This window comes from Dipteris shenzhenensis, chromosome 32, assembly GCF_047967505.1.
Source record: "Dipteris shenzhenensis isolate YYH24624 ecotype China chromosome 32, Dip_SZ_1.0, whole genome shotgun sequence".
In the NCBI taxonomy this organism is placed as follows: Eukaryota; Viridiplantae; Streptophyta; class Polypodiopsida; order Gleicheniales; family Dipteridaceae; genus Dipteris; species Dipteris shenzhenensis.
Window position 1 is genome coordinate 28,764,290 of NC_141627.1, and position 71,758 is coordinate 28,836,047.

The 71,758-nt window shown below is 43.6% G+C and overlaps 2 protein-coding genes across 15 annotated transcripts; one reads left to right on the forward strand and one right to left on the reverse strand.

Annotated features, from left to right (window-relative positions):
• Window positions 1–1,061: 1,061 nt before the first annotated feature.
• On the reverse strand, window positions 1,062–24,316 carry LOC147880568 (uncharacterized). Of its 6 annotated transcripts, none has more exons than XR_015540602.1 (11): window positions 23,672–24,316; window positions 23,492–23,576; window positions 12,471–12,734; window positions 11,864–12,166; window positions 11,641–11,745; window positions 6,217–6,316; window positions 5,779–6,101; window positions 5,450–5,635; window positions 2,811–2,933; window positions 1,451–1,648; window positions 1,062–1,365 (listed from the first exon to the last, which is right to left on the reverse strand). XR_015540602.1 is itself a non-coding variant. In XM_087371274.1 (11 exons), the coding sequence occupies exons 1-10, from the start codon at window positions 24,196–24,198 to the stop codon at window positions 1,538–1,540; spliced, it is 2,127 nt and encodes a 708-aa protein (XP_087227400.1). In that variant the 5' UTR covers window positions 24,199–24,316; the 3' UTR covers window positions 1,062–1,365; window positions 1,520–1,537. The 6 variants fall into 6 exon arrangements, 5 of the variants coding, with proteins under 5 accessions (XP_087227400.1, XP_087227401.1, XP_087227398.1 ...); XM_087371274.1 differs by having other exon boundaries at window positions 1,520–1,648; XM_087371275.1 differs by having other exon boundaries at window positions 1,512–1,648.
• A 16,187-nt stretch (window positions 24,317–40,503) lies between these two features.
• LOC147880569 (pto-interacting protein 1-like) lies at window positions 40,504–62,759 on the forward strand. 9 transcript variants are annotated; one of them, XM_087370905.1, is made up of 9 exons: window positions 40,504–40,625; window positions 41,580–41,717; window positions 50,417–50,667; window positions 50,855–50,981; window positions 51,249–51,522; window positions 56,677–56,809; window positions 57,008–57,094; window positions 61,489–61,638; window positions 62,414–62,758. In XM_087370905.1, exons 2-8 carry the CDS (start codon window positions 41,627–41,629, stop codon window positions 61,609–61,611), a joined length of 1,086 nt encoding a protein of 361 aa, XP_087227031.1. In that variant the 5' UTR covers window positions 40,504–40,625; window positions 41,580–41,626; the 3' UTR covers window positions 61,612–61,638; window positions 62,414–62,758. The 9 variants fall into 9 exon arrangements, with proteins under 9 accessions (XP_087227031.1, XP_087227035.1, XP_087227029.1 ...); XM_087370909.1 differs by having other exon boundaries at window positions 40,604–40,659; window positions 41,584–41,717; window positions 62,414–62,759; XM_087370903.1 differs by lacking the exon at window positions 40,504–40,625 and adding an exon at window positions 40,657–40,768.
• Window positions 62,760–71,758: the final 8,999 nt, after the last annotated feature.

Genomic DNA, 71,758 nt, shown 5'->3' on the forward strand with positions numbered 1-71,758 from the left:
CTTTTTGCAAGTCAATAGTCTTAAAATGGAGGATGTGTTGTTAGATCCTCCTCAAAATGATTTGTAAATTTTATCTTGGTAGCCTCATGAGTTTTTCTCTCTGAGGCTTGCTTGTAAATTTGATCTCTGTACTCAATGGTGGGTTTTCACCTCATTTGAGGTTTCCCACAAAGAAATATAAGATTTCACTAATTTTAATTTTATTTTATTTTTTTTTGTGTGTGTGTGTGTGAGAGAGAGAGAGAGAGAGAGAGAGAGAGAGAGTGATTATTAAAGTCTTCAAAAGACCGATGGGTCTATGAGACTATGAGAAACCTAATACAAAGCAAGCTGAAAGGGTGGAGCTACTAAAACGAGCATCAACACCCATACAAACTAAAAAATGCCACATAATGATAATAACATCAGTGATACCATTATATCAATATAAAGTCATATCAGTGATAACATCATTCGTGGTGATAAGCAAGTAATAACTTGAGGTGTTGGACCCATCTACCTAAGCTTTGTCTTATAATCACTTGTTTCATTCAACTTCAAAACATGTCCGTATATGTAGATTTGGATAAAAAGAAAACCACATAAGACATGTTGAAAAGTACTCACGGATGGGTATGGCGAGGTGGTGCGCTTTTTCCCCGAGAAAATTTAAAAACCCGAGGATGGGCATCAGCACTTCTTGGAAAGTACTCAATGATGGGTATGGGGTGGTTTCCCACTTCCTCCCCGAGAAAATTATAAAACCTCGGAACTGTTGGGATCTGTTCATCTCATTGCATCCACAACAAGTTCTATGTTCTGGTCTGCGATATGTTCATCTTTTTCTTTGCCTTTTATGTTCAGGAGAGCAAAGTTACTATGAGTTGACACATGCCTCCCGCCCCCTTCTCTCACCCTTGCTCCAGCATAGTATAGGTAAAATCCCATCTTCATTGTGTATAAGATGATCTCCATGCAGAGTTAAAGCATCATTAAGTATACTGAAACGCCCTTTACTTTACAGGTGATATACTATAGAGGAGGGCAGTTTGACATTAGTTAGACATAATACGAGTCATCCTTTCTATTATAAAAGGTCTACAAATAACCCAGGCATGGCATCGCACTGAGCTAGACATTCCACTCATCATCTGCAAACGGGCTTAACCACATGCCTGTGCACTACTAGTTCGTGGTTTCCACAATCCTGGTCCCAATCGACCTAGTTTTCCTTTTAGTCTGAAGTGCTTACTGTCAAAAATCATTTGTCCTTGAGACCAACTGTTTGTATGCCATACTGATTAACTTCAGATGACATTTTTACCAACCTCCCCCTGTTAAGACCTAGTTAACACGCTCCAGATTTTCCCAGCTATGATGTGGCATCTGTGACCCAGAAAAACAAATGAGCAAGATTTGCTGGCAACTCCAAAGGCAAATGAAATTCCCGAAACGAGTGATTACAGACAACCACAGCAGGACTTCACAGGACTGATTATGTCCTTGTTGCCATCTTTAGAATCTACTCTTACTTTCTGACCTTCTTCTTGTAAGCACTTTACTCATTGCTTTTACCAATACGACCCTCTCCAATGTAGTCAAAGAATATTGGGATCGCATCCTCATAGCCTTGCTCTCTGTATGCAGAAAGAACAACACCAAAATCGACCTGCACAGTGTATTAACATCCAATTTATTTTTTCATCCATTTTACAAAAACTAATGCAGAAACCCATTCAATCAATGGGCTATCAGACTGACCACATATTTTTCCACAAGACGTCTAACATTAATAACATGATCTCTCAGAGCAATCTCACATATACATCTTGAAGAGATCTTGCACCTTCAAACCTAGCCATGATCCTATTTCTATCTCTTCAGTTGTTTGACTCTGTTTCTACCTCTCTGCTTGTAAACCCATCCTGAGAATATTGCACATTTCGTAAAGTCCATTTAGATACACAGTTGCTCCAAGAATCGTCCTCTCTGCTTTGATGTTAAAACCTACATTATCTCTGTCCTTTCCACAATGCTGATCCACTAATCTAGAACTTGAGAATTAGCCAACCCAATGATTGCGTTTGTTGAATGAAAATATTCTACCACCCTCCACTTGTGATACCCTTACATTACAATTACTTTAATCACCTTCCCTCCTAGATACTCATTGAGGACAGCTTTTATAACTCGTCTAGTTGAGACAAGGTCGCTAATCCTCCTCTAGGCTTCATAGTTTCATTTTCTCCTCTATTGTTGTTCCAAGGCATCACCTTGTCCACCTTGTGATTCCTAAGGTTCTTATTTAATTGTAACCATTCAAAGAGGTTTGTCACAGTAACCCTCTCCAAAAGATATAAAAAGTCCTCACAAGGAGGTTTATTATTCCAACATCTAGTCCCTGATGCATTACACTACTTTCCCTCTACCTCCTTTCATATATGGAATCCAAGCAAGCCCATTTGCAGGGCACCACTTTTCCTCAACCGCAACATTTTCTGATTTCTTCAACTGTTTCCCCAATGCATAGATTTGTATTCTCTTTTTCTAGCACCATTTGAAAAACCAATTCCTGCATTGCACCCTATTTCACATGCTTTAGATCAAAGCATGGTCGAATACAGGCATCCCTATTTCACACTAAGATTGGTTAACAACGTTTTAATCAAAAGTTAACAAAAACAAATGCTATGCAATCACCAATTGTCAGCGAATTGCCAGAAGCTTTATTATCATTGTCACCCAATTCATTCTACATCTTGTTCGTTTTTCAATTCCAGATTCTATGTAATGTGCTATTTTGATACAAGGGATGAGAACTTCACACTTACTTGTTTCAGATCAAGAAGAGGCATCATATTTCCTTCAAGGATCTTACGTAGAAGGTCAATCTGGCTTCCCATCAGGATGAAAAGATTCTCCAAGCAACTTGGCACTGGAGACATATCGCTGTCCTGTTATGTGCCAATAATTGCCCATTAGACTTGAAAAGCATATTTTGTTTTCATTTTAGGTTTTGACAGTACAACTTGAACTGTAGAAATAGTGGTCTTTGAGCAGAGCACACCACTCCATCGGAACACACGAAATTCAATTTGAGCTTCCCTAGCTATTTCACTTATAAAACAGCCTCTCTCTTTCTCTCTTGCCCGTACCTCTTGCTCCCGTTCTGCTTCTGCTCCCTGCTCCCCTAGCTGGTTGTAGCAAGCTCTTGAATTAGGTACCCCTAGCTGGGCTGAACCCCCAGCCCAGCTAGGGGGTTAGCTCAACCAGGGGGTAACAGGAGATATGGCCAACAAAACATGGCCCAGCCTACCTTCCTCCTCTTCAAAAACCCCTTCCACTCCAGCAGCCTCCACAGTGGCAGCCAGGACGCCTTCCCCGTATGCACATATATATGAACGAGGTGGTCTTTTGACCGACCAATTCTTGGATATCATGAACAAATTTACTTCCTACAGGATCAAGTGAGAGAGCTGAGGATGCAGCTAACAGATGCCATAGCTAGAATTCAAGTCTTGGAAGGACCTGGCAAGAAGGAAGTCATTGACGAGGTTATAAAGTCATGCAATGCTTCCCCCCCTACCCCCCAAATAGTCTCTGCAGTCAAGAATCTAGTTCATACCGAAATGCAGACAGCCAAGCAAGAAGTGCCTGTGGAGTTTGATGCAAAGGTCAACAAAGCTGATATTCAGGAAGAGATTAAAGAACATGCAGCTAGAAAGGATAATGCTTTGAAAATCAGAATTGAGGGGCTTCCATATGGATGGTATAAAGAAGATGAATCTTTTAGTGATACCTTAGCACATGTCCAAACAGCCATGCCTACTGTTCACTGGACAGCAGATGTCGATGACAATCCTGACAACCCAGATGATGACGGTGAAGCTCGAGTAGTTCATATCGATCAACATAATGGCCATGCTATCATTACGTTCAACTCACGAGACATACGTATAAAAGTTCTGCGACAATCTCACAAGCTGAAAGGGACAAAGATATGGATAACCGAGGAACTCACCAAGGCTCAACTAAAGGATAAGGCAAAGGAATTAGCAAAGGTTCGGGCTGCCAGGAAGGATGGTAAATGGGCAGTCTACCGGGACGGGATAGCACTCATTAGAGAGTTTAAATCAAAACCAAAAGACTCTCAGTCTTAAACTGATGTAAGGCCAACTATATATATGTGTGTATGTTTTATCTAGGCTACAATATAGGTACTCTCTAAATAAATGGAGCTGCTTTTGCACTCCTTGGGAGCTGCCCTGCACCCTCCCTAAGCTGATGTACTAGATGGCTTTCATGTTGTCCCATAGACCTCTTGGTCTCCTGTGGACGTTAATAGACTTTCTTTCTCTCTCTCTCTCTCTCTGTGCTCAGCCTCCCCTCCGCTCAGCCTCCCCGCTCCGCCTCCCCTCCGCTCAGCCTCTCCACCTCAGCCCCCACTCACCCGCTCAGCCTCTCTCTCTCTCTCTCTCTCTCTCTCTCTCTCTCTCTCTCCCGCTAGCCCACAGCAAAGCCTAGCTCCCGCAGCAGGTCTCGCTACAACAGGGGGGTCGTCGTCCAACCCAACCTCACGCTGAGCTGAGCCTTGGCTCAGTCTGGGGTGTAGCTTCAACAAAGGGGTCCCGGATTGCACAGGTCTTTCCCAGCATGGAGTTCCCGAAGACAAAGCTTTTTCCATCGACTCCAACTAACGAGAAGCCATCCTACGCTGCCATTGCATCCACACCTTCTCCTTATGCCTTGACTTTCCACAGATTTCAAAGCAAGCTTGATCCACATGAGCGGATCTACTTCCTACAACAAGAACTCAGAGGTGCAAAGCTCTGCATTGCTTCCCTGGAGAAGACAGTTTCAGAAATGAAGAATGAAGGCAAACAAGAGGTAATCCAAGAAGTCCTACAGCAATGCAATACTGCAACTCCTACACCACAGCTTGTAGCCAAGAGGTCCAAGAAATGGTCACCACTCAGCTTAAATCCATGGGACAGGGAATTACAGCAACAATACATAACAAGATCGTCAAATGTGATGTTCATACAGAGGTAAGAGAGCAGCAAGCCATAGCAATAAGATTTTACGTATTGGGGAATTGCAAGATAGTTGCCTTAGCTATTTTGAAATGGAAGAGGAAGAGGAATGCATTGATGAGGAAAAGATTACCCAACTCAAGAAGGCAGTGCCACAAATCGGTTGGGATGAAAAGGACATAAGTCTTATCACTCGAAAGGGAAACCAAGCACATATTTATTTCAAAGCAACGATTTTAACAACTAAGATCCTTAGACAAAGCCCTATCTACACATGGTCATTCCAGAATAGGAATCGCTTGTTCCACAACCTACTCATATGACAATTTTCTGGGGAAAAGCCCCCACCTTGGCTGCACGCTCTATATTTTTTCAATCTGCCAGACATACATAGTCAAACATACAAGAAATTGAACAAATTCACATTAGGACCTTACCAGCATTTCTTTAAGATATATCAACGCTTCATCTGCCCTCCCCTCTTTGCAAAGAGCAACGATCAAAGATTCAAAAACAAATGATGAAGATGTAATTTGAGCTTCCTTCATTTCTGCAAAAAGCGTAATGGCCTCGCTAACTTTCCCAGATTGAGCAAGCCCTGCAACAAGTGGACCATAGCTGTCCTGCAAAGGAAATTAAGTAATATCCTGTCACATTATATTTCTAATTCAGCCTATGTTAGCAAACTTTGTTTTCAAAAGCCTCCATGACTAACCTTTTCCAATTATTAACAGTAAATTTGTCTATTAATACACACATGGCGTACCAAGTCTGCACGTAGCTCTCTCGCTTTGAGATCATCAAGTGTGCGAAAAGCAAGGTCAAACAGTGCTTCATTACAAAAATAACATATGAGGATGTTGAAAGTTGTAAGATCTGGAGCCACAGACCGTTCATCCATCCTTTTCAGAATCCTCATAGTCATGTCCATCATCCTTAGATCACAATAAGATTTCAAGAGCGTATTGAAAAGGACTAGATCTGAAATGCCTTGCTCTCTGCTCTCGACTTCTTCTGTTAGGGCTTCCACCTTATCCACTTTTCCCAGCTTTGAATACGCTCTTATAAGAATGCAATATCCATGGCTTCCTGCAAGCATATACCACCAAGCTTCCATAAATATATGCAATAACACTATAGTTTTATATATTACCATAATTGCCCGCTCAAACCTTATTAAACTGCAAAACAAAACAACATATACCTGGATCTATACACTTTTCCTTCATATCTTCAAAAAGTAAGTGTGCCTCCTCTACCTTTTGAGCCTTGCAATAGAGATCCATCATATGATGGTAAGGTACCTACAATCCTAAACCAGCATGTGAGTGAGTGATTATCAGATGTTTAGGGAGGAAAAATATATTTCATGATACAACATTGAAGATTTTAATTATGCTTTAACAAAGTGCAGCTATGTCTTTTGTCAATAACCATCTATAATGGATACGAGAACCATCTTTAACAAAGTGCAGCTATGTCTTTTGTCAATAACCATCTATAACCATCATGCTCGGTAATGTGGGAAAACTAGAAACCACAGCTATGTACATAGCAATTTCATAAGTCCACATATTGAGCATCCATAAGATCTTGATGAAACCAAAATCATCATTTGGACTTCAAGTTAGGCACTGCTAAGCAAGCTTCACAGCATCTGCTGCTGCAGCACAAACAATTGCTGGAGGGTTCTATACAGTTTTTTTACATCTAGGATAAGCCATCTCCCTCATTGGACAAGCACATAGCCTCCTAGTGGTAAGCTCTAAATCGACTAAAATGTAAGTGATACCATCATGCTTATCCTAGGTCCACACTTTTGAAAACGTTCACAAACAAAACTTAAGGACGATAAATAACTCAACCTTATTTCCAGGGCCAAGCTTGGAATGGAGTGGGGAGCGCAGGGCTGGGTCACCGGCAGGCTCTTATACCAAATGTGAGAGATGGAGATGGTGGAGGAAGAGAAAATGTGGAGCTCTGTTGAAATGAAGTTGCAAGAATGAAGATACAAAAGGCGGTCAACATGACAAAACCCTAAAACCTAGGTTAAACCAGACGAGTGGTAAAACCCACACAGACCTAAACTCAATCACTAATTGTGGCTAGGGGGGAAACCTTAGAAGGAAAAATTGCCTCTAGCCCTCATAACTAATTAATACAGTGGCCACTGCCGTAAGTATTACAATATTTCCAACAGAAATACACAGCTATGTACAGCCAAAACACCATTTATAGATATGTAGAATCAAGTGCAAAACCTGCCCTGAAGTGTAACACCACCTTCTGGAAATCAAAGCAGAGGTATGGCACCACCACAGGCTCCATATGAAGCACCTTCTGCCATGTAAATCTCCCTACTGCCCCGTGCTTCTTCATACGTTTAGCTGCTCAAGGAAGAGCCCGGCTGACTACCCGTAACCCTATGCGCCTTCACTTGTTCCTCAACAAGGTTTGCTAACCTACACTGAGTGCCCTGAGTGAATTCCAAATGCGTCCCCAATGGAGGCCCTTATAGGGATGATGCTAGCTGACTGGCATGCCCTAAAACTAGTTATTGGCCGACCTACAGCCAACCCCTCCTGCTTGTTACTGACTCCAGCAGACCTGGCTGACCTGCTGGTTGACAAGTGCAGCCTACAAAGGGCCCTCTTGTAGGTTCCTACTGTTGGGCTGAGCCCCAGCCAGTCTGCACTACTCAGCTCTTTGCTGGGCTTAATACCAAGCCCATAACCCCTCCCTCTTGGCCCATGGCAGCCCCAAGAATGGGCAGCTTCATGGCAGTCCACGTGGACTGTTCAGCCTGCTAGGTGGGCAATCATGCTCCTGTGCTGCCCACACGTCAGCCTGTCTCTGTCCCTCTATGTGCCAATGTGACACTCATCTATACTTCTACAAGTGTCAAACCCCTTTTTCCTCCTCTTATGGCGGCTCATTGACCCTAATATTCCATCAGGCATGGGCTTACTTACAGTGAGATGCTTGTGAATTTCAGTGTGAGAATAGGAACCAATTATATACCAACTAAATAGATGGCGCTCACACAGATAGCTTCCTCACCCTAATTCTGAACCGCTCACTAAACGCACGTATACCTCTTGTAAAGTGAACAATCCCAAGATATGTAGAGACACTGTTAGATAAATCAAAGTCGGCTTAGGAAAATAAATAGCTGTTCTCTGAGTAAGAAGCGACAGCAGCCAGAACAAATAGATATATATGTTATGGAAGAGGTATGCTGGAGGCTACCGAGAAGGTGGCTGATGACAAGGAGCAGAAATACTCTGTATTGGCTGTATCTGTCAGAATTTGAAGTGCTGAATCATGCACCTGTGCACAGCAGATAACAAAGACCGGCTCTCTCCAATACACACTCAACAATACCGTGATTGTCAACCCACATACAACAATGAATTGCACAAGACATAGCAGCAATGGTACTATCTCGGTTTATTGTCACCACAAGAGTGGCAGGAATGCTTCAGAATGAAGCCACAAACATCTAGCAGATTGCTTGGCAAAATACAGTATGAAAGGACTGAACAAAACTGAAGTATGAAACCAAAGGAAGGCATCCTATTTCTGCTCCTGCATGCCTTCTAGGAAGGGCTTCAGCGGGATGTGAAATATGGGCTGAATGCCCTCTTTTATCTAGGCAGTAACCTGCCCTGAACAGGCCAACCTGGTCAGTGAATTTCAGCGACCAGACCAGGCCGACCCTCGTCTATAAACATCTCTGTCGCGGGAAAACTCTATCTACAGCTTCGGCTGAGCTGTTTTCCTGCAGCTGCCTCCCTGAGCCAGCTGTTCGAAGCTGTGTGCATTCTCAAGTGCACCTCAGGAGCTGTTATGCACCAAAGGGACCTATTTTGGTGCAGATTTCAAGGTTCTTATGCTGCTTTTGGGGAAGAAAAAACCCGTACGTGGAAGCTTGAGAAGCCGAAAGGGCAGCTCAAGAAGCAAAAGAAGAACGCGATCGGGAAGCTCGAGAAGCCAAAAGGGCAGCTCAGGAAGCAAAAGAAGAACGCAATCGGAAAGCTCGAGAAGCTGAAAGGGCAGCTCGGGAAGCAAAAGACGAACGCGATCGAGAGGCTTGAGAAGGCAAGGAACTCCGAGACCGCGAGAACATACTGCTCGAGAAGAGAAGGAAGAACGGGATCGGCAGCTTCTCATTTCTCTACTTCAACCAGAGGGGCGAGAAAAGGAGAGACTTTCACCTCCAGCCAAGCCTTCTATTCCGAGGAAGCTCAACTTCACACGGTACGATGGTAAGTAGGAACCCTTAGTGTTGACTTCCCCGCTCAATCAATTCAAAAGCTATTTTTTAGTGATGCCTACGAAGGACAATGAACGGTGCATCCTAGCATCCATGCACCTCACACGCGAAGCCGTCACCTGGTGGCTCAAGTGGTAGAAGGACCACTATGATGCAGACGAGGAGACACTCTCTACAGCTGGACGGAATTCGTGAAAGATCTTCGATCCCAGTTCCTGCCACCGTAGTACCTGGACAGGCTCCAGAGTCAGTTCTACGAGCTACGCTAGGGAGACACCGAGATGATGAATCATTATGCCAATAAGTTCACTCAGGTGTTTATACAATTGCAGTTGGAGGATAGTCAAAATCTGAGCAAATTTCTCCATGGGCTGCGTACATACATCCAATGGTATGTCAGAAGTTTTAGGCCATGGGATTTTAAGTGTGCATATGAGCTTGCTCAGAATTTTGAGCTCATGCACAAGGGTCAAGGATCCAAGCAAGTCAATAGTAAGAAGTACCAGGATTCCGCACCAGGTGATGGTGGGAATGGGCAGCAGAAGAAGAGCTGGATGGCGAAGAATAGCAATGGCTATGGCGGGTACTTGGATACCTCAAGTGGTTCAGCAACAGCTTCAACAACCTCAGTAGTCATTGAGGAGCTTGATGAACAACAGACTACAAGGACAACCTCATTAGTCATCCAAGAGCTTGAAGCTCAGCAGAAGGGGGAGCCTTATCAGGTTCCCAATATGTTTCAGTTTTATGGACAGGTCAATGGTCAGAAGGTCCTTATCCTGGCAGACTTAGAAAGTTCCGAGGACATCATCTCCACCAAAGCAACTCAGAAGGCTCAATTGCCTCTTACGCAAACGGAACCAATGACCTTGAATGGTGCATTTCCAGGGCAGTAGATAGAGAGCAACATGCAGGTAAGCTTCAGCCACTTTGAAGATCTCAGGGTGGGTACACAGTCGGCCACTCAGGGTTGCACCTACTCAGGTCATCTTGGGAGCACGATGGTGGCACCAATTCGAAGTCCGACCAAATAACGGAATAAGCCAAGGTCAAGGCTACTAGGAAGGATGGGAAATGGGAGTGTATAGTCAGGGTGTGGCCCTCATCAAGGAGTTCAAATCCAAATCAAAGACCCTCCATTGTATGGCCGTTAATGATTTTCATTTGCAAACCATAATGTAGGTATCTTAGAATTCGGAGTCATATGTTGTTCTTCCATAGACCTGTTGGTCTCTCATGGACATTAATAGACTTTCTTTCTTTCTCACCTTCCTCTCTCCATCCTACAAGAGCTTCATCAGTAGTTTCAATATGACAAACCAAGGGATAGTCCCAAAAAGAGGGATATGCAGACTGGTCACTAGAAAGCAGCCAACCGTTGCCTTAAGTATATGGCTGCTACATGAGCAGTCTGTGAGGCTTCATCATGGTCTTGAAGCGTTTTACTTGTATGGAGGCAAACTCTGCAAATATATTTACACAGGCACTTACCAGAGAGAAATTCATCACGTGTTGGGCCTCCATGATTACGTAATCCTGAAGAGGGGGATCCAGGCAGCCGCAACATCACTTTCTCAGGATTAAAGTTCAAGGTAGTTTTGTTACACGTACAATATTTAAATTACTGTACGGTACAGTGCAAACGTTTCATATGGTACAGTACACAAATGGGATTTTATATTTTAGTTTTTTAGATGGGTCTGTGCATGTTTTGTAGGGGTCCATTGTAATTGTAAAAATTGAATTAAAAAACAGGGTGTGGTGAGGGGTGTGGTTTCTCAATGTTGAGCTGTTGGATGGCTCCTACACTAGCTCCACCAAAAGGCAGAGCTGGCTTTTGCTGCCGCTAACTTCTCTAGTTAGGATCCTCATGGTGGTGCATTCATGCCTCACCCCACCTCTGCTTCAACTACGCTCTCAATCCTCCTACGAATGCATTTCCTTATAACTTCTTGTCCTTGATCACACTGGCTTATCTGCCCTGATGGTCTGTGAAACTGATAGCCAGCACATCCACATGCAAAACACATCAATTGCATGTCTCTCAACAGCACACCTTCAGGTTTCCGTGCCCATGATGAAAACATTGCTGAGCAGGCCCAAGAACCATGCTGGTCCACCTGAGGCTTTGTGCATGGTGGGGTCAATGCAAGGCAATTTTGAGCTCATAGACATTCAATTGCAAATAGCAACAGTGACAGAGTCACTTCTTTTCATGCAGTTTGGATGAATACTTGTGGCTACAATGTTAAAGCCCACACAAGCTTCCCCAACTCCTCCCCACCTGAAAAGATTGCATTATGATGTAATAGAGATACTTATGGCAGAGGGTTGGGTTGTTGCTCAACCCACATTTTCTGGGCAAAATCCTAGATTTTGCATTTCCTCAAAAAGAGTATTTGCTTTTCCCAGCATCCCACCATTGCAATATGCCTTTAGCAGGGTGGTCAGCATAACCTACATAAGATAAAAAGGTATACCAAAACTATCACATCAGGCATTATACAAATTCCAAGTGCAAAATCAGGAGCAGAAGTCTGGCAAGCTCTAAGAAAGACGTATTGAACTCACACACCTGATTCATGGGGAACCCTGCCTCCTTCATTTTTTGGAACACTTTTTTTGCTTCATCAGGCCTACCTCGTACCACATACATATCTAGCAACGAAGAGTAGTGAAAAATATTTGGGGAAATTTTGTCTGCCTTCATTTTTTCAAATAAAGATACTGCTTCATCCTCCAGACCAAAATGTGCACACAAATTAAGAAGTGATTCATAAATAAAAGAATCTGGCTTCAGACCCCGATCCGACATCTCTTCCATCAAGCTCTCTGCTTTTGTGTATGCACATTGATGCCTCGCACATCCTGAAATCAACTTTATCACAAAACAAGGCGGCAATTCTTAGAGTCATTTACATTGAATACTTCTCGACAGTTACACACATCCATTCCAGAATTTAGAGTTGATGTGTGCCTCAATAGCAAGCATTGCTCTTCAGCACTGTCTTAATCCTTTTTTTTAAAACAAAATAAGAATCTTATCCTTGATAACCTCTTTTGTTCATGTGTGACCAAGTACAACATCTACAATGCAAAATCTCTCAATCATTTCAAAAGCAGATCAATCTCCATAGTAGGATTTTTTGTAGTCCAAAACACAGAGTATTTAGCAATCTTACTGTACTATACGTGTAAAGATCTGGGATGAAACCATCCACTTTGATCTCATCAAACAAATTGAAAGCCTTCTCCACATCCTCAGATTCTATTAGTATTTTGAAAAGTGCATTGCAGATGAACTTGTTTCGCCTCATATCGGAATCTGTGAGCCCTTTGTAGGCACGTAGAGATTTCTCTGGCAAGCCTGCTTTTCCCATCATTGAAATAAAACTTGTCACAGTCGAAGGTATAAGCTTCTTATTGACTTTCATCCAGTCAAAGACCTGAAATAAAAAATATGGTCTTTGAAATAAAAATCACAAAGTCTCTCTCTCTCTCTCTCTCTCTCTCTCGATCTCTCGATCTCTCTCAATCCGGGGGCGATACCACTGTCTCTAACAGGATGTGGCCCACTATCGCAATTAATCCACTTCCATGACTACGTCTACATTGGGCTCTATCTGATGCTCCGACACAAGGAGACCCTGCTACGACAGGTCAGGTAGTAGCAGGAGGGGACCAAACCACAGGATACAGAGGTTGACTAGACACAGCGGCATGCCACAGATTTCTATGCATTTGAGTCAGCTCTAGGACACGGTGGGGTGGAGCTAGCTGATATGCGGGTAGTATGGATTGCCGAGAAAGGATTGCAGAGGCTACCCGTGACACAGAGAGCGAGCAAAGCACACTCGGTTGAGATCCGACTTATCACAGCTTTCCTCAGAGGCTCGAGACGAGGGGTCACTCTGAACATTGCTCAATGGGTCCAAAGATCGAGGAGACCATGTCCCCCTCCACCACCAATGTGAGATGGTCGGATAGACGCAGATCCGAGAAATTTTCGCCGCTTATAGACGAGCCACCACAGTGCCAGGTTCCGGTCCCAGTTTCAGCTCTCTTCCTACTTTAGATAGTACATGATATGGTATGATACGACATGTTAATCTCTCTCTCTCTCTCTCTCTCTCTCTCTCTGAGTATGAGTACTAGTTTTGATTTCTTGTACTTTGAGTTTGGTTTTAGCATAGTAATCAGCAAACGGCCTTAGCAAGCCCTCTGCTTCAGCCCATAGTGGCTTGTATGGGTTATCTTTGTGATTGTACTTTGTCTCATAGGCCCGGGAGGCCTCCCAAAGACAGTAACACGTTTCTCTCTCTCTCTCTCTCTCTCTCAACGGCTACACAGAGGCACAGCGGTAGCGGGCTCCAGAACAAGCAGGATTCCAAAGACAGCACTCCACCCTAGAACACACCGTCACCATACGGGGCTATCATTGAGGATGCGAGGTCGAGATCCCAAAAAGTCTACATTAGCTTTGTAGACTTTCGGAAGGCCTTCGACACTGTCACACGATCTCATATAATCAAGAACTTCAAGAGATGCATATTCCGGAGGTCATGATTTGGGAGGTGATGAGCCTATACAAGTTCTTTTAAGGGAGAGTGCGTGCCCTAGGAGGCCTATCAGATTAGATTGAGAGCACGACCAGAGTAAAGCAGAGATGCCCCCTTTCACCAACTCTCTTCGAGCTTACCATTGACAAGATCACATCATTTATTGACGACTTAGGAGGTGAGGGATCACTACTGGATGATTTGATGATACAGATACTGCTATATGCAGACAACATAGTCCTCATATCATCTTCAACAAAGGGATTACAGAGACATCTGAAGGCCCTAGAGGTGTTTTACAGAGAGAGAGGCTTGACAGTTGACCTTGGAAAGACCAAGGTTATGATAAGCTGTAGTAAAGATTGCCTCAGACCGCAAGATAATACCAGCTTTCTGACAATAGAAGTCTCCCCCTACGAGTCACAGCTAGAGAGGACATGTGGAAGGAAGGATGGGTTGCTTCTGATCCTATTCAATTAATAGTCTGGTAGGCACAGGACACACTGTGGAGCTATGGACCAGACGTGATCGGGGTTCATTGTTTCAGGTCATGGTGACTATGGACCGAGAAGCTCGAGTTTATTGTAGAGGGTTTCCTTATGCGATGAGTTCCCTGACATATTATTGCACGTGGTGTATTCCACAGTTTATCTTTCTCCATTGGGAATCCATAGCGACTGGCTTGGGATATTGAGACGTGCCAAATTACTGAACTCGAGATCATTTGAACTAAAGAGAAAAGAGTATCTTTATTCAAAGAAAATCCTTTACAAAGGAAATATTTCCTCCAGGAAGAAAGTTCTGCCCAACCACCCTCGAGCCCTACCTTCAATATCTCAATCTCAATCTCAATCACAATCACAATCACAATCTCAACCGGGGTAGGCATCAGAATCTCAATCCCAATCTAGATCTCAACCTTGCGGCTTGTTTAGGCCAGCCAAGTCAAAATCGAAATCTCAATCTCTTTCTGAATCTTCAGTTCAGAAGTGAAAATCTAGATCTCTCAAAAATCTGTCTCAAAATCCGTGCGCGAGGAGCTATGGCCAAAATCTCTGCATTTCCTAGAATCCCTTTCATCTTCAGAAAACTATCTTTTTGAAGTGTGATCCTGCTTTTTTCCAAAACAATCCCCTTGCTTCAAAAATAGAGCACAGTTGCAAATTTGCATGTTCTCTTTTTTTTTTATACAATGGAAAAGTAACCCTGTTTGGAGGCCCATATCTCCCAAACGGTGCGGAATCTGGAAATAATCAATAGGACAACTTTAAATCATTCCTCAGTTCCCTATGACCTTGGTGTTCATCAATCTCTGTCAAAATCCACCAGCTTGGGCCTTAAATTTGCACTTGAAAATCCTGCATGTAAATCCACGCAGAAAAAGCAGTCCAAAGTGCTTTTTCTTTATGTTTCGGTTGTTATTTTTTCAACCAAATGGTTGAATCATCTGTAAAGTATCAAACTTGTAGCCGGCTGAGAAATCCACCACCTTTCATAAAGACTTTTCCCATAATACATCATCTTCCCATACATATTGATCTTTCAAAAATTGTCACTATCAGTGTGGTTGGAGCAATAGAGGAATGGCAGGAGAAGAAATGGAGGCAACTACTAGAGAAGGCAACTTTCCTAACATTCACATAGCAAGGTAGAAAGGTGAGGCAAGGCCAGGCTCCCATCGAACTGACGACGCAGCCCAGAAGCAAGAGTCACCACCGGCCATCGATCGCCATCATCCTCAGAAATCCAAAGTCTTCTCTAAGGTGTAGCAGAGTGACATGTGGCAAAGATCAAAATTAACCATGGTTGAATGTCTTGAACCTTGGTTGAGTATGTGGTTAAAATTAACGGAGGTGGTTAGGTTAGTGGGGTTAGGTTCAATTGCTTGAATGACAAAAATATCCAAAACTATAAACATAAAACATGAGAGAAAAAATAATGGAGTGCAGTGAGCTAAAGCCTCACACACTAAAAATACAACTCTCTCATATTTCCCAAAATACATCATCTTCTCATACACATTGCTCTTTCGAAAATTGTCACTATCAGTGTTTGATGACAAAAAATACCCAAAACTATAAACATAAAACGTGAGCAAAAATAATAGAGTGCAATGAGCTGGAGCCTCACAGATATTACAGAATACAAGACTTTTTTGGAGTATCCGATGATATTTCTTCGAGAAGCTATATTCCGGGACATTTCTTGCTGGAGAGTCTATGATGGCATCTTCATCAGCCGGCTCTCTCCGTTCATTCTACAACATGAGCTGCAGAGAGGGTGTTAGAGTTGAGGGCATCTCAAGTGCAGATCTAGTGAGAGAGGGCTTCTATGGTGGGTGTGCCCGCCCCCTTTTAGGCTAGGATAGGGAGAGAGTAGAGGGCTGGTAGGCCAATTTGAGTGGGCTGCTAGGGGCAGCCTTGGGGAAGACCCTAGGTGCCCTGGCAGGCCCTTTATAGGGTTGGTCTAGCCTGGGACAGCCGACCAGCTGGTCGGGCCAGACCTACTACTGGGGTCAGCCATATCAGGCCCCCCAATCAGCCTTTCCGATCATCAAAGTCATCAACGATGTGGCCATGAAGTTGCAGTTACCTTTGATATCGACCATGCATCCACTTTTGCATGTGTCGTGGCTCAAGCCATATGTGGGTCCAGTACTAGCAACACTTCTAGATGTGGAGCAGCCCGAGATTGTTGATAAGGCAAAGGAGATCAAGCCCGAGCAAATCTTGCTTCCTCGGTTCAAGAAAGGGGCAGGCAATCATAAGCGCTTGTATGCAGTTAAGTTCCAACACAAGGGCTCCGATGAGGCACAATGGGTTGAAGAGTGAGGGCATGGCCCTCATTAAGGAGTTTAAATCAAGCAAGCAGTGAAAACTGCTCCAAACACCTGCAAATGTATGTGCTCTGTATCACGCCAAAAACCTCCTGCAAAAACCCCAAAAACAGTCCCAAAACAGTCGCCTAACAGGTGGCTGTGTATTGCTTTGTTTTGGAATCTGTCAAAAACCCCAATCCCCAAAATAAGTCGACTAGTAAGTGCCTGTTTTGCTGCAGGAAAATTCACCATAAACAGATCTGAAATGCTGTGCAAATGTTGGGGCTGCACGCAAATGCATAAAAACAGCTGACAGCACTAGAAAAACAGCAAAAAACCATCCAAAAATCAGTCGATCAGCTGTGTAGAGGCTTCAGATGAAGGCGGCCAGGTACAGAACAGGAGCAGCAGCAACAAACAGGTCGAAACTGAGCTGCAGCAGCTAAAAAATGGTCGCCCAGGTTGGAAACACAGTAGCACTGCTCCAATAGTGGCGTCCAGCTCTAGAACAGCTGTAGAAGGTTGTGTGTTCACAAATTATCCCAACCTCCTTTCAGCAGACAAGGAGGCCTTTTCCATACCCTAGTTTGAGTTTCAACCAAAGGGGATGTCACGGACATCCTCATCCCGTGGCATGCTGACTATTGCGTGAACTGCCACACAGGCAAGCCATGCAGGTAGCCACGTCATCAGCTGCGGAGGGAAGCCACATTAACAGGTGTACAATCCCACATCAGCAAGTACAGTGCTGCCACATCAACAACCACATGGCAGTCAGTGGTTGGCTGCAGCCAACCCACCAGTCGGTACTGGTTGGGACAGATATCAGCCCTAGTCCGTCTAGATCTAGGGCCCAAGGGGCTCATATAAGGGCAGCCCCTTGGCCCATCATTTCATCCACCTTCAGAGCTTCTAGCCCTTCAGCCAGCAGTAGTTCTACAGGCCAGGATCAGGGACAGGATAGGTGCAGCAGTCCAGCAGTCTCTCCCCGCCCCTTCACAGGTTCTATCAGCCTGGCTCAGTCCAGTACAGCAGCAAACAGGGACTGCCTCACAGCAGCCCTCTAGAGTGAGGTTTATTCCCTTTTTATACCTTTATAAGACTAGAATAAGTCCAATCATATAAATTTAGATTTTTTGTTGTTCTAAAGACCAAAAATCTACACAGAAAATAAAAGGGAAAATGAAAGAGAAGAAAAAAGAGGTAAACAAAAACTTTTATGAAAAACAAAAGGAAGACATACTTAGCAAGCAAAGCAACACTTATATCGTCATCAGTGCCCAAGCATAAGCAGCTATACTGGGTTTCTAAAGACCCGTGGAGTCTCTTAGGCAAACCCAGTGCTTACTAAAGTACGTCAAATAAACAAAAGAGAAAGAAAACAAGAAATGAAGAAGAAAGGAAGAAGGTGACTAAGCAAAAATAAACAAGCAAGTCAAGAAACAAAAAACAAAATCTTCCAAAAAACTGGAATTAACGCGCTCTCTCTCTCTCTCTCTCTCTCTCACTCTCTCTCACTCTTATTTAAAACATAAAAAGCTAAAAGGACCCTTTACACTTATGTATCGCTTCCTACAAAGAGGCAAAATTACAGTCCTAACTTAGAAAGCACAAGCATACTCAATCAAACTCTCTTTTGAAACTAAAAGAAAAACGGGCTATTCAGCTCCCCGCTTTTTGTTTTCAGCTTATGTTCAATCATTCTAAACATAGTACATACACCTCTTGTGTAATAGTTAAGTGATCAAATTACTACATTGAGTGATAAAAGACTCCTTAGTTGTACAAAGGCGGGAAAATCTATGGAATTGGGAAGAAATCACTCCATATTTTGCCAAATCATAAATGTTTGAGTCAATGTGAGGCATTTTTATAATGTGTAAGCCACTATATTCAAGTTGTTCGCGTTTATCGTAAATATCAACCTCTAATCCTATGGTAGATTGAGAAAGTCTAAGATCTAAGAAAACACAAGAATCCCCCCTTGAAGTGCAATTCAGTTCACAAGAGTCACGAGGATAGATTCAGCTTAAGTGTCTTTGTACATAAAGTCTTGAAAGTTAGGAACATCTGATACAAATAAATCATCTATAAAACGCCTAACTTGGCTAAGCTTATGTAAAATGAGAGGGCAGGTATTGATAGAAATAAGACGTTGAATAAACTCAAATTCATAAGTGAAAAGATAAAAGTTTGCTAAAAAGACAGCACAATTAGTGCCCGTGGGGATTCCTATAATTTGTTGAAGAATCACCTATTGTGATGTAAAGATTATCTAAAAGAAAATCTATCCAAGAGAAACATCGTCAACAATTACTACCTTTGTGTATCTTTTCTTTTTAAAACCGATATCATGATCTTTATTTTTTAGCCACAAAAAGTCAAAGCATAAGGCTGTTTTCTCAACTATTAGCACTTTGCATCTATCTTTGTCAAATCTCAGCTACAGTATTCTCTCTTTCCTTTTTGCAGTGTATTGGGCAGACATATATTCGTTTTTTGTTTCCCTCTTCAGAGGCCCTTTATATTCCTCCCTCAGTTCAGTTATTTGTGAGTAGAGAGAGTGACTTATTTGTGAGGAGAGAGAGTGAGTTAGACTTTCTTCCTGCTAAAGTCTGCATCAGATTTTGATGAGTCCATGGAAGCCCCAACTCAGACACAAGCAGGTGCTTTACAGCCACAAACAGGATCTGATTTTCAGCCTGAATTGCCTCACATTGATCAAGCTAACAGTGACGAAAAGAGGGCTGCCACAAGACAACAGAAAACAGTCTCTAGATGGCTATTAGACACATTGAGGGACAGTAAACAAGCTGAGCCTCTGTTTGAGGCAGCCTCTCATCACATGCAGGGACACTTAGTGGAAGTTGCATTGGTTGCTACCGCTTGCAATGAAGAGCCACTGTGTCGTAAGGATGCTTTTGACAGCAAAGATTGGATGGATCCTATGAAATCTGGCAAGAGTCAATCCATCAGAATGACGCTTGGGAGTTGTGTCACTTGCCTAAAAGGCAAGCGTGCTCTAAGAACAACAAACTCAAAAGGAAGGCTGATGGCAGTGTTGAGCGCTACAAAGCCCACCTTGTTGCAAAAGGCTAAGCACCCATGTCATGCATTACTACCATCATATGTGTCATTGCAATAGCATCGCATCATCATTGGTAAGTACATCAGCTTGACATCAAAACTACTTTCCTCAATGGAGATTTGCAAGAGGAAGTTTTTATCTCTCAGCCTCCTAGTTTTGAAGTCAAAGGGTCTGAAAAGCATGGCGGTTCAACGAGGCTCTATATGGTTTGAAGCAGGCACCCAAGTCTTGGTATGCCAAGATTCATAAACATCTTATCAGCTTGGGTTCTCAGAACAGCCGTACAGAGCAGTATCTATGTCTGCAAGGGTGATGCCGACTTGATGATTCACATGTTGATGATATGCCCTTCACCAGACCTTCCATCAGCATATTGCAGCCTTTAAGGCTGATTTGCAGCAGTCATTTGCTATGACAAATTTGGGCCCGCGACACTTCTAGCTTGGCATTCAATTTGCTCATGTTGAGGGGGGTATTCTGATGAGTCAGTTTAAATACATTGGACAGCTCCTACACATATTTCATTTTGAGGACTGCAAACCAGTTTCTACACCTGTTGAGTTTCTCTATGAATGATGCCATTGAGCCCTATGATGCCACTCATGGCCGGATCTTCAGTATGTTGTTTCCCAGTTGAGCAGATTCATGCATAGTCCTGTTACACAGCATTTGGCAGGCTGTGAAGCCTGACTTCCAATACTTGAAAGGCACTCAACGCTTGGGCCTTCTCTATGGCCACCATTCTTCAATTACTCTACATGCTTTCACAGATTATGATTGGGCTGGATGCTATGACACTATGGTATCATAGAGTGGCAACTATTTTCTGCTTGCAACTTCATGCATCTCTTGGTTCAGCAAAAAGCAGCCTACAGCCACAGTGGGACGTATCTAGCCACGGAACCTCCTTGCAAATCTTGAGATTTGGTTAGACATCTCTCCTCACTATCTACTCTGACACTCCGAGTGCTTTAGCCATTGCACGGAATCCGCTATTTCGTGCATGTACTAAGCACATTGAGGTTCACTTATCACAATTCACCATGTTAGAGAGAGACTATCAGCAAGGTATATTTACTTGTCTTATGTTTTGACACAAGACAAATTGGCAGATATCTTCATCAAGGTGCTTTCAAGACCCTAGTTCCTTTTCGGCAAGCTTTACCCTTGATTCCATTCGTTACGTGATTTTGCCATCCCTGTACTTCCATAGGTTGCTATATCCTTTTGGATAAACATGTACTCTAAGATGTTTCCAAAGTACTTCACCCATAACATGGAGGGGGATTTGTTAGGTTTGGCATGTGGTATGGCCTTGTAGGCTAGTACTAGCTAGTGAGTTCTAGTCCTATTGGTTCATTAATAACTAAGTCAACTCTTATAATATGGGTTGCCCCATGAGTTGACCACTCTAGGGTTTAGGGCAGCCTTCATAGGCTTGTACTTTCAATTTACTTATACTTTGTTTTGCACTTGACTGCTGCAATACAGTCCTATAGCTCCACTTCTTGCTGTCTCCACTTCTAGGGTTTAGGGCAGCCTTCATAGGCTTGTACTTTCAATTTACTTATACTTTGTTTTGCACTTGACTGCTGCAATACAGTCCTATAGCTCCACTTCTTGCTGTCTCCTTGCTTCCTTGCTAATGATGCTTCCCTACAATACGCTCATCTTCTCATCATCCCTTTAAAATCTCTAACCAATGCACTCTCTATTTGGTCATTTAGGATTTCATAGCCTAGGCCCTAAGGTTCAACTGTTAGAATTATTATTATATTCTAGGTAGTGGCCAATGTATTGTAATAAGTAGGTTAGGGGCACTTTTCCCTCATTGAGGTTTTTCCCCCTAACCATAGTCCAATCCCTAACTACGGTTAGTGGATAGGATAGGGTTTTGTCACATAGACAAAACCCCTCACTCATTAGTTGTACTCACTCATTCCACTCTTCTATTCAGTATATTTACGTTTCCTCACTCTCACTCTTGCTCATTGCTCTAAGTATCATGGCCATTGGGTCTCGTTTGAATGGACAAGAATGAACATTTCCATGTCAAGGGTAAATGAATAAATTAAATATTTATCCCTCAATAGCATTTTTAACACCTCCCTTTGATAAATAATGGATTTCAGTTAGCGCCCACCCTGTTCAAAAACTTATCTTGCTTCAATCTTTGCAAGCACTTTGATTAGAATATCCGCCACCTAATTTTTCGTCAAAACAAGACACTAACTTTAGAACAATGCTCAAAAGTTTCACATTGACAAAGTGATGTTGCAATTCTATCTATGCTAGTATAAGAATGAAATATTAGATTTATAGCTAGCTTGATAGAGTTTGGTTATAAGGCGATAAAAGAGTTGGTACTTTTTATTGAATCCCAATATCTTCTGAGTTTGCCTTAATGAGATAGCCTCACAAGTTGCATTTGCAGCCTGACCTAGATTGCTAGCTTCCTTGTCCCAGCCTTCCACCTCCACTTTGGCTACCTCTCCCTTCCCCACCTTGCTCCCCCTCTGAACCATTTTGCTTCTACCCACCCCTTCTCTATGACTATTCTACCTCTCTTCTGTTCACCTTGTCCTCCTCATCCCTTCCTCCCCCATCTAAGCCAAGTACCGTCGAGAGCAGCCTGTCTGTCCCAAGGCACCCATGATATTCCCTTCCGTTGCTAGTTTCACCCCCTTCTACCTCTTTCCCTCTCTTGTCTAGTATGGTAGACGTCCAGGCTATCCGCCCTCCAATGGGCCTGCTTTTGGTGCGGCAACAACCTTGAGGCCCTGAGGCCATCCCTCTGCACGAGAAGCATTGGTGGGCTTCCCAGGTCTATCCACAACCGGCCCAAGATTCCCCACATCTTGTCTTTGGCAGCCCTTCATGTACTTTCCCATCTTTTTTCTCCCTTAAAGGAGCCTTGTAGCTCCGTTGCAGCCATACTCTAGGAACATGCTCAAACTCTTTTGTGAAAACACAACACATAGTCCACAGTCACAACGTTGAAAACAATAAACTCCATCACGCATAGCAAGGACTAGCTACTATGACATCCCCACATACGTCATCTACGCCCAACTATGGGTGTAGACCATAGTATAAACATATGCTCTCAAAGATACACATACATCATGTTGATGTTTCCTTAAACCTGGGCTAGCTATTTTCATTGAAGGCAAGACCACCAAAGTTGTTTGGAAGATGCAAATCTTACCAACAATGGTGCAAGTCTGTGTCATAGGTTGAGACCCTAGAGGGATGGTTTAATGGACAATCCTTTTTGGCCCGTTGTTTAACGGTTTGTAGATTTGGATGATTCTTTTAGTATGTGTAGATACATAAGGAGGGTTGGTTACTTCGTGATTGGTTTTCTCTATGTTCCATTGGTACATGTCAGAATAAAGGATAGGCTCTTTGTGATGTATGGAGAATTGTGATGACCCTTAAAGCCTACATTTTGGAAAGACTATCATTATGTTTCTTACCATCTTCAGAACTTATAGAAAAGCAGGAGAAACTGTTGTAGTTCATGTACGTGTGGAAACGTTTTGCATTGTGTTTACAAATGTGGAGAAGTTTAACATCGTGACCAGGATTGTATGTGGCACTTTTCATTTGACCGCCCGTGTGACGTTCCGAGATGAGTCTTAAGCGACTGAGAATACAAAATTAACAGCTTGGCCCCCTGCAGCAATCGGGCCCGCTCAATTGTAGAGAAGAAACCCAATTTGATTAGACGATTACCAGAACCGCTTGTTTCCACTTCTCTAATTCTCCAAACCTGCGCAGGATAACATTGAAATCCGAGTGGTCCAGCTTGAAGCGAACTCTGTTAACACCCATGACAGACATTAGTTTAACACAAGGAAGTCAGAGCGTCTCAGCACTGTGGAAATTCCCCTGAACCTTACAGAGAGGCTTTACCCATCCAGTGCAGAGAGCAAGCTTTGAGCAGTTATAACCGACTCCACGGCAGCTAGACGGTCCTGTGGATTAAGCAGTCTCTCTCGTCTACGAGGCTCGGAGCCTAGGTACGTGGACAAGGCCCCATTGAGCCTCTGGACAGCAGGACTACTCTCCAGCCGGCCACTCTGTGCAGCTATGTCGGGCCGCCTCTTCTTCTTCCGGGGGAAAACATTGGGAACGTAACGGAAGGAAGTGGATGCATCGACATTTGAATAACTGGAGGCATCCTGGCCAGAAGTGGAAGGATTATCGAGGCTAAGGGGGCTGGAAGTGGGGGAGTTCTCGGAGCTCGATTGGTCGATGGAATTGCTGGGAAAATGGAGACGGAAGGAGGAGATGGATATGTGGAAGGGGGAGTGAGAAGTGCTTAGGGAGAGGCAGGGAAGGCGATGCAATGGCTGATTGTGTGAGGATGATGATGAAGAAGGAGAGTGAGGAGGCAGCTGCAATTGAAGCATTGGTATGAGGAGCTTCAAGCTCGCCATAGCCAATCACTTCCTTGAAGTGTTCCCCATTTTCTATATTATGTCCCTAGGTCAACATTGTGTTAGAGAGCACACCAATGGTAACTCATCAGGTTGCGTTCACACCTGCACTCCGCTCGGCAGCGTGGCCATCCTTCGACTCACATGTTGTTCAGACACTTGATTGGTCTTCCATGTGCGGGATGGCGCCGAATCACAATCAATGCCCATCTCTTGCCTATCTACACATACATGCCGCACAACCTTTCCTGCCCAAGTTGTCGTCAATGTGTAAAGTGCATGCTCTTCAATTGGTGCACCTAGGATGGCACCTAGGATGGCAGCCCCTCACATATCATTTCAAAGGATGGTTGCCACCCAGTGTGAACCTAACCTCAGAGGGTTTGCTCATTCACCAACCTGAGTTCGATTCTCTCGGTTTGACCTTGTTGCCTTGCCAGCTTAGGAGTTGTGTCCCTCGTAGGAGTGTGTGTGGGAGAGGAAAACAAGTTGAACAAAGCTCAAGTGGAGTGGTCTACGTTGGAGATCCAATCCAAAATGAAAAAGAAGACGAATGGGATGCGTAGCAAGGAAAAGAGAGCGGGGGGAGAAAAACACACACAAGGAATGATGCTAATAAGACTAGATAGCAAATTATCCAAAATTCGGGAAAATACACAAATCCCCTTTTGCGTTTCTAGGGCAAAGCCTTCATTAAGACGTCGTCTGCACCTACGGCAACCTAAAACCAAGGTGGCAAAACCATTATGGTTTAAGGTGGCAAAACCATTATGGCCCTACTTTAAGAAAAGAAAGAGTACTTTAAGAAGTTCGACGGCGATTTCACCGCCCTGCATAGTGAGGAGGCTAAGCGAATACTGCAAGCCGAGGTTTCGCGCAGAGCCAAGGAAGCTCAACGGAAGGACTGGTTCGACGCTTGACGTAAGCATGTTTCTTCTTGCGAGCTTCAAATGGATGAAGTCATCACGGAGCTTTCACGGGTGCCTCTTCTTCACCGGGAAGGTCCCCTCTATGGCAAAACTGGCACAGTTTCTCGTATTCAAGTGCCACCTCTCTAGCAACGCATATTCAGCAAGGTTTCTGGGTAAGGGGTTCTTTATCCTCCGCTACGTCTCCGAAGTTATTAGGAACGAACTGGTGGGAAAAACTTTCGTCTTCGCGAGTTCCTCCGTGTTGGTCATTCCATGGAGTCCTACGTTCAGCATCGACGAATTTCTTTTTCACGACTGCCCCGTTTGGATTGAACTGCCGAACCTTCCGCCGTGGTTGGGGGAAGCAGCTGAAAAGATTACTACGACGTTGGGTAAGGTTCTGTACATGCCCCCATCGCTCAGAGACCCCCTGGCTCGCAAAAGACTCTGGATCCTTTGGGACAGGGCACTCCAGGTGCCAGACTTCATCGACATCCACCTCGCTGATGGTGGTGTGTTAGCTCAACAGGTTAAGTTCGGGCCGTTCCCAGCCGCATGCTTCGCATGCAAGAAGATCGGTCACTTCGCTAGGAACTATCCGGAGAAGACGAGTAAAACCGAGGTGCAGCCGGTTGAAGACAAGAAGGATCTGGTCATCGTTTCTTCGGATTCGATCGAATCTTCGACACATGCAGTTGGTGAAAGACCGAGAGGCGATATCTTGGATTCAGAGGTCAAGGACGAGTCGTCTCCTTTCGACAAATCAGGTGATGATGAGGAAGGATGGAAAACAGTCGTCGGAAGGAAGGGCAGAGTTGCTAAAAATGATGCTATGGGTACTAGCTTAAACCATGCTCAGATTCCTTCGGCGGAAGGTCAGAGTCGTCAAACAGGCAGACCCTATAAGCAAAGCCAGGAACCGGGTGATGAAGGAGCGTGAATTGGAAGTCAGATGCAAGTCTTCACTGGGTCCGAGCCCATAAGAATAGAGCCCTTGAAGAAAAAGGGAAGGATAAGATGCCTGATGAAGAGGAGACCAAAGTTGTGGCCAAAAGAATCACGGAAGCAGCGACGCATGCGGGAGCGTCTAAGGAGAATATTTTCAACTTCTTCAATGATTTTTACAAAGTCATCACTCAATAGCATAGCACAACTGGGTGATATGGTTGAGAAGGGCTCGAAGGTGGCCATTCTGTCTTGGAATATTCGTGGTGTATGTGATAAAATCAAAGTAGACCCGTCTAGTCAAGATAATCAGGAAACGCACGGTGCAAGTGGTTCTCCTTCAAGAACTCAAATGTGGATCAAATGACTCTTTGTGGTTTGCCTGCCATAGAATAGGCTATGAAGTGTTCCTGAATTGTCCATATCGTGGGGGGGTGGGGTGGCAATTTTGGTTCATCATTCCCTTAAATCTAAAAAGCTCTGGTCAGATGAGGAAGGATACTTTGTGGCAGTAGCGGTTGTAATTGAGGATTTCAAGTTCAATATAGTTAATGTTTATGCCTCCAACCTCTCAAGTGTGTGCGTGAAGTGCTAGACGACCCTATGTTCTAATTTTGGGTGAGCATTGGCTAGCCAATGGCGATTGAAACTTCACCAACTCATGTGAAGATACGTCGCACCCAACAGACACAAGGTCAAGTGCAGAGAAGGATGCATGAAGTGATCTTATCATCGCAAAGGGATTCATCAACTGCGGCCTGATAGATCAGACAAGTCTCAAGGGATTTTCCTAGAGCAACAAAAGAAAGGGTGTCGACTTTCGTGCAGGGCGGCTAGACAGGTTTTACACCTCGGAGGAAGGGTGATGGATGAGTAGGCCCATGCATGGAGAGTATCTCAACTGGACCAGTGTTTCGGATCATCTGCCAATGGTTTGGAGATTTTGTGTGCCGTCATTCACAGAAAGATCGTTGGATATACCCTTCAAATTTATTAAGGGCCGCCTTAAATCTAGAGAGTTCTGCCACAATGTTGTCAATATTTGGCATGAGGCCTCAAACAGGGTGCAGGATCCGTGCGACAGATGGGATGTTGCAGTAAGGGAAGTATTGAAATTCATGAGAGCTTGGGAGAAGACCTTGAAAGATCGACATAGAGCGCAAGTGGATGTTCTTACCTAGCTCAGAATAGTTGTAGGGAGGCAGTGGCCGTCGTTGATCCCAGAGACCCGTTCATAGCCACTCTCCTAGCAAGCTCTAGTTCAACCGCGTGTTCAACCGTGTGCTGTGCATTTTCTATTTCACTTGAGTTCGCCAAGATCAAGAGTAGAATGCTATGGCTTCAGGTTGGAGTGACTGTCAATCCAAATGCTTCTTCGACTCACTGAAGAGGAAGAATAGTAGAGAGCGCATTGACAGGGTGGTAGATGAGCAAGGCAATCTGGTCACAGAATTTTGGCACATGGCTCAAGTCTTCATTAAGGAGCCGAGTGCGGTGGTAGGAGTTGAGCCATCGTAGGACGCTAACTGGGTGGCTAGTATCCAGGCAATGAGGGTTGGAGTCCATAGTTACGGAGTTTCAACGCTTTGTCATAGGCCGCCATTCATAATCAACGAATTAAAGGAAGCTTTGGACAAGCTGGAAGACGACAAAGCTCCGACCCTGACGGCCTCACGATCGAATTCTACAGACACTTTTGGTGGCTAATCGGTGGGGACCTGACAGAGATGGCTAACTCGGCAACGGAGAGGGGCACGCTGACAGTGGACATCAACACAAGCCTGGTAAAACTTTTCCCAATGAAGTAGGACCAGGTAAGGGTGGGTGATTGGAGGCCCATTTCTATGCTTAACTCTTCTTATAATATCATTGCCAAATCTCTGGCGTTGAGGATTAGGGAGGTCTGTGCAACAGTTCGTTAGCGTTGAGAAGAACGGATTCGTGAAGGGGCATGACATGTTCGAAAATATCCTAAATGTTTCCTCCGCGTTGGACTATGCAGTGGATACAGGTCAAAACGAACCTCTGCTAAAATAGTAAAGTCGAACACACAAATTGTTTTTGCCTTCAAGAACGATACGTTCTTTAATATGTACATGACAATGCCTTCTTTATTAAACTCTTGTATGAGTTGAGTTAGAGTGGGCTTTCTCTCATTCACAAAGGATAACTACAATGTAAATTAATTGAGAGTGGAGGTAAAACAAAATAAAACAAAAACAAGAATAAGCTATGGGAAACCTAACTTATTGCTGCAGCTCTATCTTCATCTCGTGGCCCATTAGCAAAACAATGATTTGGTCACTTGTGCCCTCCTCACTTGCAACTTTAATTATCACAATTCCAATTGTGCCCATCACATTGGAAACATTCCATTTGTTGAAATTGACCATCTCAGCAACCTAAAGGAACATATGTACACAATGAATGATCCGGTAGCAAACAAAGGTTGCCATCAAAGGGCTCTCCTTTTATAATGCATGTGGTAGCATCAAGAAGCACTTTGAGGTTCCACCTTTAGTTGTGCCCCTAGGCACAACACTTGCACCCTTTATTCTATAGAACTCTCCAACTTCCAAAAAATTGACAAATTGGAGAATGTAAGTAGATTGCACCAACGACTATGTAAGAACAAAACGTATCTGTGAAGTCTCCCTTCAAGCATGTAGGGTACTTTTGGTTTATTAATCTGTAAGTACCATACAAAGTAATTTTCCCTCAAATACAAATCTATGAGGCGCACAATTGGACAATTGGGTAATACTTAACGAAACCAAGGCATCCCCCCCTCCTAAAAAAAAATTCTTTTGAAGGAATGATTGCTTTTGAAATGGCTCTGGAGAGGGCATTAATTTGCTTGCATCTCCACATCCTTTATAGGAATTCACTTCATCATTCACAACAACACAAAGCAACTATAGACGCGCTTGGTAGACGCGCAAAATAGCGGGCGCGTCTATAGGCGTTGCTCTAGTAGAGAAATTACGGGCGCATCTATTAGCGCGGCTAACTGCTCGTCTATTTGCGCGTCAATCACCGCGTTTATTTGCGCGTCAATCACCGCGTTTATTTGCGCGTTAGACCTGAGAAAATACGGGCCCGTCTAACATCCTGTTTATTAGCGCATCTATTTGCGCGTGTATTTGCGCGTTTATTTGCGCGTTTACACTGAGAATCAGACGCGCATTTAGACGCGTTGTTAGACGCACACCAGAGAATACAGAAAGTGAGATTTTGGTGTACATCATTGCTTTCCAAACATTGCCCATGATTACCAAAGCACATAATTTTTTGCAAGCCAACATATACAAGAATTAAAGGAAATGAGGAGAATGAGACAATATGTAAAATAGTTTTGCCAATATCAATTGTGGGGCTACGGTTCAATCTCATCCTCAATGAGATCAACCCTTGCCAAACTATCTACTTCAAAATCCAAACAAGTGTTTAGATCTAGAAATACATTCAACCCACTACTACTTGTGCCACTCATGTGCTCATCGAAATCAAGATCTCCAATGGTAGGCTCGTCCTCACGGGTAATGCCGGCCTCAATATCTATATCTCGTATCTCATCATCATCCTCCTCTCTTGTATCACGGTCATCATCACGTCCATGGCCATGATCATCCTCCATACGCTCCATATTAGTAAATGTACTATACATCACTTTGGAACGTGGCATAATAGGTATGACATGCCACCACCTATTATTATCCACCATTGGTTGATAGACAACCTAATTCAAACACAAATACAATCATGTTACTTTTCTTGCATCAAATATTTAAAAGCGAGTATTTTTATGTGTGTGCACAGTACCTGTTCACATTGTTGCGGTAGTATTAGTGTGTCCTTCCTACTTTGCCAAAACTTTGTGGAGTCAATAGTTACAAAGCCACTTGCATGGCGTTTGATTGTTGCATTAGGGCCTCTTTCCACCACGTCCTTAAACCACTTTACATCCAAAACATACACAAAGAAGCGTCGAAAGTCAAGCATAATGATATCTTGGATTATGCTACAATAATCATCCATGACTCCATTGGCTCCCTCAAAGCTAGCAATGATGCCGCAATCTTGTGTGTTTCTCTTATCATCAATCCGTTGTGTTCGAAAATGCTTGCCCTCACACCATATAGCATTGAACATAGTGCACTACACCAAGAAAAAATCAATTAAATAAGCAATCTAAATTATAAAAACCTCCTAACTTATGCATAACATTCTATATACCGACCTTGCTCATGCATCCCCTAGCATACTCCCATTCTTCCATTGTGATATGCATCCCCTCGTCTTTCTCTGCTTTCTCCATTTCATCAAGTAGCCAATCCACATGAATATCCTTTGGAAGTGCTCTTAGACGCTGAGGGTATGGCACACGAGATCCGTGGTGTTTACGAAAGAGGGCCCTTTCTTCTTGTCTTCTTGCCTTTGCATCCTCGTATCTTGTCACCCATCTTTTCATCACATCACTATTAAGCACGCAAAAGAGGTTAATACTATTACGCAACTCCGTGTCTATTACTTTGTTGCGTCCTTTTCCTTGAGGCACAATAGAGGTCATCCTTAGGTCTTCATCATCTCTCCATAGTCGTGGGAGAGAGCTATCCACATCAACAAGAAACTCGGAAATATATACAAGTGACTCTTGTACCAACCAACCCTCGGCCATGCTACCTTCGGGTCTTGCATTTTGTCTCACGAAGCCCTTCAAGGTCTTCATGAAGCGCTCGAGGAAGAACAACCATCGTGCATGTATAGTACCGCATATAGCAATCTCATCCACCAAATGCACTATGAGATGTAGTTGGCTTGTGAGAATAGAACGTGGAAATGTCTCCTCCACTAAACAAACCGCCTCCACTGACATAACTCGAGCATTCTCAAGCGTGGTGGGATCTATTTCCTTTGAGCTCACATACCTCACAAGCTCGCCCATCTTGTAAATACAATCTTTCACGTCCTTTGATGCACTACGTGAAATGCTAGTAGGTAGTATGAACTGAACCCGCGAGGAGGTGGTTGATTAGTTGCTTATAGCTATTCACTCACAAATTTGAAAGGAAAAAGATATTATGCATATAAAATACTTACTTGGAGCATCTTGTGCCAATCATGAGATTTCAAGCCATATAATTACTCTACACCTCTTTTCTTGCTCTTTGTAAAGGCTCCCTTCAAACACCTCATGCATCCAGTGGGAGTACGAATTGTAGTAATAGCGCGCTTCACCGTTGCCATCTCTAGCTTTGATAACATCCACGGTGCACGAGGTAAAAAAACATGCCCATTTGGTCTCTCTTGAGGCCAAGCTTCACGCATCCTCCCTGTGGTACGTAGATCCTCCCTTATGCCTGCCGAATCTCGTGTCCCATTTAAATGCTCCCAAATGGTAGATGCCACATTCTTGAAGATATGCATGGGATCGAGCTGGTGATTGATCTTGAGGTGGGACCAATATGGTAAACGATAAAAGATGGAGTATCTAAACAAAATAAAGTGTTAGCGTGCAATCCTCACTTTCAACCAATATAGCCAATCTTTACTTCCAGCCAATAGTTACAAATCCTTACCGGCTCATGCCAAGTGGTGGAGTCGTCGTGGAACCGTCCCAAATTCTCATCCAATCTCCCGCGGTGAGTGATTGTGGGAGGACTTCATTCCAAGGGGCAACATATCTAGGATGATCACGTGGGAGAAATCGATGGTGATTCTCATAGATGACCTTATTCAATGCGTCTGCCCATGAGGCAACTAGCGAAGGACCACAAACAGGACATGCATGGTAACCCGATGTAGTGAGACCTGAAACAATAGATGCAATTAAGAGTGGAAGGTGGGTTTAGGGTGCCACGTCCTTGCCTATTCATAATTAAAAAATGCAATGCTTACCTGAACACTCGCCATAGCCTGGGAAGTCATGCATCGTCCACATCAAGACTGCTTTGCAGTTGAAGTCTCGTGACGAGGGAGGCCTGCTCACATCATGCACCTCGATACCTCTCCAAAGTATCTCTAGCTCATCAATCAAAGGCTCCAAATAAACATCAAGGTTTTTGACTTTATGTTTCCCTGGAATTAGAAGGGACAGCATGACATGTCCTTTCTTAATAGCCATAGAGGGTGGAAGATTGTAATTCACCAATACCACTGGCCATACACTGTAAGACGTGCTTTTGAGACCAAATGGGTTCACACCGTCCATACCCAATCCAAGTCTCAAGCTCCTAGGTTCTTCCTTGAAGCTTAGCCATGTGTCTTCAATATGCTTCCACGCAGGAGAGTCCGTGGGAGTTCTCCACTTGCCATCGGTTGATTGATGGGAGGAATGCCATGACATGAGCTCTGCAATAGATTTGCACTTGAACATATGTTGGATGCGAGGGATTATGGGAAAATGTCGCAATACAGCGTCTAAATGCCCGTCTACTCTGTGTATTTAAACGCGCCTGTAGACGCGCTAATAGACGCGACTATAGACGCATCTACTCTGTGTATTCAGACGTGTGTATTCAGACGCGACTATAGACGCGCTAATAGACGCGACTATACCCGCGACTTTTAAACTTGCTTTTCGGCGCGCCGCTCGCTTTGCTTTTCTTTTGACTACTTAAACTTCGCGAGCGGCTTTCTTCCTTCTTTATTAGCAGTTCTATAGATTCGAAGCTTAAGAGAGAGCCTCCCATACACAGTTCCAAGCTTTCACTCAAGACAAAGGGACCGTACCTACACAGCTTGCTTCCAAGCCTAAAGAAGAGGAGGAGTACGAACAAGGAGAAGAAACAAGTTTGGAAAAGAAAGATCCTTCCATACCTTTTTCCAAGTAAGTCCTTTTGAAGTTGTTCTTGCTTGCTCTTTCCAGTTTTGTACTTTTTCGCATCCACGAAACGCAGCATCTAGGTATGAGCGACACGTTCTTTTGTCGGGCGAAACGTCCTTTTCGACTTTTGAGTATTCTCGACTGTCGGAGCGCGTGTATAGAGGCGTCTGAGGGCGCGTCTAAACGCGCGTCTACAGGCGCGTCTATATGCGCGTCTGGCTTGTTACAGACACACACAGACGCGTATATAGACGCCCACACAGACGCTCTGTTAAACGGAGTTTTAAACGAATTGTTGGACGCGCTTTTAGACACGCTGTTAGACGGATGTTTGGACGGACTGTTAGACGCGGTGGTAGACGTGCTTTTTAACGCACTATTAGACGGATTGATGAACGGACTGTTAGACGCGCTTTTACTTGAATTGTTAAACGCTCTGTTAGACGCGTTTATAGACGCGAAGATTAGAGGGGTCTATAGACGCGCTCTGACAGAGCCTCTTTTTTTTTTTCCCCTTTCTTCTCAGCTCCCAAAGTAATAGATTTGTTTATTTTTTTCCAGTTTAACATGTGGGGAGGAAGTGCTTCTAGCTCACTTGATCCGCGTGAATCGATATGGAAGGATTTATATAATATTTTAGGGCACCCTCCTAGTCCTGCGGAGTTATACGGGTACATGACGGGTACCCTCAGACACTCCCCAGGAGTCAGCACTACAGACTCCGAGCCACCCCACACCGCCTGAGATCACCCCAGCGGAGTCCGCACAGCCGTCTTATGCCCCGTCTTATGCCCCTTCCCTTGTACCGTCTTATGCCCCTTCCCCCATGCCGTCTTATGTCCCTTCTGCCATCCCGTCTTATGCCCCTTCCCCCATGCCTTCAGGAGGTCCTTCTGCCTCAGCGAGCCGTCGACGTACTCCCCAGCCGTCGAGACTCGATTCTCCAGCTACGAGTGGTCAGCGTAGTCCCGCGTAGTCCCCAGCTACGAGTGGCCAGCGTACAAGCTCGACACGACAGGGTGGCAGGCGTAGTAGCAGGGAGAGCGGTGGCGGATGCATGGCACAGTGCTTTGGGCCATGTGGCGGTGAGGAGGATGATGACTCCGATGATTTAGACGTGCCTCTGGGTGATGGTACGATTTATTATGACATCACCCAGACAGGAGGCATCTTGATGGATGCGCGGGGGAAGGACATAATGGCCTTCATGCGCTCTGTAATTGCTAACAATTACAGAGATTGCTTTATCCACTATAAAGACCACCCAAAGAGGTTGGCTGATGAGACCCTCGCTACTATTCGCTCTAGGTATCCTAACCCCCCCAATCGCCAGTTCACAGATAAATGGGGGAAGTCAAAGATTGTTACGATACTTAGCAATAAAAGATCTTCCCTTAAGAGGCAGGCAGAGGCAGGCACTAGCGGAGCTTGCCAGACTTGAGGCAGGTCAACCTCCAAGGGGCCCGCCCCACACCGCTCAGAAGCATGAGTGGAAGAAGGCAATGAAGTCAGCGAGGGAGGAGCCCAGTCTGCAGCACGTGGAGGCACGGAGGATCCAGATGGAGGAGTATGGGAGCGCGCATTTTGGAGCAGGGGGTGTTGAATCATGGGAGGCCCAATTTGTAAGTATCGATCTCAAATTATATTGCTTATGTAGTTTATTAGGAGGTTGGTTGTTTCTTTGTACTAATCCCTCCACAAAGTGTATCGCGGTCATGCAGCTTGAGATCGTGGGCAGATACCCTACTCCAGTGGAGACAGCCTACCACCGCCACCATCGCAGAGGAGATACATGGAGGCACTTCTATGATGACGGGTTGATTACTGAGGAGCAGTATACCCGAGCCACTGGACAGGCCCCCCAGGTATTTGAAAGTAATTAAATAATGCCAAAATTATAAGTAAAGATTTGATTTTTCATACATTGATATATGTTGTCCCTTGTTTACAGGGCGCCCCTGCACAAGACGACGAGGAAGATGAGGAAGGAGGTGCAGAAGGGAGCGCAGAAGGCAGCGCAGAAGGGAGCGTGGAAGGCAGCGAGGATTAGTCGTAGAAGTAGTGCTACTATTCTTTTTTGTACTTAAAGCCATTGGCTTGGCTTCGTGCCTCTTGTATATAGACTCCTCTTATTTTTTGTACTTGAAGCCACATGACATGGCTTAGCTTCCTTATTTTTTGTACTTGGAGCCACATGACGTGGCTTAGCTTCGTGCTATATGTATATACAAGCACTTTTTGAGCTTTCAATTTTATTGCATTTTGGAGTTGTAATATTTTATTTGGAATTGTAATTAAAATGCGGTTGGCTGTAAGAATTGAATTACAGAATGTGGATATGGGATTCTTGTAACTATATAGCATACACAACATACACAGTATTCTGTAAAATTTAAAAAAAAAAAGGCGCGTCTATCAGTGCGTTTAAAAACGCGTTTATATTCACGTCTGTCTGTTCGACTTGCGTCTATACGTGCGTCTATCAAAGCGTTTATATGCGCGTCTATTTACGCGTGTATGAGCGCGTCTATACGCGCGTAAGTCTGATATATAGACGCGCAATTAGACGCGGGTCTCCTGACGCGCAAATAGACGCGCCCGTAAGTTTTTTATTTAGTTCATGAAACGCGCCTGTGCGCGCGTCTATGGGTGCTTTGTCTTGTTGTGATTCTCTTCTTTGCACATAAGCTGTTTGCTTGCTGTCAATAAAAATGTGGCAAAAAATAAGTGCTAAACTAACAACAAAGGTTTGTTTGTGCAAATGAGTTATGGTAGGATTCTTGAATATATTCTTTAAATGTAAAACATGTTGCATATAAGAGAAAAAATCATTGAAGAAAATACTATTGAAAAACTTAATGAAACTAAACACAATGTCTACATTGTAAATCAAAATACTCATTTAGTTTTTTTCCAACAAAACTAAATGGTGTCAAACTGAATTTCATTTTAGCATCGACATTTCACGTAGTATTTCATATCAAGAGCAACCAAATACAATATTGAAACCAATCTCCAACTTAATCTGAGTCAATGTTAATAACATCATTTGCTTCATCTTTCGGTTTAGGTTGCTTGTTCTCCAAAAGTCTCTCAGTTTTTATTTTAGAGGAACATTTCACGCAAGATGTGATTGTGGATCTAGTACCAACGTACCGTGGGTTCTTGTGAATAAGTTTCCTCACTGACAAGAAACACATTTACGTTGACAACATGTGTGTCAAATTGAATCTCATTTAGTAATATACCTTGTCAAAATGAACCCGTCAAGGATCTACGCGAGCTCTTCTTGATTAGGGATTTTTTGAGCAAATTTGCCTTGGGTGGTCTACTTGGGGAAGCACAAATAGAAGGAGTTGACCTGGGGGTATGTGGGGAGGTACTCTTGTCCGTATAGGAGTAAGCAAAAGCTGCATGACCACCTACAAGACGATTGTAGAATCAGTAAATCAAAGCATCACCAAGTCTTGCAAGGGATAAATACACAATGGACACACAATCCTAAACAAGCTCTATTGCAAGTAATAAATTGGTTAATGAGTAATTGACAAGGTATATTACTTCAACGAAGGTAATCCCTATCTCTCGACTCTCCTTACTTCCTATTGAAAAAAACAAATATGAAAATAGCTTTGCAGGTATGAACATCAGATGTCCAAATTTTTAAAAAACAGCACGAACAGGCCTATAACTGGAACATCAGTCAACTTTGCACTTGGGAAGTAGGACACTTAAGTACTTCTATTAGTCAGTGTTTAAGCAGTTTGTTAACGCAAGTAATATGCATTATAATATGTTGCACGCTCAAAGCAGCCAAAATAGAATCGAGTGCATTGAAACATACGTGCTCGCCAAACGTTAGCACATGCTAGGCCAAAAGAGTTTGACTGTACAGCCAATAAGTGCACAACAAAGCAGCACAAACGGACCACTTTGCGACCTCATGCCCACAAGTTCCAATGACATGAAGAAGGGATTAAGCCGAAAGGGAAGAGGAGACCGCAATGTTCAAAAGACGAATCACAAGTCTATTAAAGGGATAGCATTTTGTATGTTCGTTATCGCATGGTAGGCTAGAAGAGCCGCACTGTACAACCAACAATTTTACAACAGAACATAAGAAAGAAATGAGGAGCAAGTTGCGAGCTTATACCAGGTTCGAAGAACGTTAAGAACGAATGAAGTCCTTATGGGAGACTAGAACGCAATTCTCACAATATGGTTGGAGATGTCTCACGCAATTTGGAGAAGTACATACGACAAAAGAAACAATTGAACTACTTTCAACAATCATTCATTGAAAGACTCAATAAATAGAAACCTTGCATGCACAGAAAACTACACACAAATGAAGACTACAGCAGACGCAAAACCAAAGACTATTGTATACGCTTCTTCACTCAAAGATTGGACGAATTGCATGCAAGAAAAGATGCACACAAAATTAATAGTTCAACTACAAAAACAAATTCTACATAATGTACTGCCGCCACCATCGTCAAGCTTGTTCTCATCATTGTTAGCATGCTCCAAGACAGAAATCTTCTCTATAGTAGGAGTAATAGGGGACCTCAAAATTTGAGGACATGCTTTAGCAAGTCCTACACAAAACAATACGAATATTTTCAGCAATAAAAGCACATGCAGAAATAAGTAAGGACGTATTGAACAAAGAGAAGACAAGGAAGAAAAGGATTAGACCCTTCACGAATGCTCCACTGTTCGTGTCCATGAAATCATGGGAAGCATCCATGTCTCTGATTTTCATCTCCTACTAAGTTTGTGAATGCAAGTGCTCACGAACTTCTGTAGTTAGGATTTTATAGCGGAAAACGAAGAAGCCCATGGCGGACACCTACGAATCGAAATCCCTGCAAATATTCTTTGCAGAGGCTCTTAAGTTGTAGCAAGCCAAGGATCGTTCAATTACCATGAAGTTCTTCTGTGTGTGAGCAGAATCCAACGATGCAGCTAAGATGTACAGGTATGGAAGCTTAATGCAAAAGTGGCGCACATAGTCAAGCAGCCATAAAATTCAGAGAACAATGCCAAAACTATGTGATGAGGCGCCATACGCATGTGCCGCCTATTGCATGCAACAATCAAATCTCCAATTTAAGTAAGCCACTTATTAAAACAAAATTCACAATTTCGAATATATTTTTCCTAGAACTAAACCATTGCTAAGGCTAGCCCCATGGGGCAGGCCAAAAACAGGAGATATCTTGTTCTCTTAGTGTCTCAGTAAAGATCGCCCTCCCACATTTGAACATGTCCAGCAATCAATATTGGAATTGACAAGGGGCTAGCATTCGATAAGCGGGTTACATTTGTTTCATCATTTTGTCTAATGTGGGCTTTAAGCTCATCCTCATTACTAAGGCTTCCGCTCTAGATAGCCCTAAGTATAGACCTTCGTGGTCCTCCCTCTCCATCATAAAATTCCCTGGTCGGAGTTCGCCGAGCCTGAGAGTCCTAGCATCCATGGATTTTTTGCTTGATCCCAAAGACCTGTAGACTGGATCGAGTATGGCTCTTCTAGAACTCTCATGTTTTATCTAGACTATGACAATTTGAATTGGATGGAGAGGAACGTAAGTTGCACTTACACCTTCGAACGTGCCCTCAATCTGACTCTGAAGGTGTTGCTGGCATTTCTCCTCCAATCTTGGACTTTCGTGAAAGAGATATGAAACAACCCTCAACTCTTTCGTGTTGTCATCAAGGTGAACAATCACAGATTTCTCTAAATGAGGCTTGAAGAGATCATTCATAGCCCTCATGAAAGTGATAGGACCATTAGTGGGGCCAAATGGCATGACTGCTCCCTGAATCAGGGGTCTCCCTCTCCCTCTCCATTACTATTTTCTACTTGGATCAAGGGTCTCCATCTCCCTCTCCCTCTCCCAATGTCTCCTACTCATCCCTCCCGGCCCCCCCCCCCCCTCTCTCTCTCTCTCTCTCTCTCTCTCTCTCCATCTCCCTTGTCAAACCCTGCAGGTGCACGCGAGGGACGACCTTGCCATCGCAGGGCTATCCTGAGCCCATGTGATATGCCACCCGCGCTATTGCTATGCCGTACTACTACAACAGGCCCCCATGCCCTTGCGCCTCTATACCCACCAAGCCCAGCCCATTGTGGGATGCCATAGGCCCGCCTTAGGCTGCTACATATGCCATCGAGCCACGGGGGTGGGTGTTAGCCCCCGCCTAATAAGTTGTTGCCTCGCCTGGCCAACGACTACAACATGCAAGCCATAGGAGCTGCCCACACCCCTTATTTAGCCCACAACCCCTCAACAAACTCGGCCTTTTCTCCAACCAGCTCCAAACTTGCAAGAAAACACTAAGGAGGTAAAAAAATCAAGAATTGGGCCAAGAAAGTGTAGAAAAGTACACCCATCGACGAATTTTCAAAATGCAACACTGAAAAGGCAAAGGGAATCTCTCTATTTCTACATTGTTACATTTCTACAAACAAAGAAGGACAAAAGTGATTTTGCAAAATGCCTACACGAGCATGTGTACATTTGAAGCGTTAGTGCAGCCGACGACCAGTATGCAGCACCCTTCTGGAGGAGTGATCTCCTGAAGATAGAGTGGAGGAGAGAGCGACGATAGGTGACTATGGGGTCCAGGATGATTTGGAGTAAGCCCTCAATACCGCATGAGATAGTACGGGCCGAGTTCGCCATGACACCTCTGCAGGTTGATGCCATCTTTCAGACAATTACATTCATCCATAGAGTTTGGGACTTACGTCGATGGAGATTCCCGAGGCTGGCCTTGGAGTCATCCAGATGACTCGCAGAGAGCGGAGCAGACACATGGTGTGCATGTGTATAGGGGTCTAAGTGCAACACTCAACACAATTTTTCATTCTAGAGGAAAGAAAGGGATCTCTTATTTTGACATATCTATAAAAGAAAAGTAATCTCTCATTTTGACATATCCATAATTTTTGGGGCAATGGTTGGCCACGATTTACTCCCTCTTTATTGGCACCTTCATTTTCCACCTTCACCATCCTTCCCTTCTTCCACTCTATATTAGCTCCCTTGTCATCTCTTTTCCTAGCCACATTCTCTTTTCACCTTCGCCCACGCTAGAAGGTGTTTGAGCAGTCATGCGGCCTTCTTCAAGGGATGTGCGGAGCCTAGGCACTAAATTGGGATGCATCAAGTGCAAGTTCTTTTTTTTGGGCATTTTCGGACCCAAAATGCTAGCTTGCATTAGGGGTTGGTGAGACCCAGAAAAGGACCTAAGTTGCAAAAAAGGAGAAATTTCGCCGAAAAGGTGTGAGATCTAGAAAAACCCTTTCCATCAAGTGCAAGTTGGGAAAAATTGATCTTGAATGGAATAAAACTCTTACTTTAGTTTTAAAATATATATTTTAACTGACACCCCCACTCACCTATCTTGGGGCACCCACCATGAGATTGCGGGCCGCCGCCTAGGTAGGCAAGAAGCCCTACCAATTGGCTGCTATGGCCTGGGCTATGGAGTAAAACTTGAGATGAACTTTGCCTTGAGAGAGGAGACTCAATCTAGCACCACCGAAAGGGGTTGCCAACTGCAAGACCATGCGAAAAGGAGATTGGGGTGGTAGATGGGGGAGGTAGTGGGAAAGTTGTCCGCGCTTAAAGAGGGGGGCGTTTGACTCGATCAAATTGGGAAAGACATCAAAGTCTCACCACTTCTTTTTTGCAGCATCCCATTGTTGTGCTGCCCTGATCCAATCAGAGGTTTGTGCATTTGATCCAAATTCCAAAGAGATTTGTGCATTTCTCCTCAACCCCACTCCATTCTTCTTCTTCTTCCTCATCACTCCATAACATCAAAGTCCACCATTTGTTTTTGCAGCTGTGCTTCCCTGATCCAATCACAGGTCTGTGCATATGATCCAAATTCCAATCAGAGATTTGTGCATTTCTCCTCAACCCAAATCCATTCTTCTTCTTCCTCATCACTCCACAACATCGAAAATTCACCATTTGTTTTTGCAGCTTCCCATTGCTGCCCTGATCCAATCAGAGATTTGTGCATTTCGTCCAAATTCCAAGCATTTCTCCCCGACCCAACTCCATTCTTCTTCTTCCTCATCGCTCCACAGCTTTGCAGCAGCTCGGCTCGCTCGTCTTGTCCTCCATCAGTCGCTCCATTTTTTGCCGAATTGGCTCTGTACCACTCTGTAGGTCTTTTCATCATCGTATTTCACGGCTGGATCTTCGGGTACCTAGATGAGTTCGATGATATTTGGGTGATTTGGGTGGTTGTGTTTGTAGAATTTGAGCCTTCTGGACAGGCTTAGATCGAGAATTCTCAGAGTGAGGATCCTTCCCTGTAGGGTCGCAAAGCTGGGTTGCCTTCCCTGTAGGGTCGCAAAGCTGGGTTGAATCGAACTTCAGCATGCCATACTAAAAGCTTTAGATGGGGAAGTCAATTTAGACGCACCTTCGATGAGTATCCTAACTCGATTCACAAGGAGGGACAAATCGTATAGCGGTCCGCATTCTTTATTACGCAACCTTGCAAATGGCAGGGTGGACTCTGCTACGGTGCCACTGCATACTGTGCAATGACGTCCCCCTTGCTTTAGCAGCTGTAATTGACGTTTCCGCTCAATAAGATTCGCCTATTCCTTTCAGCAATTCTTAGTCAGGTTGTGCCGATTTGAACTTTAGTGGTTGCAAGTGCAGGAAGCTGACATTTAAAGGTTAATCGATCAAAAGATCTGGTGATAAACATGGCAAGCTGTTTCTGCTGCGATGCAGAAGAGGAGTACCGAAAGCCAGTGGACAATCCATTTAATTCCGCAGCCAATGGCAATCAACCAGGTACTTTCGACTTTATGCTTTCGACTTTATGGCCTCGTGCCCACTGCCCACCGCACGGCCAGCTCCCCCTATCTGCGTCTTTATATTCTTCTCTGTTTTTGTCGCTTCGTACTTCAGGCGGTATTGTTGAGAACTTAGAATGGAATTCTTGTCACGTGACAATATTGTTCAATGCCGAAGTATTTGTGGTAGATGGATGTAAATATATTTTATTTCATTAAGATTCAGCTGCACGGCCGTCCATGCTGAGTTTTTCAAGGATTGTCTTGGTCATTGGCATGTAGCCCGAGCATGCCACATAATCTTGACTTTTTTCATTTAGAGTTCAAATATGAGGACAGAACTTGGCAGTGGATTTGACTGTAACTTTACACTTGTCTTAACACAATATTTAGGGGATACTATTTTTATGGGGAAGGGAACGTATTGAACACGTCTGACAGGGATCCTACCTACAACAGCAGCTGATTGATGGGGGCAGTATCGGGCAATCCCAAGCTTGACTTACCCGGCTGGCTGGTGGACCTAGATGATATGTCCTGGCTAGCCTGCATCTTATCTTTGGTAGGGAGCACTCAGAGTGGTTAAGCCTTAGCCAAACTCAACAGGCCGCCGAATGGCCCTGGCCAGACCCTGTGGTGGGAGAAACCCAAAAGGTAGACAACATGGATGGAAGGAGGGCTAGCACAGAACTAAGAAGTATCATAGTACGTAGGATGTCATATTAAGTAGGGACTGAAGCCAAGATACTAAAAGTTTCTGGAAAAAGAAGTCGTCAAGACACTATAAATATTGGAGGTGCTTTACGAGATATGGACTAAAGCAACCTGCTAAGTTAGAGGGTATGGGACTCAATTGTGGCTTGGAGTCCTGGAGCCAGGTTGAGCTCTTTGTGTGATGGGAGTTGGGACAGATCATGGGTGCGATTCAGATCCATTGGTAGGAGGTATTTCAGGGCAGGTAAAATTGACCTGCAAGGGATTTCAAGCTTCAATCAAGCACTCTAGAGTTGTGGGAGATCATTAGATGTTGATGGTATTGTCAGTACTCATTGTTCTCCTTGTGTTAGTGCTGCTCATTGTGATGACCTGCCAGCTACAGTTTGTAGACGTTAATGATACCTTTTATATGTGTTATGTTGAGACTCTTTCCTGCTTGCAAGTCTTGATTTCCATCATGTGCCTCTATCTAAAGTCCAAAGCTATGGAAGGAGGAGCAGGAGAAGGCAATATAGTAGCCTTTCGAAGGTCACACTCGTGGCTACAAGTTTCTTTAATCTTAATGGCACCCTATAAAGGCGATCCCAATGCCTCTGTAAGCATTATTGGTAGGCACAACCTCTGGGTGCAGCTGACTCTTTACTGCAGCAAAAGGCTGGCTCACGCTTCCTCTATATCAGAAATTGACTATGCATATAAACTCCTGCGTAGGCTTCAGTAGCTGCTCAAAGGTAGAGCACTCCTGCAAAGCTCTGCTCTAGGGTTCACTGAAGACAGCGCCATTGAATGCACTCCTGATGCTCTCCTACAGGGTGTAGGTCCCTCCTGCTACTGCCACATGCCTCTGCTAGGGGCTTCAGTGGGTCCTAGTGGTTGCGGGAACTATGTTCGTGTGTGAGATTTATAAGGTGAGGGCTGTACTCCTACCACACTTTTGTTCTTGGCCAATGAGCATGATGAGCTGGCCGATGAGCATACTGAGCTGACCGACTACCACGCCTGACTGAGCCTTTCCTGGATCCGGCCTCTTGTCCTTGTTGACCCACCCCTGGCTGACCAGCCAGCCCTTTTTGCCTGCCCTGACCCCTTGTAGTTGGGTTCCTTACAGGGCCGTTCTCATGGAGCCTCTTAGCTGGGCTTCCCAGCCTAGATGGCTGGCTGTCCATGTGGCAGCCAGATCTATCCAGATCTGCTGCCCACATGCAGGCTACACATGCTGCCTGCATGGTAGCCATGCTGCTCATGTGGCACCTTCATCTCTATCAGATCTGCCCACATGGCAGTCCCTACATATGTCCACATGGCATCTGTAGACTGTCTTATTCCTTTTCCTATTGCAGGTTTCCTATCCCCATTTACTCCTCATTTGGGGATTCATAAGTGGGTCAGTGACCCTTCTATTAGACATCATCCATAAGCCTTAAGGATGTAAGTCATGAAAGGTGGCATCCTCCTCATTTAAAGGGACGAAGCTAATGGAAGCAGATGCACGATGCATCAGTAGTATTGTTGGAAATATTACTGTAAGAGATCTGGATATTTTGCCTGTCTCCATCTGTCTAGCAAGTGGGTCTAGCTATCGTATGAGAAAGTGTATGATGAGGTACTGTGGAGCCTCTCATTGTTGATGCTCTAGTATTCTCCTAGGACTAGGGAGTATATGATCTTCAATCTCTGAAACATATTTATCCGGGGATTCATCATCTATAACAAAATGTTTCACTCAGGAAATGGGAAAAGTAGGATGGATCTTTCCCAGGATGGAGGTAAATCCAATGTGTAACTTAAGTTTGAATATTTCTTGATGGCTGCAGCTTTGAAAACACTGATTGGAGAGCTTTGTAGCAGTGAGTGGTGAGGATAAAAGAACCATGTTGTCTTCAGTGAACTTTGTGTGTTTATTAGCTACTGCCCCTGTGCTGTGCTCATCCGGTCTCAAACTGAAGGATATCCAGCATTTTTTGTACTTCATGGTCAGTTACAATATGCTGCCTGGAAAAGGTGACATTAATGGTTTTGTAGAAGTCGTTTTGGGTAGAATCCATCAAGGTAGATTCTCCTCCGTTGGTTGTAGCATTGCAGCATTATTAGAATATCACTGTCCCCACCTGTGAGCCCCTGATTTGAGGGGACAAGGGGACAGGAGATAATAGGGGGATGAAGAGGGCATGCAGGGCAGGATTGTGGCCTGCCAAGTGCAGCCCAAAGAGCCCTGTTTGAGGGCCTACTTATAGAGGCGTGGGCCATCCTGAAGGATCTGTACGAAACAGGCAACACGTCTCAGATCCTCACTTTCCAGCATCTGTTATACAATCTGGATATGAGTGAGGGAGACAACGTTCATGACCATTTGATGAAAGTCAAGGTGGTGAGGGACTAGCTTGCAGTAGTTGGTCAGAAGGTAGACTCAAGTCATCTAGCATTGCTGACACTTCACAAGCTACCTTGAAGTTTCAAGAGTTTTATGATGACAGTCACTACAGGACAGAGGACCAAACCTCTCATATTCGAAGAGCTTGGCCCTTTACTATTGCAGGAGGCTCGGGAGAAACTATTCAATCAATCAGATGAGAAAGCACTTGTGGAAAGGGACAAGCCAAGCAACGGCAAGTCCAAGGATTCCAATAACAACAAGACTGAGGATGTAGAGAAAAAGTAGGAGGAGCCAAAGACTGAATCAGCCAATGTCACTGCTGGTGCTCTCTTTATCATTACTGAGTACTGCCCAGCCTACGCAGTTAGCGAAGGCAAGGAGGGCTAGTACGTGGATAGTGGAGCCTCAAAGCACATGTCCAACAAGAAAGATTGGTCTAAACCATGGAAGGTACGCATCTTGACTCCAAGGTAAATGTGGGGGACAACCAGACATGCCCTATGAAGGGTGTTGGTGGTATCCCATTTATAACGACGGCAGGAGACGAGGAGCTGATTTTCAGTGTACTCTATGTACCGACCTTGTGTAAGACTCTTTTGTTTGTCAGCGAGACAGACAAATACAACATGTCGGTTCTATTTGATGACGGCAAAGTCATTGTCACATCCAAGGCAAGTGGAAAGGTGGTGGCTCATGGTGTTGGGGAGCATGGGCTATATTGGTTCAATGCTTTGTTGGTGCATGGGGACCATGGCAGATCCAAATTATGTCATGAGTGGTTCGGTCACGTCAATTATGGCACTCTAGCCGAGATGCAAAAGTCCAAGATGGTGGATGGACTTCCACCGATTGCAGGCAATGATCGTGTTTGTAGGGTTTGCTTGGAGGGCAAGCAACACAGGGACAAGTTTCCATAGGAGGCCTCATCATGGGCCAAGAAGCCGCTCGAGTTGGTTCATTCCGACATTTGTGGACCGATGTCAGCAAATTCATTCGCAGGTTTATGGTATTCTCTTTTATCTGTGGATGATTTCGGTCGAATGACTCGAATATACTGCTGTTTGCTCTTTCCTACTGCTTTCGTAGGAAGAGCTGGGTTCTCTCAGAATGCAGGGTTCTGAGGCTTTTTGTCACCTACAGATATAGTGGGGTTGTCGGTTGTAGTATATGTGTAGCTTAGGACCTCAATTCGTGTTCTGGTGAGAGACGTGGGCTTAAGTGTGGTAAGCAAACAAAGTGCATGCATGTGTAAAAGGAATGTGTATAATCATGATTGAGGTAATGAAGGCTTTCGTCTTCATTGGGGGTTGTAGGGTTTAGAAGGAGGTTCCAGAGTTAGAAGGAGGTTCCAGGGTTTAGAAGGAGTTGCAGGGTTTAGAAGGAGGTTCCAGGGTTAGAAAGAGGATCCAAGGTTCAGGATAGAGTACATGGTGGAGAACTCGTCTCCCTCGTAGATCATGGATTTTTAAGGATTGAGGAACAAAGGGTTTAGGGGGAGCATAGGAGTGGGAGAGGAAGAAGGTGTAAGAGCATGGGGGAAAGAAGAGAGAGGAGGGAGCAGGAGGAGGGAGGAGGAGGGAGGAGAGGGAGAGGAAGGGTTGCAAGGTTGGAGGTGAGGGGAGGAGGAGTTGCAAGGTTAGGACATGCTTTTGGATGTGGAGTGCAAGGAAGCATGGACACTTGAGACAAATGCTTGGAATACCAAAGTAGACTCAACACAATGCCCCAAAGAGTGTGGGCTTCATTCCATTATGGGGTATTTATACAAGTTGGAGAGCTTCTCTCTTTGCATGTAGAAATTGTAACACAAAGTTGTAACACATTCTCTTTCTACATGTAGAAGTTGTAACACACTCTCTTTCTACATGTAGAAGTTGTAACACAAAGTTGTAACACATTCTCTTTCTACATGTAGAAGTCGTGTGTAGAAGTTGTATCACAAAGTTGTGACACAAAGTTGTATCACAAAGTTGTAACACAAAGTTGTAACACATTCTCTTTCTACATGTCGAAGTCGTATGTAGAAGTTGTAACACAAAGTTGTATCACAAAGTTGTAACACATTCTCTTTCTACATAAGTTCATGTTGGCACAGAGTCAACAACTGCATCGCCAAGAAGTCTAAGCCTTATGAGAAATTATAAGAATGGAAGGTCTAGGTAGAAAAGAAGAGTGGGAGGCAGTTTGAGCCTTCCGCACAGACAGAGGGGGGGAGTTCACGTCCACCGAGCTCAATGGATTTTGCAAAAGCACGAGATAAAGCGGCAACTTACTTACACATCTCAATAGAATGGAGTTGTTGAGCGAAAGCACAGGGCTGTCACATAGATAGGTTTGACCATGTTGCAAGGGAGAAATCTTTCGAAAGCTTACTTGGGTGAAGCCGTAAAGACTACCATTCACATCCTCAATAGAACCAAGACTAAGGCTGTGATTATAAGACTCCATATGAAGCTTACTATGGTAAGAAACCTGTCATTTCCCATTTGTGGATTTTTGGTTCTAATGTACTTGTTTATGTGCATAAGGATGAGCAGACGAAGCTTGATTCCCATAGCAGAAGATGTATCTTTGTGGGATACAATGAAGAATCCAAGGCTTATCACCTTTACGACCCAGTGAAGCAGCAAATCCTCATTAGCAGGGATGTGATCTTCGAAGAGTCAGAGCCTCAGGCTAAAGAAGAGGTTGAGGAACTTCCGACATTACCCCCACCTAGGGTTACCATCAAGGAGGTGGAGAAGACTTAAGAACCCGAGGAGGAGGAGGAGGAGGAGCAGGATGTCCTAGTGTTGGCTCTGAAGGCATCTCCAGCAAAGGCATCTCCATAAGAAAAGAAGCTACCTTAGTAGTACTTGAAGACTTTAGCAGACTCACTTGTAACGGATATTCCCGAGAGCAGTTCCGGAGCGTGGTGGTCTCAACGCAACGTAAAGACTCCCTCCGCGAACTATGCTATGGTGGCTCAACGTGAGGAGCCCAGATCCTTTGAGGAAGTAAGGGATACCCCATAATGACATGATGCTATGCACGTAGAAATGGACGCCATTCTGAAGAACAACACCAGGGATTTGGTGGACAAGCCGCTCAAGCGGAAGATCATTGGTACCGAATGGGTGTATAAGCTGAAGTTCAAGTTTGATGGGATCTTGGACAAATACAAAGCTTGATTGGTGGTGAAAGGTTACACACAGTTAGAGAGACTTGACTTCGATGAGACCTTCGCTCCACAGCGAGGATGGTGACGATACGCATTGTTATTGCCTTGGTGGCTCATTATAGTTGGCCTATCTTTCAGATGGACGTAAAGTCCACATTCTTGAACGGAACCTTGGAGGAGGAGATATACGTGGATTAGCCACCAGGCTTTCAGGTTCCAGGGTCCACATCCAAGATATGCAAGATGATGGCATTGTACGGGCTGAAACAGGCCCCAAGGGCATCGTACCAACGGATAGACGAGTTCTTCTTGAAGATCGGGCTATAGGGGAGTCCATTTGAGGCAAACCTATATCTCTTCACTGAGAGAGAGTTGTGGCTGGTACTTATCTTGTACGTGGATGATCTTATCATTACAGGAGACCACTCGAAGAAGATTTCTCAAGTCAAGAAACTTCTCTGGAGGAGTTTGAGGTGACAGATTTGGGGATTCCTCATTACTTTTTTGGGATTGAAGTCAAGTAGGAGAAAAGAAGCATATTCATCTCTCAGGAGAAATACTACAGGGAGTTACTGAAGCTGTTTTAGATGGAAGACTGCAAGGTGGCAATCACTCCTATGGACTTTGGTTTGAAGCTGAGCATCCATGATACGTCTCAGCCAGTTGATGCATCATAGTATTGGCGGATGGTGGGAAGTCTACTTTATCTTAACAACACCAGGCCAGATATCTCCTTTGCAGTAGGGCTACTCTGTCAGTTCTTCGTCAAACCTAGGAAGGCCCATTGGGACGCAAGCATGAGGGTGCTGGGGTACTTGAAGGTACATTCACCTATGGCATTACATACAGTGAAGGCTTCGAGCTAAGTGGATTCTGTGACAGTGATTGGGCAAGTGATGGTGACACCAGAAGATCTACTACAAGGTACTGTTTCATACTTGCATCAGGGGCCATCTCATGGCTAAGCAAGAAACAACCCTCTGTTGCCTTTTCATCGACAGAGGCAGAGTATATGGGTGCGTGCATTGCAGGAGGCGAGACGTTGTGGCTTAGGGGGATCCTTGAGGACATGGACGTGACTCAAGAGGATGCGACGGTGATCATGTGTGACAATTCCACGCACAGACGAAGCATATCGAAGTCCACTACCACTTCGTACGTAAGCTCATCATATGATATCATGGAGTTGATGTACTGTCCGACCGTCGACAGCATTTCGTACGTCTTCACAAAGGCGCTCCCCAAGAAGTAGACGGAGCACCTCTTTGACGCATGGGGATTGGCCCACAGTTGTGTCATTGAGAGGGGGTGTTAGAATATCACTGTCCCCACCTATGAGCCCCCGATTTGAGGGGATAAGGGGACAGGCGATAATAGGGGGATGAAGAGGGCATGAAGGGCGGGATTGTGGCCTGCCAAAGTGCAGCCCAAAGAGCCCTGTTTGAGGGCCTATTTATAGGCCAGGCCAAGTCGGCCTGGTCAGCTCCTGGTTGACCAAAATGGTCGACTCATTGCCTAGAGAAGGGCGCCTCTGCAGGTCGGTCATGCAGGCAGCCGACTTGCTGGTTGGTTTTGTGAGCCCTGGACAGGGCCTACATAAAGAGTACCTCACTCCTCCATTCCTTCATCCACTGGATTGAAGCCTCTACCCACGGGCAGCATTCTTTGACGGGGGAGATCTCTGATACTCAGCAGTTTTGGACACCACCCTTGCTGCCTACTTTGTGCTCATCTGGAGCTTGTTTATCCCACACTCTGTGGAAGAATATAGTCTGAGTTTTCTCTCTCTCTCTCTCTCTCTCTCTCTCTCTCTCTCTCTCTCTCTCATGTGCTGTTCCAGCAAGGTTTCATAGTATTTGTGTGATTATCTATCACGAGGTTTCTGAGTGTTGAATGAGCTGAGGTCGAAGAGAGGTGTGAGAGATTCTATCCTCCTATTTCCAACAAGCATCTCATCAGTACTTGATTGACTGACTGGATGATAAGCTGAACTGAAAAGCAATGCTATACCCAAGGTTTGAAAAAGAGAGGTCCATCTTGATCTCACATGATAATATTTGGAAGACCATGAAATGCGACGATATGCTGAAGGACGAGTCATGCGATGTCAAGAGCTTGAGCTTTTTTCTTGCATGAAGTGAAGTGTGCCTTTTTGATAAGCGATCTATGACTATCACGATTTGTATGTTGTTTTTGGAAGGCTAGGCAAATAGTAATAAAAACCAAACAGACATGAGTACCTACACCATTGCACATAAGCTAGCATGTGACAGCCATATGGTTCAGTAGTAGTTATGCATCAGGCTGTGGCACCTGGGCAACTGTACAGTGTCTGACATGGGTTTTCAATATATCAGTAAATCAGCCTAAGGATGTTGTGGTGTAACTTGCATTTATGCAAATGAAAATGCTCGCCTTGATTCTTATGATTGATCCTTTTGCACAGGTTATCAGGGAGCTCAGAAGGCTCCAGCAGTCCGGAATCCTGTCGCACAAACACTTGAGCCGATAGCAGCACCTTCTATACCATTGGATGAGCTAAGAGAGACTACAGATAATTTTGGTGCAAATGCTTTAATCGGTGAGGGCTCGTATGGGCGAGTTTACTTAGCGAATTTGAGAAATGGCAGAGCAGCAGCTGTTAAAAAACTTGATGTCAACAATCAGCAGGAACCTGACAATGAGTTTTTAGCTCAGGTAAGCTTTGCTTTGGGTGAGTTGAAGAAAGGTGGACTGATTCTTTTATGCAACTAATGGATACCGTTACTGGGAAATGGAGTAGCTCTTAGCTAGATAAAATGTTGGATCTTAGTGTATTGATACAATATTTTCTGATTTCTCCCTAAAAGCTTGCATGATATCTTTTGCTACCTGAGAGCTACAGGTCTCCAGGGTATCAAGGCTGAAGCATGAAAATGTGGTGGAACTCATTGGATATTGTGTTGATGGCAATTTACGAGTGTTGGCATATGAATTTGCAACGATGGGCTCACTTCATGATATCTTACACGGTAAAAGGTTAATGATTGCAAAACTATTGTGATTGCAACTGTTATGATCTTCTTCATTTATTGATTCAGCGCTTTTACTTGTGCCTAATGCATGTGTCTAGGTTTTGAGAAGTCATTCAGCATTTCTTGTTAATGTCTTTTTTGGGTTAAGGTTTCTAACGAACTTCTTGGATGCTGGTCCATTTTAGTTAGTTATGGAGAAAAAGAGGATGTTTGAGAATTTCTGTAAAGAAGCTAACATGATGAATTATCATATTCTTATTCCAGGCCGGAAAGGTGTTCAAGGTGCTCAGCCTGGGCCTGTCCTTGACTGGATGCAACGAGTGAAGATTGCTGTAGGAGCAGCAAGGGGTTTAGAATATCTTCATGAGAAAGTGCAGCCATCCATAATTCACCGTGACATCAGGTCTAGCAATGTTCTGCTGTTTGATGACTACACTGCAAAGATTGCAGACTTTAACCTCTCAAATCAGGCACCTGATATGGCAGCCCGTCTTCACTCCACACGTGTTCTTGGAACCTTTGGCTACCATGCTCCTGAGTAAGTGGATTGGCAACTCAAGGATTGAAATCTCAATGATGTTAGTGATCTTTAAGCGAGGATATGCATGAGCTGCATGCAATTGCATGAAGTGAAAAAGGCTTTCTACTTCAGATCCATAATTTCTTCCGACCTTTGATTTCTGCTCTTGGTGATGCAATTATTGCGAGCTCCTCATCATTCTCTGAACTCATTTGATGAATACATTGGGTAATGGAAATGCATCGGGCCTGTTATTATTATTTTAGCTTGAAAACTAAGCGGAGTTGTATTTGAACTTGGTTGGTTTTGGTCACAAAGACCGAATTCTAGTTGAAAAAAGCTTGCTTGGTTTGGAAGCTAAAATCAGTTAGCTCTTACTCAGTTGGAGACTTATTACTACAGGCCTACATATTAAGCAGCTCCATTTTTCAGTGTTAAGAGTATTTGCTTGCTTGGAGACAAGTGACGCCTCAGTGGTGTTTATCATAATTCGTAAGAATGAAGTATGATATACTATAATGTGCTGATGTTGCTTGACCTCTAGACTCATCAAGATGAGTTTCATGAGTTTCGTGTTAGAATAAGGTTCTGCTTGTGCATAGCAAGTATACGCGGTGGAATGTTCTCTGAAGCTCTTTCTGATTACACTCAGAAAGGTGCACGACAATGAACACAGGTAAACTGGAAACTACAGGAGCAAGTACAGCCAAAGCTCATTTTGCTCGAGGGAGAGCCTCGGTGAACAGTGGAAGGCTTCCTTGATGTCGGGCAAAACAATATCCATGATCGGCTTGTAGATGAAGTGATACCAACCCTTGATGTGCTTCGTCCAAGCATGGAACACCTGGTTTTTCACAATCACTTTGCAATGTTGGTTGTCACACAGGATCAAATGGGCTCGCAGGCTGCTCTGTACGCAGACTGTGGCGGAACGATTGTTGGTTGTTTGAAGTTTCTTGCTGAGATACGAAATAACAAATGACACCAGCATAAAACAATAAATCGGTGTGGAGCATTTGAGTGCCCCAATCTCTGGTCCAATCTTAATCACCAAACCCACCAAGCTCAAAACTTGTGCAGGACGTGATCCCGTAATTGCCTGTACTTTTCAGATGAGAGAGAGAGAGAGAGAGAGAGAGCGAGAGAGGAAGAGAGAGAGAGAGAGGGGGGGGGAGTGGCAGGAGGGAGAGTAAATATATATAAACACACACACACACACACACACACACACACACACACACACACACACACACATATATCTATCGATGCATAGAAAGAGGAGGAGGCTGCAGGAAAGAGGGGCCGAGAGAGAGAGAGAGAGAGAGAGAGAGAGAGAGAGAGAGAGAAGGAGCGGGAGGGGTAATATAATATAGAATACACACACACACACACACATATAGAGAGAGAGAGAGGAGAGACAATATATTATTTATATATATATATAGAGAGAGAGAGAGAGAGAGAGAGGAGAGATATGAGTATTGGTAAGGTCAAGCCAACTTCCAACTAATCTTTGGTACAAGGTTGCTTTAAATAATCATTGTGTTTCCTCATTACTCGGCTTAGTGTTGGTCTCCATAAGGCTTAGTGCCTCCTTGCAATCCTCCATGTGGAACTGCTTCAGCACTTAAAGAGAATACTGCTCTTCGAAAATGAAGATACTATCCTGCTTCTGCCAAACCACTAATACCTAAATTTGTCATTTCAAACTTCTTTATGAGGTGTCCCTCGACCCCTTGGACCTTCCTCTTGTAAGTAAGTAGTTGTGATAATTAAATCATGAACATAAAGAATAATAATCATACTCTTAGCTCCCTTTCAAAAGAGGTACAAGTTGGCATCTTACAGACTTTGAGACAATCCAATCTCATAAAAGTATTTGTCCTTTGGTACCATGCCTTGGGGGACTGTTTTAGCTTGTATAATACCCTGTGGAGCTTGCATGCTCGCTTTCCTGCACTTTGATACTGAATGGCATGTGGCTGCTCCATACAGACTTGCTCGTTGAACTCTTTATTCAGAGTGCAGACTTCACTTCCATTTGGAAAATGGGCCATTTATGTTGGCAGCCAATGTCCAAATGGTTGTCATTTTGGTTGTAGAGACAAAACTCACTGTAGTGAACACACTTAGCCTGAGGGTAGCCTTTGACTACTAGTCTTCCCTTTTACTTCTCCGAAATCCCATCATATTTGCCCTTGGTTCCGTAAGTTGGGTTCCATTAATCTTCCTCTTCTGAGGTCTGTCAACTGAATCCCATGTATAGTTAGAATGGCCGCCATCTCTGCTTCCATGGTAGCTTGCCACTTTTGGCTCCTTGATCTGCTAGATTTGAGTCATCAAAGGAAAGTTCATGGTGGGAGTGCTGAGATCTCCTCACCTTGGAACTGCTTTCAGAATCTTGAGGGTCTTCACGTACAATCTTGGTAAGTTCCTCTAATTCGTCAAGGTCTTCTTGGATGGCTCAAGTTCCTATTTATTTGACTTTGAGCCTTCCATCTCTGGCATCTCGATCCATGATGCATTCGTTTCCCTAAGGTATATATTTTGGTGCAAGGCTTCAAGGTACATGGAACTACAAGCATGGGCCACAGACCATCGTCGTAATGGCTTTAATCACCATTGCCCAGCGGCCTCCGTCCATCCTTTTGAGGCTAATCTTTGCTGTTTATACAAAAAAAAAAGAGAGCAAATGACTAGCCCCTCAAGAAGGTATGGGTTCACACTATAATTTCTGGGGCCATTTTATCTCATGTGCTATATCAAGAGATTCTGGGGAACACCCCCATCCCCCCCCCTTCCCCCTTCCCTTAAGATTGTGTGTTCAAGTTGCTCACCCTACATACCCAGGAGCTTTCACATTGTGGACATTTTGCCTCAAGTGTCACCTAGAGGATCCCTATCTTAGCTAGTACTCGTTGCTCTAAGGACTCTAACAGATCTAAACAGAGATTTTAAAATCAAGGTTCTTGATTGAATCAAGATCCAAATAGGTTTTGACAACCTTATTTGGGCCAACAATAGAAGTGTCCTGGAAACCTTATTTGGGCCAACAATAGAAGCGTCCTTTCCAGGACCGTGCTGCCTCTTCTTGGAATTGACCCCAACATAGAAATTACTGACCCTAGTAGTCTAAAGGCACAGCTATTACATTGACAAACGAGAATGGATCTTCCAAAGCATTGCACACTATTTGCACTAGGAATCATAGATGGGTGAACTGTCCTAAAAGGCCCAAGAAAAATTCCAATAAGGAACCTTGTAACCATACTCAAGCAGAAGATGGACCTTCTTCACAAGTTACAAAAGGCAAGGCACCAGACTACGAACATGAGCCTCACCGTGCAACACTGGATTCCTTGGCCACACAAGATCTATGTTTACACGGATCAATCCGTGGTACCTCAATGACCATTTTGGTTGACAATGACTACTTCCATAACTTTCTTGCTAAATTTGGTGCAACGTCCTGAATTGCATGAGAAGCTAAATTTCGACATCATGCCCTTGTCTCGAAATGATGTCATTGTTAGACAACAATGGCTCTACAACTACGATTCTTCCATTAGTTTTGTAGTCCTATACTCCAGTTCGTCCACAACAGCAAATTTATTGAGTTAACTGGCTCTAGGGATGGTCCTATCACATCAACTCTCTCTTCAATACAAGTAAAGAAGTATTTCGCAAGCAACCAGCTCGAACCACACTTTTGTAGGTTACCTCAGTTGATGACACACCTAAGAAGGATCCTATGGAGTATTTTAGTCAACCATTTTTCCAGCCCTCTCTAGATATATCCCTAAAGGGGTTACCTTACAGGTTACCACCTTGGCAAATATTGTACCATGTAATTTAACTACTCCTGGGAAGTACTGTGACTTTTTACCATAGTATTTTGAGCATCATATATGATTCATGATACATCAGTTCATCTTTGGCATCTATGACCGGTTGCACATCTATGAGCTCTAGGAGAGTAGCAAGATAACTACCATATGTGTGGTTTGGTGAATGATTGTATTGGTAGTATGTGGAAGAGGTGGACCTATGGGTGTCCTATATGGGTTGGGGGAGGGTCTAGTTGAAGGATGAGCATGAGTGGTCTGCTTGTAGCATAAGGGGGTGCACTATGGGATAAAAAAAATGTGGTGTGAAAGCAACGGATCCCATTATGTAGTCTACCACGGGAGAGAGAGAGAGAGAGAGAGGGGGGGGGGGGGGGAGGGAGCACCCGCGAGCGAGAGAGAGAGAGAGAGAGAGAGAGAGAGAGAGAGAGTTTGTGTTGTCCACTCCAATTATATGTTTTCATCTATTGGACCTCGAGATGGGTTTGCTGTAGGTATTTACGTCGGGCTGGGAAAAGGTGAGTCCTCCTTTGAAAACAAAATAGGCTTTACATACATATGGCCTGGCTGTGTATGATTGAATTGATATTATTGTTTTGCTGTAGACTTCAATAGATAATGGGAAAATTATTTCAATCAAGTACGAACTCGTCAAATCTTAGATTGTAAAAGGTGGTGAGATCTTCAGTGGAGTGTTCTGCTATAGGATACTTGTACTTCATCCTTGTGCCACCAAATGTGATTCTCTTTTCTGATCCTGGGAACAGAGGCCATTTTGCTGAGAATTGTACTTGTGATCTTAAGAGTGAAACCACTTCTTTTGATTTTCACTTCGTGGTTGAAAGTTTGTTTGGTAGGCAACTGTAGCCATGATTCAATGGATTGAATGATTGGGATTAGACAAGTGGACTTCTGAAGTTCTGTTTGTTGCCTAGGGTTAGTAGTGTACCAACCTTTTCCCTCTTTTTTGATAAGATGAATGCTAAAATTGAAGATTCTACTTTCTGCCTTAAGACAAAAGTCCATGGGAATTTACCCAAACAGTACTATCTGTGAAATAAATGCTCTGTTTAAAGCCCTAGACCCTGGTATGTTGTCTCTGGTGTGTAAGTTGATATTAGTTGTCAAATAGTAGTTTGGAATGCAATGATAGTTATCCGTGAGCTCCTTTTTCTGGAACATTTTCAAGTGCAGGAATCAAGGTTTTGGGATGGATATTTTCTTAGGTTTTCTTTACTCATGTAGGGATCGCATGCACTTAATGTAGTGGAGGTTGTGTATTCATTAGGTGTCCCTGCAAACGAGGCTGACCATTCTTTGCCTTCAGATATGCAATGACAGGACAATTGACACAGAAGAGTGACGTCTACAGCTTTGGAGTTGTCCTGCTGGAACTTCTTACAGGAAGAAAGCCTGTTGATCACACCTTACCCCGTGGTCAACAGAGTCTAGTTACCTGGGTGAGACATGCATGGCAGATGGTTTATATGTTTAGCAGGATAAGAACTTGCCTGTGATATTTTGAAGCTCAAGTTTTTGAGATATGAGATTTCCTCTTTTATGTATGGAATTCAGAGCTCAACCTTCTGCTAACCACCTCGCCCCCTCTTTCCCTCTTTCTCTATTCTTTATTGATCATAGAGTCGTGTCTATGGCAGGCTACTCCTAGACTAAGTGAAGACAAAGTAAAGCAGTGTGTTGACCCTAAATTGAAGACAGACTACCCACCCAAGGCAGTGGCAAAGGTAAAATTCTGGATTTTATGCAGCTTCTCCTTTCTCAATGAAGTGTTCTGATCATTTTGAGTACTTTAGATAATTTAGACTTTGAATGCAAGCATCCCCCTCCCTGCTTGCTTCCCGCTTCTTCTCCTCGCAGCTGCAAACTACCCCCCCTCTGGGTAACTTCCTCTCCAAAGAGAATCTGTCAGCTTACATCTGCTTATGTTTAAAAGGCTGTTCATTATGTTGGAGAGCATGTAAGATCCTGTCAGAGAATTTGTCAGAGAATTTGCAGCATATATATGAGACATCAACAATACTAAATTACCTCAACTGCTCAGCTACATAAGCCTCTGAGCCCTGCATGTTTCCTATGGCATGTGCTGCTAGTACTGTCCCAACACTTCCAAGTTGCCATTTCTATGAGCATTGGACAAACAATGAGAGGCCATAGGACATGCAAAATGGGTGTCCCCATGATATTCAGTCTTTTGAATATCTAGCTAAGTCTCTTTCTTCAGATGTTGCATTCATCCAATATAGTGTCAAAACATTATTTAACCGTTTCCTTTCCAGGTCAACGGTGGATATAGCCCTTTGCTGTGAGTTGAGCCCTCCCCACCCTTCTTACCAACTCGACTGGAAAACTAGTTTGGCAGTCTGAGTTACTGTGAAAGATCTTAGAGATTTTGGGAGGGGGGTGCAAATAGTAAGCACTCTTGCCAATGCTGTTCCCTTTCATCTCATATGAGAGTTGCATTGCTTTGTGTTGGTCTGATATATCCAGCCTCAATTTTCTTTGTCTATGGAATGCATAGCTTCTTCACAATCTGGTGGTATTGGATGTTTGCAAGAGGGCTTCTAGGAGAGATGCTGCACTTTGAAAGATCCCAGTGTGCTTGCGTCAAGCCCTCTGAGACTTACTGTCTTGATAGCATCAGAAAAAACACGAGAGAATCACAAGGAGATAAGCACATAACTATTCATCAAGCGATAGATCAAAGTTGAGCTCCTTAGATTTGGAGCAACATTTCTACTCTGTGCAATCTTAATGGCCAGTAATGGTGGCAGTAGAAGCTAGTATTTGCAACATTGACCACTACAAAAGCTGCAGCAGTACACCAGTATAGTAGAAGTTTGAAGCATCGACAACACAACTAATGAAAAATAGTCCAACACTTCTTTGGCAGAGATGGCACATATTTTCGGCTTGCAATCTCTTTGTATTCTGAGAATGTGATAAGCAGATGCTTATGATCGGAAGCATAGGAGATCATGATAGATTTGGGCTAGCAGCACGGTCAAATTTTATGGCTGAGTGGAGTTTCCCACCGAGGCTGTATCCCCTTCTCCCCCCTGCGTGTGCCTGCCAGGGGCGGGAGTCTATCTCCATAGATGTCCTCATGTGCTGTTTTCTTCTTCTGCGTTTTTCTTTGCATAATGCCACCGCCTCTGGTTCTGAGCCAGGACCCAGGCCATACTTGGGGGGACCTGCGAAATGAAGTCCTTCGCTGGTGGGGGCGGGGAAGGAGAGCACTGAGATGGATCCTGTGGTTGTGGCTTTGGATCTCCTCCTTACCTTCTCCTTGGAGACCAGCAAACCTCGGCCAAGCCTGGCCAGATGGCCAAACTCTGTATACTGATGACATCGCCTTGGTAGCCCTGCAATCTCCACTCGTTGGAGCACTATCCCACTAAAGAGGGTCTGTCTCCAAACAGATAGTAGAGGGTAGGGAGGGCAGGTTTGTGACAACTAGTGGGATCATCCATGAGAATTGATGCTGCTGTGCTGGGGGGCTCGAAAACAATCCCAAATTAGCACTGATGGAGGAGAGGAAAGTTTTGTGCTCCTGGGGCATGCCCAAGGAGGTCACTGGGTACTGTGGGCTCTGATTATACGTGTCTCTATGTCATCCATTGTGAAACCATTTCACCAAGGTACAAAGAAAACTAGTTTGGTCTGAGATAAATGGGGGACCCATGGAGAAGAGCCCATGTCATTTCTGGACATCTGATCACAAGGACCCCACGTCCATAAATTGTCACCTCCTGGATGTGATTGCCTTCCAGACAAGGCTTCCATTTGAGTTGCTTTGGCCAGACCCTGGAGGTCACCTTAGTTACCGCACTAACACTCATGCAAGCTACTCTGCAAAGAGAGGAGAGGGTTGGGGGGGAGCTGGGGCGGTATAGGTAAAGGAAAATAGAGGGAAAGGAAGGAGGGAGTGGATGTGTAGGGAAATGAGGGATTGGACGGAAGGAGAGGGGAGAAAAAGAAGTGGAAAGAAGGGTAGAAACTCCAGAGAAGGAAAGAGGGAATGGAGGGAATGAAGGGAAGGAAAGGGAAGGGAAGGGAAGGGAAGAAGGGAGAGGAAACAAGGAATGGGAGAAGGAAAACAAGGGAAAAGGAAGAGAATAGAGAATGGATGAAGAAAAGGAGGGGCTAGGCACCCTTTTCCATTGCTCTGCTTCCGTATGGGCAGCATGAAGTCTATTGAGAGGACTGTGGCATAGCTCACAGCTCAAGGCCAAATGGGCCAAGGTCACCATACGGTGGTCTTTGCCGCTCCCAATGGAAGCACTCTGGAGACGGCACGAAAGGATAGCAGCAGGAGGGAAAGAATGCACTGCTCCACTCGCCTTGCTGCCAGTAGGAGCAGCAACACAGCCTGCTGAGGAGTGTGATGGGATCCCGAATGAAGGCCACCCTGGCACAATGCTGGCAGGAGCAGCCTGTATCACTTGTCTTCAGGCCCTGTTGAGGGCTGGGGAGCCTGGAAAAGAGGAGGGCAGGAGGCCTGAGGCAGAGCAGACAGGGAAGGAGACCAGTGAGGGAATGACAAGCTCAGGATGAGCAGAAAGCTGACGACCTGTGAGCTGGATGCTCACCAGCTGAGAAAAAGGAGAAAGAAAGGGGAAGGAGGTGAGGAGGCTGATCGAGAACGGGGCCCAGAGGTACAGAAGGAAGGTGGGGGAGCTGAGAGCAGGTTGTCAAAGGTAGCCAGTGTCTGTTGAGGAGATTCTGAAGCAACACTTGTTCAGGTAGTGAAGTGTATCCTTGAAAAATTTTATGATCGGAAACATGCCGCAAATGCTTCAAGCATGTAATACCCTGTCTCCACTATTTCTACAATGGTTTGTCATAAGCATAGAGTTTGTTTGGTGCATCTAGGATGGACACCATGGAAGTCAAAACTTAATGAAGCAGGCATACTGTATATGTGTTGTGTTTTTAGAGGATGAGTTTGCATGTTCCTGGATTCATCTAGATATATTCCTTCAGAATGGAGTTCTTATCTGATGAGGGTCAAAGAATAGATGTTCTATAACACACAATGAGAGGCTTTTTCTGAAACACTTGCTAGCAATCAGAGCCATCATGATCCTGATTGACTATCAATGTGGCTCATTTTCCTTCCATAATCTTTCGAATCCTTCTGCCACTCTTCTTTCCCTCATTTCAACATGATGCAAACTTTTGCCAGGATCAATTAGACATTTTTTGCGTATGCCTAGCATTGCTCTAACCACCACATAACAAGTTGCAAATAATTGATTTAATTTCTAAGGGTCTAATGGCATTCTTTTAAAGATGTCATTCCAGGTCAAAGAATAGGGTCACTGGATCCTGAAAGTTCTGTAACACACAATGAAAGGCTTTCTGAAAGACTTCCTAGCCATCAGAGCCATCATGATCCTGATTGACAATTGATGTGGCTCCATTTTCTTCCATAATCTTTCAAATCCTTGTGTCATTCTTATTTTCCTCACAACATGATGCAAAGTTTTTCCAAGATCAATTAGACGTTTTCTGAGTATGCCTAGCATTGTGCTAACCACCACATCACAAGTTTTGAATGTAAGGGTCTCACTCCACTCTTTTAATGTTATAATCACTTTTAAAAGTTACCGAATGTTTTGTACATCTGCATGGATTTCTACAGCCCTCAAAGCTGTGTGTGTGTGAGAGAGAGAGAGAAAGAAAGAAAGAAAGAAAGTTTATTAAAGTCTTCGGGAGACCGTGAAGGTCTATGAGACTACCGATAACTGATACAATGAACATAACGGTGGTGGTCTCAAAACGGGCCAGCCAACCGTTTCTACAAAAAAGAGGTTATGAAGGACGGTGTGGCTAGTCCTGATACAAAAAATATGTGTCTACCTCCAGATGATACAAAAAAGAAGGGGGGGGCACCAAAAATGGGGCAGAGGGGGGAGATACAGTATACATGTGCAGGTGGTGATCGTCAGAGACCAATCATAGAGGGGCCGTCAAATGGGAGGTTGGAAAAAACCCTGCGATAGATGATTGGCCTCTAACGTCACGCGGCCTAGTCGAGCTCGGTTGGAGAGAGAGAGAGAGAGAGAGAGAGAGAGAGAGAGAGAGAGAGGACCTAATTGAACTCATTGGAATGCAGATGGCAGCTGTAGCAGCACTTTGTGTGCAGTATGAAGCAGATTTTCGCCCAAATATGAGCATTGTTGTTAAGGCCTTGCAAGCATTGCTGACTTCTAGGCCACCGGCTGTGGGTGCTTCCTAAGCATTATATGAAGACCCACATTGATCAGTAAGTTCTTATGGTAGGAAAGTAAATAAGGTTTGTGAGCTAAATTATTTTGTGTGAAGATCAAGTATCAGGTCCAGGTTTGAAATGTGTGGAACTTGGAAGACTGAATTCTTTTGCAGCAATGTTTCCATCATGATCAAGTTTAAAATCAAGAATGATTTTTGTCAAAGAGGCTTTTAGGATTAAGTTATTGTCTTGGTCACTCGGCCAATTGGGCCCATGTGTGAGCCATGTCGCCTCAAATTTCTGGTGCAAATGTGGTATCAGATTCTCTGACTGCTGGAAACAAGATAATTTGGTAAGATCAAATCTGGATGAGAATGTGATATTTCATGCCAGTTCCACATTGACAAACCTTCCACCTCTGATATTCACATATCAAGCTAAAGATGTGTTTGAAAGACTCAAAGGAGAAGAATTTTTCTGACATGGGTCAATGCATTTGTGGATTAAACGCTCTCTCTCTCTCTCTCTTTGGGGAGTGTGGGGAGTTTATATAGGATTGTACTATCTTGATTTTAAACAAGCAAAGCGTTTTGCATTTATTTTCTTTGTTTAAGTTTTTGCCTGCAATATCTGATTGTGCAAGTCGAAGCAAATATCTATTTCAATATACGAAAGTGTGTATCTCTTGGAGGAGTTGAGATATCAATTAAGGCAGTTCTTTTATTTTTGTATTCAATCATGAAAAAATAACACTTCCATTTGAATTTGTGTATTATGCTACTGCTGAATCACTTTCTTTTTTACCAGAACTGTTGAATTATGTTTTCAGGTGTCTTAAAACATCAAGACAGGTCTCATATGTATTTTCTTTTCCACGAAGCATGTTTGGCAACTTTGAGGGGCGCAACTCATTTTCCGTTTGGAGGTCTTCTTTGAGAGACATCACATTTGTGGCAGCAGCTTCGAGGGGTGTGTTCTTCAGTTTCCATTGGAGGCCGTGTGTGATATGAAAGCCATGTTGTCATAGATTGTGCTTACAGCTTGAAGCTATTACTCGGACCCGATGATCACTTAAGTCAATTCAAAAGTTTATTCTATCTCATCTACACCATTCCTAATAAGAAGTATAAAGCCTTGGCTTCCAAACACCATTTTAAGTTGTTTTTTTTGGGGTGTGCATTCTGACCTCTAGAAAATTCTTTGAGTTGAGATTTTTCCTTTAAAAAAAAGAGATTTTTCCTATTAAAAAAAAAGTTGTTAAGGATTTAATGAGTAGATCATAACCAAATACTATCTAGTTATTCTAATGTGGGATGCCATTTTTTGTATAGGATCAGTGAGAAGTAATTTTCCAGAAGGGCATGGTACACAGGATGCTTATATTATGTCTTTAGAGTACACGTTTTAAGACGCTGATATATTGGTGGCCTTGATCCTGAAGGAGGGTGTCTTAATGAAGGTATATGCGATTTAGCAATGGTGCATATTTTCAAGCTCTTTGTAGTGTTTAAAATGTGAAGAATGTGAATTGCACTAGACATAAAGTGCATATCATAGATTGATAAAATAGCCACTCCCTAATATAAACAAAGGCCAAGTGTGAATAGCCCTTAATGTAGACACTGCATATTGTAGATAGAGCTTGCTATGTGTGATGGACTTCATCGTTTTCAACTTTGTGGTGGTTGTCATGAGATTGCAAACGGGCTATTGTATTTTCAGATTATGAATTTAGGCTTGTTCTTGGATTCACCTAGATACATGTTTCCATCGTATTAGTGGGCATACAAATTTCACCTTGTGAAGTTTCATCCATGTTGCGACTTGCGCATATTGTGGTAAATTCTTTCCATCTTAAGTGGTGTGTTGCCCTATCAACTAGATTGTTTAAGCATTTTTTGCTTAGAAATGCTCATTTGGGAGAGACAAATGAAATTGTAGTCTTGACAAGCAGTTGTAGCTTGAATGAAGAGATGGCTACAACTAGATTGTTTAAGCATTTTTTGCTTAGAAATGGTCGTTTGGGAGAGACAAATGAAATTGTAGTCTTGACAAGTAGTTGTAGCTTGAATGAAGAGATGGTTACCCTTTGTCACGGCTCAGTTTGCCCTTCACTTGTGGAGTGTCTATAGGAACTCACTATGACCATTTGTGTATGAATGGATGATCAAGTACGTGGTGTGGATATGTATGTGTGAGAGCATATGTTTATACGATGCATGCGCTCTCTCTCACACACTTTAAAAAAAAAAAAAGTGAAATCTTTGAGTGCTTTATATTACAAAATAGCTATCTAGGAAAAACTAGTAAGCTGAAATAGTACATTAAGCGAAAATGTCCATGTAGGACGAATATACATCCTGATCTATGCAGTGAGTTCGCAAACAATTGAAGAGCGATTGCTGCAAAGAACGACAGAAGAAAACAAAAGTAGTAAAGATTGGATCACCAAAGACTCTGTGATTTCTAGCTTTTTAGACAGCCCAGAGTGTCGAGTAGCGAACCTAGGTAAAGAACAAATCAAAGTCTGGCCGTTTAGGGTATATCCCAAACAACCAGAAATGCTTCCCAAAAACAGCCTGAGAGAATCTCAATCTCAATTTGTCCTGGAGGATGCTCAAGAAATTCTGTCTCTCAGAGCAATGCCAAAAGATATGAGATATGAATTCCCTGGGAGCTAAACATCGATGACAGATAGGAGTAATACGATTGTAAGATAAAAGTTGTCTTGACGGTACAATCCCCAGTAAAACACGCCATAAAAGAACATGTTGACGCAATGGAACCTTAGAATGTCAAATCTGCTTCAATCTCTTTCTCCACCATTGGAGTGGACGGTGCAATGCCCAAATTTGATTGGCTTTGTCTGACGCCCAAGGTGGTGGTAACACTTTATATAAGGAAGAGATTGTTATATGAGATAGCTTCAAAGGACGAATGGATGAGTATAAAGGAAGAAGGGTCCAGTCTTGAAGTATGTCTTGAAGCTTTAAGAGCCGTACTAGTTGAAATGGTTGAACCATTCGAATAATGACTTGCCATATTGGGCGATAGTGTATATCCAAATCATATTTTGTAGCAGCCAAAGGGAAAGATAAAAGAGTGCTGTCATCATTGATAACATCTAAAATAGCAGAAATTCCTTTCATATTAAGAAAATAAGAGCGTCGAGGCTCCTACAAAGCCAAGGGAGTAGAAAAACTCGTGACCAATGGATGCTGTCAGCTCGCAAAGAGTTACCCTGTAAAGAGTCTCTTCCATTCCATGCCAAGTGTGAAAGAATATGCTTCTAATCTAAAAACATATGAGAAACCATAGGACAACCTTTGATTGTGCCTTCAATGCAGTCCAAAAGAAAATCCCACTCCGTGGGTTGTCAAAAACCAAATGTAGGAGTGGTGATGTGAACTAGTAAGGAACGCATCATAGCAGCCCAAGGCTGATCATCTTGAAGAAATTGAAGCATCATTTTGCCTCAGTGAGCTAAAATGTGCACATGTATATTAAGAATATTCAACCCTCCTTGCAATTTGGGTGAGCACAATCTCTGTACTGGAAGAATCCGCAAGCTTTTCTTACCATGCTTTAACCACCAGAAAATTTCCATAATGGTGGACATGAAGGAAGACAAATCCTTCTTAGTGAAAAAAATCAATGGCAGATAAAATTGAATATAAGTCACCAAGATCGATTGAACAATGCGAAGGCGAACATGTAGCGGCCAAGTAGCCAACTTCCTGTATTTCAAATTTTTCTTCAATTTATCAAGAACCCCCAATTTTTTCTTCAATTTAGCAAGAACCCAGTCAATTTGTTGATGGAGAGTAACGCTCTAACCTAAAGGATATCTGAGATGACGAATCAATTGAGTTGGTGGAACAATTTCCCCCGGCCAAGTTGGTGTTCCCCCGGTCAGAGCAGCCTTTGCTAATCCTCGGAATGCAATGGCAACAAACGGGATTTTTGAAAATTAATGTGTAGGCCAGCAGTCAGTCCATACAAAGAGAGCCTGCATTAGTGAAGAAAGATCCCTTGGAGTGTTTTTTGGCATGAAGAATGAATTATATGCATAAGCTTGAGCAACCAATGAGCGACTTGTAGGGATTTTCAACCCATGTAATATATTTGTTGCCACCAAGTGATCATATATTGAAGCATTGGATAAGTGGCTATAGCATACAAAATAGCATTGAGAGGGCAACCTTGCCGAACTGAACATTTAAGTGTCCTTAGATGAAATGCATGCGGCTTTGCTATCTTGATAAAGCCAAAAGATAACATGCTGTAATTTTTAACCAAATCCCAAACCCTGCATAGTCTGAGTTATAAAGTCCCATTGAATGATGTTAAATGCCTTTGCAATATCTACGTGCAGCATAAGCACATCCTGCTCTGTATACTTGGCATACTCAATCCCAACATAGGCATTTGCAATGTTATCAGTAATATGTTGTTGTGGAATAAAGCCATACTAAGCAGGATGCAAGCCATCATGTAAATATTCCTTTATCCGATCAACCACCATTTTGGTGATGATCTTGTATACCACCGGCATCTCTCTCTCTCTCTCTGTCTCTGACACACACACACACACACATTCTACCCCTCCCTCCTTTTTTTGCTCTATTGCCCCGCCCCCCCCCCCCCCTTCCCCCTTTTTTAATTTTTGGGCTTCCCTAAATTATTCTCATGTCTTCCTAGTTTTCTTAATTTCTTCCTATTTCCAATCTTTTCCTTATATTTTTCCATTTTCCCCCAAATTTTCTCAATTTTCTTAATTTCCTTTATTAATCTTTTAATCTTTTATTCTTTTCTTGTTTTTTTCCATTTCTCCTTAAAATTTCCATGTATTTTTTACTTAGTTCTTATCTTCTAAATTCTTATTTTCCTTCTTTTTTATTTTCCTACTTAAAATTTTCATACTATTTCATTTATTTTTTTTCTTATTTCTTACCTCTTGTTTACTATTTTATCTTCAATTCTTTTACTCCTTATCTCTTCCCTTCTTGGTCTCCTTTGATATTTTCTAATTTTTAAAACTCACTTCAAATTTTTTCCTATTATTATTTTTTCGGTTCAATTATTTAATCTCTAATTCTTACTAATATTTTAGAAAAAATATTTATAATAATTTTTTACTTTTCCTTAATTTATTTTAACCCTTCACTAATGACCTCGTTTTTTTTTTTTCACTCATACTCCCGAACTTCCCAACCTTCTTTTTTTCTTTAACTTTATGTAAGTATTTTTTCTTTCATTACTCTAGATTGTCCCTAAACGACTTTCCCTAATCACTTTGTAACCTAACCTATTTTAAACCCTAACCTACTCTTACCTCTAACTCGACTAGCTCTCTGCATAAGCACACTCAACTCCACCTCCCAAGCGACTTTTTCTCCCTTTCCTCCTGACTAAAGCCCAAATTGGCTATTTATACCGCCCTTTCCCGTCTCTTTCTCCCTACAATCCTTGTCGTCTTATTAGCCAACTCTCTCTCCTGCTTCTACTCGTACAATGTCTGCATCTCTGCTTCCCTGCGGCTCTGTCCCGACGATTGCTCACAAAACCTTTGACCCTGTACCCGATGACCGCTCACTCCTCGACCCTCGATTTCTACGCTGCTCCTCCTCCCTATTTTCACTTGTTGTATTCCCTTTCCCCCCTCGTTGTCAATTCAGTTCATTTCCCTGATTGCCACAACCTCTCACTGTTTAACCCGCTCCACCCTATTTATCATCGCACCTACACTGTACACGACCTTCACTATATGAAGCCCTGCTTGGTACAACACTCTGTCGCCTACGACACTGTAATGGCTCTCTAGCGCCTACTACGAAACTCTCTGCTAGCCGTGCCTCGTTAACTATCTCAACAATTACGTCTCTCCCTCGGTCTCTTCGATTTGGTACATCTCGATCGTGTCCTGTATGTCCTCGCTCGTCTTCTCTAAACTTTGGACTCACAGGTTCCTTTCTTAGTTTTATTTGTTGTTTCATTATGTTTGCCGCCCGCCCCCCCGTCCTTTCTTTTCATCGCCCCCCCCCGTCCTTTCTTTTCATATAATTTCGTTTGTATTTTGCCTCCCCCCCCTTTTTTTCTTCTATTTTTCCTCCCCCTTCTCTCTCTACATTAAAATTTTTGCCCCCTTTATTTTTGCATTCATAAAATGCCTTGCTTTGTTTCTTTTTTTTCTTTCAATTCTACTTATCAGTTTCTTTCTTACCTGTCCACCACCGCACAAACCACTGAACATACTCGAGCCAGTAGATGAGGAAGTCCGAGCCTCCAAATGTCTAATTCAATGAGGCTCCCCCAAACACACATGAGGTCGAGTCTGAAGGTTTTGACCTAGCACCTGACCCATGGGCGCACATGTACAATGAACAACCCTTATCCCCAAGACCTGAACAGGAGGATCGCATATCCTCCTATAAGCACCCAACACCACCAAAGATTTAAATGGGATGAAAAGAAGCACCTTAGGACATAGCAGGTTTCATAGGCGTCTTGACTATGGAGATTACGATGCATGCCCATTGCAACTCTTTTACAAGGATTTTTGACCCTATGAAGAGACCTATCCAATTGGATGAATGGGTGACTCCTTCACAACCATCTGCAAAGAAGCGGACAACCAACACCAAGAAGAACCACAACCTCGACCCCCCAACACCATTGCTTTATCCGCAGGGAAGAACCTTCCTAAGGTACCGAATGAATAAGTTGGGGCATTACTATGAGAGTGATGATATCAATGCCATGATCCCCATCTCCTATCATGACCATAAACCTACCGTTATATTAGATGGAGGAGCTAGAGTGAGCATTATCAGCAAGCAATGTTGGGAAGCTTGCGGTGGCTTTATCTGTAGGGAAGAACCTTCCTAAGGTACCGGGTGAATAAGTTGGGGCATTACTATAAGAGTGATGATACCAATGCCGTGATTCCCATCTCCTGCCATGACCATAAAGCTACCGCTATATTAGATGGAGGAGCTAGAGTGAGCATTATCAGCAAGCAATGTTGGGAAGCTTGGGGCGCGAATCAGAAATAGAGGCTTCGAATCTGGTATTGAAGTTGGTAGATGGAACAACAGCGAGACCGTTTGGAATTGTTAAGGACGTAAGCATAACCACCTTTCCTTTATCTTTCAGACACTCATTTGTTCTTATCGATTTCAAGAAAGGCTCCTACGACATGATTCTAGGATGCCCTTTCATGAGACTCTCCAGACTAGTCCACGACTAGCCAACAAATTGTATATATGTTAGAAAAGGAGAGGAGACCATGAAAGTAGATCTGGGAGTAAGTCAAAACATCGAGTGACTGCGTTCGAGCGAGCCCAAAGTTCGAGTGATGCTTGTGATGAATTTTTTCTATACCATGTATTACAAGGCCCCAAAATGAGCTCCTTTTTTCCTAATGAGTCAGCTCAATGTTAGAGGATCTTAGCAAGAGTATATGTTCATGTTAGGTTTTGCTTGCATGCGGCACTGGTCTTGGGCGGGGAGCCCATCTTGGGCCACTTTTTGTATTATTGTTCCTTCTTTTTTTGGGCTGACCATCCTTGCAATATATTCGGCAACCCTCAAATTTGAAGTCTTCGGGACCCTTCTAAGGCCAGCCCTTCAGAGGAGAGTAAAAAAATTTAGTAGTCAAAAGAAATTGGATTTTCAATTCAACCCTTCATGGCAAGAAGAGCGATAAAATCTTGAAATTATCAAAACAAGGGATAAGCATCCAATCAACCTTCAACGTCTAAAGCAGAATGATGTCATGTTATCTCTTCCTACAAGCTCCTAGCCTCATGACTCAAACTGCATTGAAGGGCAAAGGAGAAGTTTACATTAGAAGTTCTTTAAAGGAAATCCACTCAATTAATCTTGTTGACTTGATGATTTCTAATTTATTGGTCAAGGTGGGTAATTGCATGCAAGCAAGAGAGATTGAGGAAGATGAGTGGGCTACTATAAGATGCAATCAATATTGGCTATAGCTGGGGCACTGACCCTCTATACTAACAAAATATGGATCACCTTCATATGTTCATGGCCATGTATATACTTGTGGGATGGAGGGAGGGAACCAAGGACCCGAACTCTATATGAGAAAATTTTAAGAAAATATAGAGTTTGATAAGGTTTAGCTCTGATGAAAAAAGATAAGCTAAAGCTCTAGAATTTTGACACTCTAACATGATAAATGGATTCATTCATATTATTTTGATCGTTTTGACTGCAAACATGGCCATATTTGGAGTCTGATTGACCAAGTTATGGCCCAAATAAAATTGGCAGGAGAAGCCTCCCAGGACTCCGCGATATCGCAGTCTCCTGGGAGGCTCCTCCTCCCATTATTTTTTGCCTTGAAAATGGAAATTTCACAAGAAAAACGCTAACTTTGACCCCTTTCTTCCACCCCTCCTTCCTTGACCCTTGCAAAAACATTGCCAAAAATTGTTGTTTGTATGTAAGACAATTGATTCCTCACAATATCATGGGTAGGACGATGACTGTAATAGTAAGCAATGCATGCTAATTTTTGAACATAAATCATCACACTAGAATGTTAATTTTATGAAAGTCCTCGCTCGAATTGTCACCTCACTCGAATGCAGTCACTCGAATTCTGGTAATCCTCCAACTAGCACAAGGCAGAAGTAGAGAGGTTCATGACCCATGGCATGTACCCCTCCCTGAGCATGGAGTTTTAGAGAATTGGATGCACCTATTGGCCATTATGGATCTCCCGACTGAACCCCAATTGTGTAGACTTCCAATAGAGAGTGAATCATTTGGAATGGTTGCATCACTTAACATGGTATCAACAGTACTCGATGACCCAAAAGTATTCCAGGTGGAATAAGATTTTCAATGGTTAACCCATGTTGGGGCAGTCATAGCACACCAGGAGTTCTCTCCTGATTGGGGTGTAAATCTAAGTAAGATCACCACTCTAGTTGGATATGTTGAAGAGGTGATTCTTGATAAATCCCAAGAGTCGTATGGATCCCAAGACTCCACAACATCACAAAAGCCTAAGGCTACGCATATGGTTTCAGTTGAAGAGGCTAGAAGGCGCAAACGCCAAGCGATCAAAGATAAGGTCAAGGAGCACGCATGGGAAGAAGAGGAACAAGAGGACCTTCATAAGGTCCCACATCACTTCAAGTCATATGCAGTTGAAGATCATAGTATCGCCTTCGAAATAGCGCAGTGAGAACCAGGACAACAAACCGAAAGGTATGATGGCCCAACGCAAGTAACAGAAGTCACCTTGGTGAAAGAAGGAGAAGACCCTAAACCGCTTTATATTGCCAATGACTTATGTCCTGAACATGAGGCAAAGCTTGTGGCTCTACTCGTGGAATTCAAGGATTGTTTTGCGTGGAAATACACTAACATAAAGGGTGTGCACCCTGAAGTGGTCATGCCTTCTATTCCTATACCGAATGGCACCTACTCCTGTCGCGCAATGCCCTTATGACATGAACCCTAGATATATTGAACTGGTGAAGGAAGAGCTAGACAAGATCATTGAAGTTGGGTTCATTTACACAATCGAGCACACTGATTGGGTTTCACCCATAGTGATAGCTAAGAAGAAGAATGGGAAAATAAGGGTGTGTGTTGACTTCAAGAAAGCCAATTCCATTACATGAGGAGATCTTTGCCCCTTACCATTCACTGAACATGTGCTTGAACGAGTAGTGGGCAAGGAGGCTTATAGTTTCCTTGATGGCTTCTCAGGTTACAACCAAGTAACCCTTGACCCCAAAGATCAACATAAAACTACATTCGCTTCCGAATGGGCAACATATGCCTCACGAGTGATGCTTTTCGGCCTTACGAATGCACCGGCCATCGTTCAACATTTGATGAGTTTGCCTTCAAGGATTATCTTAGAGACTTCTTAAAAGTCTTCTTGGATGACTTATGTGTACACTCCAGTTAGAAGGAGCACCTAAAATGCCTATGCAAGGTGTTAGAAAGACGTCGCTTGTATCACATCTCCCTGAATCCTCTAAATTGCCAATTTTGGGTCAAACATGGAATGATTGTAGGACACATTGTCTAGGAATTGCATCTCCATTGACGAAAGCAAGATCAAGGTCATCATTGACATCCCACCGCCCACAAATGCGAAGGGTGTCCAATGATTCATGGGACATGC

What these genes read in the sequence shown, in the direction of transcription:
- LOC147880569 (XM_087370905.1), top strand. Translation starts at nt 41,627, where the DNA reads ATGGCAAGCTGTTTCTGCTGCGATGCAGAAGAGGAGTACCGAAAGCCA. An exon ending in TTTGGCTACCATGCTCCTGA is followed by an intron (nt 51,523 to 56,676) that starts GTAAGTGGATTG and finishes CTTTGCCTTCAG; the next exon opens with ATATGCAATGACAGGACAAT. An exon ending in AACAGAGTCTAGTTACCTGG is followed by an intron (nt 56,810 to 57,007) that starts GTGAGACATGCA and finishes TGTCTATGGCAG; the next exon opens with GCTACTCCTAGACTAAGTGA.
- LOC147880568 (XM_087371274.1), bottom strand. Translation starts at nt 24,198, where the DNA reads ATGGCGAGCTTGAAGCTCCTCATACCAATGCTTCAATTGCAGCTGCCT. An exon ending in GAGAGCTACGTGCAGACTTG is followed by an intron (nt 5,636 to 5,778) that starts GTACGCCATGTG and finishes TTTCCTTTGCAG; the next exon opens with GACAGCTATGGTCCACTTGT. An exon ending in TATATCTTAAAGAAATGCTG is followed by an intron (nt 2,934 to 5,449) that starts GTAAGGTCCTAA and finishes GGCACATAACAG; the next exon opens with GACAGCGATATGTCTCCAGT.